At 36.8% G+C, this 72,089-nt stretch overlaps 5 protein-coding genes, 1 long non-coding RNA gene and 1 other non-coding gene across 7 annotated transcripts in view; 3 read left to right on the forward strand and 4 right to left on the reverse strand.

The window, feature by feature from the left end:
* Positions 1-14,143: 14,143 nt before the first annotated feature.
* LOC141622401 (small ribosomal subunit protein uS17-like) lies at positions 14,144-16,637 on the forward strand. Its single transcript, XM_074438437.1, has 6 exons — positions 14,144-14,251; positions 14,366-14,406; positions 14,536-14,636; positions 15,848-15,992; positions 16,188-16,277; positions 16,374-16,637. Exons 1-6 carry the CDS (start codon positions 14,240-14,242, stop codon positions 16,462-16,464), a joined length of 480 nt encoding a protein of 159 aa, XP_074294538.1. The 5' UTR covers positions 14,144-14,239; the 3' UTR covers positions 16,465-16,637.
* A 755-nt stretch (positions 16,638-17,392) lies between these two features.
* Positions 17,393-21,408, forward strand: LOC141622402 (flotillin-like protein 3). Its single transcript, XM_074438438.1, has 3 exons — positions 17,393-18,113; positions 19,503-19,904; positions 20,652-21,408. Exons 1-3 carry the CDS (start codon positions 17,589-17,591, stop codon positions 21,177-21,179), a joined length of 1,455 nt encoding a protein of 484 aa, XP_074294539.1. The 5' UTR covers positions 17,393-17,588; the 3' UTR covers positions 21,180-21,408.
* On the reverse strand, positions 21,332-30,761 carry LOC141622403 (homeobox protein knotted-1-like 3). Its single transcript, XM_074438439.1, has 6 exons — positions 30,284-30,761; positions 22,684-22,804; positions 22,309-22,505; positions 22,087-22,218; positions 21,733-21,869; positions 21,332-21,613 (listed from the first exon to the last, which is right to left on the reverse strand). Exons 1-6 carry the CDS (start codon positions 30,629-30,631, stop codon positions 21,589-21,591), a joined length of 960 nt encoding a protein of 319 aa, XP_074294540.1. The 5' UTR covers positions 30,632-30,761; the 3' UTR covers positions 21,332-21,588.
* Positions 30,762-47,253: 16,492 nt separating this feature from the next.
* Positions 47,254-47,325, forward strand: TRNAG-UCC (transfer RNA glycine (anticodon UCC)). Its single transcript has one exon. It is a non-coding gene; the product is annotated as a tRNA-Gly (tRNA).
* Positions 47,326-60,386: 13,061 nt separating this feature from the next.
* On the reverse strand, positions 60,387-64,032 carry LOC141622406 (uncharacterized). The gene is made up of 5 exons (XM_074438441.1): positions 63,489-64,032; positions 61,456-61,512; positions 61,281-61,343; positions 61,123-61,191; positions 60,387-61,009 (listed from the first exon to the last, which is right to left on the reverse strand). The coding sequence occupies exons 1-5, from the start codon at positions 63,813-63,815 to the stop codon at positions 60,767-60,769; spliced, it is 759 nt and encodes a 252-aa protein (XP_074294542.1). The 5' UTR covers positions 63,816-64,032; the 3' UTR covers positions 60,387-60,766.
* A 2,844-nt stretch (positions 64,033-66,876) lies between these two features.
* On the reverse strand, positions 66,877-69,328 carry LOC141622407 (uncharacterized). The gene is made up of 2 exons (XR_012532958.1): positions 68,800-69,328; positions 66,877-67,407 (listed from the first exon to the last, which is right to left on the reverse strand). It is a non-coding gene; the product is annotated as an uncharacterized LOC141622407 (long non-coding RNA).
* Positions 69,329-71,849: 2,521 nt separating this feature from the next.
* The window catches only part of LOC141622408 (large ribosomal subunit protein eL39z/eL39x-like), a 719-nt gene continuing 479 nt past the window's right edge, over positions 71,850-72,089 (reverse strand). Inside the window, exon 3 of the mRNA XM_074438442.1 lies at positions 71,850-72,075. Coding sequence (XP_074294543.1) covers positions 72,027-72,075 — 49 coding nt within the window. The 3' untranslated portion in view covers positions 71,850-72,026. The remainder of the gene's footprint in view (positions 72,076-72,089) is intronic.

Below are 72,089 nucleotides of genomic sequence, written 5' to 3' on the forward strand. Positions count from 1 at the left end.
TATTTGAGGTCAATCGAATAGGTTAACTCCCGAAATGACCTCGACGCGTGATTGAAAAACAGTAGAAAAAGAAACAGATCCTGATTTACCTCTCGAACGACTCAAATTGAAGTGTAAAATACACGGTTTTTGGGGATTCCAGGGTCCCGGAACAAAATTCTCCGGAAATCACATAGAAAGTTCCTCGGGTCAGATAAAGCGGCTACGCAAAATTTGAGTAGCAACGGAAGACATTTGGGGGTGTCGGTATGCCATAAACCATCATTGTTGAACCTCGGATAATCGTGAAAAATGGATTAATGCTCGTTATTTGAGGCTGAATCGAATAGGTTATCTCCTGAAATGACCTCGGACGCGTGATAGAAATACCGGGAAAAAAAAAACTGGGTCTGGTACGATCTCCCGAACGGCTCAAATTAAAGTGTATAATACACGGTTTTTTGGGATTCCAGGGTCTCGGAACAAAATTCTCTGGAAATCACATAGAAAGTTCTTTGGGTCAGATAAAGCGGCCACACAAAATTTGAGTAGCAACGGAAGACATTTGGGGGTGCCGGTATGCCATAAACCAGCATTCTGCGAACCTCCGATAATCGTGAAAAATGGATTAATGCTCGTTTAATGCTCGTTATTTGAAACTCAATCGAATAGGTTAACTCCTGAAATGACCTCGGACGCGTGATTGAAAAACAAGGAGAAAAAGAAACAGGGTCCGGTATGACCTCCCGAACGGCTCATATTGAAATGTATAATACACGGTTTTTGAGGATTCCAGGGTACCAAAACAAAATTCTCCGAAAATCACATAGAAAGTTCCTTGGGTCAGATAAAGCGGCCACACAAAATTTGAGTAGCAACGGAAGACATTTGGTGGTGCCGGTATGCCATAAACCAGCATTCGTCGAACCTCGGATAATCGTGAAAAATGTATTAATGCTCGTTTAATGCTCGTTATTTGAGGTCAATCGAATAGGTTAACTCTGAAATGACATGGACGCGAGATTGAAAAAACAGAGAGAAAATGAAACAGGGTCCGGTAGGACCTCCCGAACGACTGAAATTGAAGTGTATAATACACGGTTTTTCTAGAATCCAGGGTCCCGGATAAAAATTCTCCGGAAATCACATAAAAAGTTCCTCGGGTCAAATAAAGCGGCCACGCAAAATTTGTGTAGCAACGGAAGACTATTGTGGGTGCTGGTATGCCATAAACCATCATTGTTGAACCTCGAATAATCGTGAAAAATGTATTAATGCTCGTTATTTGACGCTGAATCGAATATGTTAACTCCTGAAATGACCTCGGACGCGTGATAGAAAAACCGGGAGAAAAAGAAACTGGGTCCGGTACGACCTTCCGAACGGCTCAAATTGAAGGTTTTTTGGGATTCCAGGGTCCCGGAACAAAATTCTCCGGAAATCACATAGAAAGTTCCTCGGGTTAGATAAAGCAGCCACACAAAATTTGAGTAGCGACGGAAGACATTTGGGGGTGCCGGTATGCCATAAACTAGCATTCGTCGAACCTCGGATAATCGTGAAAAATGTATTAATGCTCGTTATTTGAGGCTGAATCGAATAGGTTAACTTCTGAAATGACCTCGGACGCGTTATTGAAAAACAGGGAGAAAAAGAAACAGGGTCCGGTACGACCTCTCGAACGACTCAAATTAAAGTGTAAAATACACGGTTTTTGGGGATTCCAGGGTCCCGGAACAAAATTCTCCGGAAATCACATAGAAAGTTCCTCGGGTCAGATAAAGCGGCTACGCAAAATTTGAGTAGCAACGGAAGACATTTGGGGGTGCCGGTATGCCATAAACCATTATTGTTGAACCTCGGATAATCATGAAAAATGGATTAATGCTCGTTATTTGAGGCTGAATCGAATAGGTTAACTTCTGAAATGACCTCGGACGCGTGATAGAAAAAACCGGAAGAAAAAGAAACTGGGTCTGGTACGATCTCCCGAACGGCTCAAATTGAAGTTTATAATACACGGTTTTTTGGGATTCCAGGGTCTCGGAACAAAATTCTCTGGAAATCACATAGAAAGTTCTTTGGGTCAGATAAAATAGCCACACAAAATTTGAGTAGCAACGGAAGACATTTGGGGGTGCCGGTATGCCATAAACCAGCATTCTGCGAACCTCGGATAATTGTTAAAAATGGATTAATGCTCGTTTAATGCTCGTTATTTGAAACTCAATCGAATAGGTTAACTCCTGAAATGACCTCGGACGCGTGATTGAAAAACAAGGAGAAAAAGAAACAGGGTCCGGTACGACCTCCCGAACGGCTCATATTGAAATGTATAATACACGGTTTTTGAGGATTCCAGGGTACCAAAACAAAATTCTACGAAAATCACATAGAAAGTTCCTCGGGTCAGATAAAGCGGCCACGCAAAATTTTAGTAGCAACGGAAGACATTTGGGGGTGCTGGTATGCCATAAACCAGCATTCGTCGAACCTCGGATAATCATGAAAAATGTATTAATGCTCGTTATTTCAGGCTAAATCGAATAGGTTAACTCCTGAAATGACCTCAGACGCGTGATTGAAAAACAGGGAGAAAAATAAGAAGGGTCCGGTTCGACCTCCCGAACGGCTTAAATTGAAGTGTATAATACACGGTTTTTCGGGATTCCAGGGTCCCTGAACAAAATTCTCCGAAATCACATAAAAGTTTCCTTGGGTCAGATAAAGCGGCCACACAAAATTTGAGTAGCAACGGAATACATTTGGTGGTGCCGGTATGCCATAAACCAGCATTCGTCGAACCTCGGATAATCGTGAAAAATGTATTAATGCTCGTTTAATGCTCGTTATTTGAGGCTGAATCGAATAGGTTAACTCCTTAAATGACCGCGGACGCGAGATTGAAAAACAGAGAGAAAATGAAACAAGGTCCGGTATGACCTCCCGAACGACTGAAATTGAAGTGTATAATACACGGTATTCGAGATTCCAGAGTCCCGGATAAAAATTCTCCGGAAATCACATAAAGAGTTCCTCGGGTCAGATAAAGCGGGCACGCAAAATTTGTGTAGCAACGGAAGACATTTGTGGGTGCTGGTATGCCATAAACCATCATTGTTGAACCTCGAATAATCGTGAAAAATGTATTAATGCTCGTTATTTGAGGCTGAATCGAATATGTTAACTCCTGAAATGACCTCGGACGCGTGATAGAAAAACCGGGAGAAAAAGAAACTGGGTCCGGTACGACCTCCCGAACGGCTCAAATTGAAGGTTTTTTGGGATTCTAGAGTCCCGGAATAAAATTCTCCGGAAATCACATAGAAAGTCCCTCGGGTTAGATAAAGCAGCCACACAAAATTTGAGTAGCGACGGAAGACATTTGGGGGTGCCGGTATGCCATAAACTAGCATTCGTCGAACCTCGGATAATCGTGAAAAATGTATTAATGCTCGTTATTTGAGGCTGAATCGAATAGGTTAACTCCTGAAATGACCTCGGACGCGTTATTGAAAAACAGGGAGAAAAAGAAACAGGGTCCGGTACGACCTCTCGAACGACTCAAATTAAAGAGTAAAATACACGGTTTTTGGGGATTCCAGGGTCCCGGAACAAAATTCTCCTGAAATCACATAGAAAGTTCCTCGGGTCAGATAAAGCGGCTACGCAAAATTTGAGTAGCAACGGAAGACATTTGGGGGTGTCGGTATGCCATAAACCATCATTGTTGAACCTCGGATAATCGTGAAAAATGGATTAATGCTCGTTATTTGAGGCTGAATCGAATAGGTTATCTCCTGAAATGACCTCGGACGCGTGATAGAAAAACCGGGAGAAAAAGAAACTGGGTCTGGTACGATCTCCCGAACGGCTTAAATTGAAGTGTATAATACACGGTTTTTTGGGATTCCAGGGTCCCGGAACAAAATTCTCCGGAAATCACATAGAAAATTCCTCGGGTCAAATAAAGCGGCCACACAAAATTTGAGTAGCAACGGAAGACATTTGAGGGTGTCGGTATGCCATAAACCAGCATTCGTCGAACCTCGGATAATCGTGAAAAATGTATTAATGCTCGTTATTTGAGGCTAAATCGAATAGGTTAACTCCTGAAATGACCTCGAACGCGTGATTGAAAAACAGGGAGAAAAAGAAGCAGGGTCCGATACGACCTCCCGAACGGCTCAAATTTAAGTATATAATACACGGTTTTTCGGGATTCCAGGGTCCCGGAACAAAATTCTACGGAAATCACATAGAAAGTTCCTCGGGTCAGATAAAGAGGCCACACAAAATTTGAGTAGCAACGGAAGACATTTAAGGGTGCCGGTATGACATAAACCAGCATTCGTCAAACCTCGGATAATCGTGAAAAATGTATTAATGCTCGTTATTTGAGGGTGAACCAAATAGGTTAACTCCTGAAATGACCTCGGACGCGTGATTGAAAATTAGGGAGAAAAAGAAACAGGGTCCGGTACGACCTCTCGAACGGCTCAAATTGAAGTGTATAATACACGGTTTTTGGGGATTCCAGGGTACTGGAACAAAATTCTCCGGAAATCACATAGAAAGTTCCTCGGGTCAGATAAAGCGGCTACGCAAAATTTGAGTAGCAACGGAAGACATTTGGGGGTGCAGGTAGCAACGGAAGACATTTGGGGGTGCCGGTATGCCATAAACCAGCATTCGTCGAACCTCGGATAATCGTGAAAAATGGATTAATGCTCGTTATTTGAAGCTGAATCGAATACGTTAACTCCTGAAAAAACCTCGGACGCGTGATTGAAAAACAGGGAGAAAAAGAAACTGGGTCTGGTACGACCTCCCGAACGGCTCAAATTGAAATGTATAATACACGGTTTTCCGGATTCCCGGGTCCCAAAACAAAATTTTCAGGAAATCACATAGAAAGTTCCTCGGGTCAGATAAAGCGGCCACGCAAAATTTGAGTAGCAACGGAAGACATTTGGGGGTGCCGGTATACCATAAACCAGCATTCGTCGAACCTCGGATAATAATGAAAATGTATTATTGCTCGTTTAATGTTTGTTATTTGAGGCTGAATCGAATAGGTTAACTCCTAAAATGACCTCGGACGCGTGATTGAAAAACACGGAGAAAAAGAAACAGGGTCCGGTACGACCTCCCGAACGGCTCATATTGAAATGTATAATACACGGTTTTTCAGGATTTCAGGGTACCAAAACAAAATTCTCCGAAAATCACATAGAAAGTTCATCGGGTCAGATAAAGCTGCCACGCAAAATTTGAGTAACAACGGAAGACATTTGGGGGTGCCGGTATACCATAAACCAGCATTCGTCGAACCTCGTATAATAATGAAAATGTATTAATGCTCGTTTAATGCTCGTTATTTGAGGCTGAATCGAATAGGTTAACTCCTAAAATGACCTCGGACGCGTGATTGAAAAACACAGAGAAAAAGAAACAGGGCCCGGTACGACCTCCCGAATGGGTCAAATTCAAGGGTATAATACACGGTTTTTTCAGGATTCCAGGGTCCCGGAACAAAATTCTCCGGAAATCACATAGAAAGTTCCTCGGGTCAAATAAAGCGGCCACACAAAATTTGAGTAGCAACGGAAGATATTTGAGGGTGCCGGTATGCGATAAACCAGCATTCGTCGAACCTCGGATAATCGTGAAAAATGTATTAATGCTCGTTATTTGAGGCTGAATCGAATAGGTTAACTCCTGAAATAACCTCGAACGCGTGATTGAAAAATAGGGAGAAAAAGAAACAGGGTCCGGTACGACCTCCCGAACGGCTCAAATTGAAGTATATAATACACGGTTTTTCGGGATTCCAGGGTCCCGGAACAAAATTCTACGGAAATCACATAGAAAGTTCCTCGGGTCAGATAAAGAGGCCACACAAAATTTGAGTAGTAACGTAAGACATTTAAGGGTGCCGGTATGACATAAACCAGCATTCGTCGAACCTCGGATAATCGTGAAAAATGTATTAATGCTCGTTATTTGAGGGTGAACCAAATAGGTTAACTCCTGAAATGACCTCTGACGCGTGATTAAAAAATAGGGAGAAAAAGAAACAGGGTCCGGTACGACCTCTCGAACGGCTCAAATTGAAGTGTATAATACACGGTTTTTGGGGATTCCAAAGTCCCTGAACAAAATTCTCCGGAAATCACATAGAAAGTTCCTCGGTCGATAAAGCGGCTACGCAAAATTTGAGTAGCAACGGAAGACATTTGGGTGTGCCGGTATGCCATAAACCATTATTGTTGAACCTCGGATAATCGTGAAAAATGGATTAATGCTCGTTATTTGAGGCTGAATCGAATAGGTTAACTCTTGAAATGACCTCGGACGCGTGATAGAAAAACCGGGAGAAAAAGAAACTGGGTCTGGTACGATCTCCCGAACGGCTCAAATTGAAGTGTATAATACACGGTTTTTTGTGATTCCAGGGTCCCAGAACAAAATTCTCCGGAAATCACATAGAAAGTTCCTTGGGTCAGATAAAGCGGCCACACAAAATTTGAGTAGCAACGGAAGACATTTGGGGGTGCCGGTATGCCATAAACCAGCATTCTCGAACCTCGGATAATCGTGAAAAATGGATTACTGCTCGTTATTTGAAGCTGAATCGAATAGGTTAACTCCTGAAATGACCTCAGACGCGTGATTGAAAAACAGGGAGAAAAATAAGAAGGGTCCGGTTCGACCTCCCGAACGGCTTAAATTGAAGTGTATAATACACGGTTTTTCGGGATTCCAGGGTCCCGGAACAAAATTCTCCGAAATCACATAAAAATTTCCTTGGGTCAGATAAAGCGGCCACACAAAATTTGAGTAGCAACGGAATACATTTGGTGGTGCCGGTATGCCATAAACCAGCATTCGTCGAACCTCGGATAATCGTGAAAAATGTATTAATGCTCGTTTAATGCTCGTTATTTGAGGCTGAATCGAATAGGTTAACTCCTAAAATGACCTCGGACGCGTGATTAAAAAACACGGAGAAAAAGAAACAGGGTCCGGTACGACCTCCCAAATGGCTCAAATTGAAGTGTATAATACACGGTTTTTTCAGGATTCCAGGGTCCCGGAACAAAATTCTCCGGAAATCACATAGAAAGTTCCTCGGGTCGGATAAAGCGGCAACACAAAATATGAGTAGCAACAGAAGACATTTGGGGGTGCCGATATGCCATAAACCAGCATTCGTCGAACCTCGGATAATCGTGAAAAATGTATTAATGCTCGTTATTTGTGGCTGAATCGAATAGGTTAACTCTTGAAATGACCTCGGACGCGTGACAGAAAAACCGGGAGAAAAAGAAACTGGGTCTGGTATGATCTCCCGAACGGCTCAAATTGAAGTGTATAATACATGGTTTTTTGGGATTCCAGGGTCCCGGAACAAAATTCTCTGGAAATCACATAGAAAGTTTCTTGGGTTAGATAAAGCGGCCACACAAAATTTGAGTAGCAACGGAAGACATTTGGGGGTGCCGGTATGCCATAAACCAGCATTCGTCGAACCTCGGATAATCGTGAAAAATGGATTAATGCTTGTTTAATGCTCGTTATTTGAAGCTGAATCGAATAAGTTAACTCCTGAAATGACCTCGGACGAGTGATTGAAAAACAGGGAGAAAAAGAAACAAGGTCCAGTACGACCTCCCAAACGGCTCAAATTGAAATGTATAATACACGGTTTTTCGGGATTCCACAGTTCCAAAACAAAATTCTCCGAAAATCACATAGAAAGTTCCTCGGGTCAGATAAAGCGGCCACGCAAAATTTGAGTAGCAACGGAAGACATTTGGGGGTGCCGGTATACCAGAAACCAGCATTCGTCGAACATCAGATAATCATGAAAATGTATTAATGGTCGTTTAATGCTCGTTATTTGAGGCTGAATCGAATAGGTTAACTCCTAAAATGACCTCGGACGCGTGATTGAAAAACACGGAGAAAAAGAAACAGGGTCCGGTACGACCTCCCGAATGGCTCAATTTTTTTTTTTTTTTTTTTGACAAAAGTCCGAATGGCTCAAATTGAAGTGTATAATACACGGTTTTTTCGGGATTGCAGGGTTCCGGAACAAAATTCTCCGGAAATCACATAGAAAGTTCCTCGGGTCAGATAAAGCAGTCACACAAAATTTGAGTAGCAACGGAAGACATTTGGGGGTGCAGGTATGCCATAAACCAGCATTCGTCGAACCTCGGATAATCGTGAAAAATGTATTAATGCTCGTTATTTGAGGCTGAATCGAATAGGTTAGCTTCTTAAACGGCTCAAATTGAAGTGTATAATACACGGTTTTCGGGATTCCGGGGTCCCGGAACAAAATTCTCCGGAAATCACAAAGAAAGTTCCTCGGGTCAGATAATGCGGCCACGTAAAATTTGAGTAGCAACGGAAGACATTTGGGGATGCCGGTATGCCATAAACCATCATCGTTGAATCTCGGATAATCGTGAAAAATGGATTCATGCTCGTTTAATGCTCGTTATTTGAGGTTGAATCGAATAGGTTAACTTCTTAAATGACCTCGGACGCGTGATAGAAAAACCGGGAGAAAAATAAACTGGGTCCGGTACGATCTCCCGAACGGCGCAAATTGAAGTGTATTATAATACACGCTCTTCGGGATTACAAGGTCCTGGAACAAATTCACTAGAAATTCGAGATTATAGGGTCCTGGACATCCACATAATATATTACAAGGAAAAATTCAATATTACATCCTTTTATATAAAATTTTTCAAACTTATTACCTTTTAAAATAAAATTTCAAAATTACTCTTTTATAAGAGAGTTCTTATCAAGAATTGCTACCAAGACCCAACTCAAGTCATAATTAGACCAAATTTTTTTTTGCCAAACTCAAATTAGTTCTTTTTTCTCTTCTCAGTTTGCCCGTGTACTTATTACTCTAAACATTTCCTTCCTTTTTCTCTACCTTCACTCTTATCCCTCTTTCTCTTCTCCGCTTCCCTCTCATTTCTCGCCCCCTTTCTTTAAAGTGACATACGCATGAAATCTGTCAGGTTCTAATTCATATTCAAGTTCCCGATGTAGTTGTGATGGTCCAAGGATGTGTTACTATGGTCGTTTAGCTGCTAATGTCACTTCTTGGACAAAAGACAATAGATAATCCTTTCTTATATGTCAAAATTATAGTGTAGGTTAGAAAGTGTAAATGTTCAACACTAATCAACATAACATTTTTGCCCTGAAATTATTCAATTAAAGTGAAATGTAGAATTAAAATAGATAAATTAGGGTTAGTTGAAGAAAATATAAACCACTAACTAAGCATTTAAAAGAACCAAATTCAAAGAATCGCAACTCAACATCATAAATCAAAAACCCCTAAATCACTTTAAATTAGGGTTTAATAAAACTAAGGATTGGAGATGATTAATGAAAATCAAAACAGAATAAACAATTTACAAGTAGAATAGAAGAAAGAAGAATAAATTACCTAACAATGATCAAAGGTGGAGTTGAAATCGGTGAATCACTATTAATTGAAGGTAAATTATGATAAGGTATGTGTTATAAGTAAGAGTATTTTTGTACATTTCTTCTAATTATGGCCTGAGCTGAGTCTTGATAGTAATTTTTTTTTAACAAAACTCTCTTATAAGGGAGTAATTTTGAAATTTTGTTTTAAAAGGTAGTAAGTTTGAAAAAGTTGTACGTAAAAGGGTGTAATATTGAATTTTTCCATATTACAATATATTTCATAACAAAAAAACGGAATTTTGAAATTATTTTATAATTAAATTTGATCATAATGGTTCAATTAGTGTTATAACTAGTTTGAATGCCCGTGCGTTGCAACGGGGTAATTAGCTTATTTATAATGCAAAAAAAAAAACGTTATAAGCGTTTAATGTTTACATTATATGTCTAATGATTTGTTTACATATTATTAAAATATCTCTTTCAAAAAAAAAAAAAGATTAATATATACGTGGGTTAACTCTTATTTATAATCATATAATCACCCCACCTTATACTAATCTTTCGATGTGGGACAATTCTACTATTTATAAGTAATATATTCACAAAAATTGGATTTTTTTTTCTGATGTGGGACAATTCTAATATTTATACGTAATATATATTTATCAAACCTGCATTATTTGTCAATGTGGGACAAATAACATACTGCATTACTCCATCTTTTTTGTACTTAGTTCGACATCCAACCAGATCTCGAATACCGAATACGATAATTGTCTGCTCATTATATCTAATAGTTATATTTAAATTTAATAATATGATCAAGTACTCTCCATTAATATTTGTACGTTGTTTTTCTTCAAAAAAAAATTTAACATAATTGAGATACGGAAATTTCCCGTGGTACCCCTTAATTTTGTTAGATTTTTCATGTTATCCCTACTTTTAAAAATCTGCCTATAGTACCCTTGAGGTTCCATTTTTTTGTCCATGGTACCCCCTAATGTAAAGGCTGTTAAATGGACGTTAAGTTTGATGGCGTGACAATAAAATAACAATTAAAAAATAATACCCCCTTTATTGTTTTATTGGTACGGATATCTCTCTTTTAAATGCAAATTTTATTAACTATATCATTATAATATTGGAAATTTCTCATGGTAACCTTGAACTTTGATAGATTACACATGCTACCATGGACGTTTGTTTTCTATTTTTTTTATCATAATTAAAATATGTGCAAATGATAAGAACCTATACTCTAATGATAGAATATTTTTTAACACAATTCTAATTATATTATTTAAACATAGTATATTTACCACACCTACATTATTTTTCAATATGGGACATATAAAATCTATAGGTAGAAAATATAATGATATAAACTTTTAAGAACTCTCCAAGACAATACTTAAGCGACTCAAAAGATTTTGGGTTGATGCCTAAGTTCCAAGGATGCTCATAGAATCACCCACCTTATGCTATATTTCGATATGTGAAAATTCTATTTTTTATATGTAGTATATTTATCACACCTATATTATTTTTCAATGTGGGAGATATAACATACTATGAAATACACCATCTTTAATATGTGCAAATTATATGAAATCTATATATACTCTAATGATAGCATTTCTTACCATGAATCTAATAATATTATTTTCATAATTTTTTTACCTACATTATTTTGTCAAATGAAATTTAAAAGTTTTTATATAAAAATTATAAACATTACTTGAATATAAAATAAGAAATACATAGTATATATTATAATAACTAAAAGATTTTCCAAACATTTACTTAGGTTAGAAACCATTATTGTAGAGACAGTAATACAAACTCTTTTAAGAGTTATCCCTGATAATACTTAAGGGAATCAAAAGATTTTGGGTTATGACTTCTATTTATAATCATAAGATCACCATGCCTTATGATAATCTTCCGATGTGGGACAATTCTAATATTTATACATAGTATATTCACCACACTTGCGTTACTTTTCAATGTAGGACAAATAACATACTAAGTACACCATTTTTTTTTGCACCTACTTTGACATCAACCCGATTTAATAATGAGAAAATACAATACAATACAATATACACTCTAATGATAGCATTTTTTTGTCACAATCTAATTATATAATTTTCATACGATACTTTTTTTTCAAATGAAATATAAAGTTTTTTTTATATCAAAATTATAAACATCACTTTAATATAATATAGAAAATGTATATATATGGGACATGTCTATTATTTATACATAATATATTCACAACACCTACATTATTTTTCAATGTGGGACATATAACATGCTAAAAAGTCTATATCTTTTATATCAAAAAATTTTGGATTAATACATAAGTTTCAAGGATGCCTCATATTTATATTTATAGAATCACCCTACCGTATACTATTATTTCAATGTGAGATACATAATTTAATTATTTAGACGTAGTATGTTCATAATGCCTACATTATTTTTCAATGTGAAAGATATAACATACCAAGAAATACATGTCTCTTCTTAAAAAATCACTATTGTATACATATTATTTTTCTTTGAAGGTAAAATCACTTAGTCTCGATCATTAGATATGGATCTCTACATCGTACATATAACGACTCATTAACGCTCTATTACTGCATTCAGAAGACAACCATTAGTAAAATCTTTAGTTTTGTATTGTGTCAGGAGATTACCATTAGTAAAACCTTTAGTTATTTTTTGATTTTCTTGTTCATGTTCTTAACTCTTTCCCGGGTAGTTCCCAACGATTTCCACTTTATTTTTTATATCATATCGTAGATAATGATAAAAAATCTTAAGAGCTCTTTAAAACAATATTTATGAGACTCAAAAAAATTTGGGTGGATACATAAGTTCCAAATATGCATCCTATTTATAATCATAGGATCACATCACCTTATACTAATATTTCGGTGTGGGACAATTCTACTATTTATATGTAGTATATTCACCACACCTACTTATTTTCCAATGTGGGACAAAACATACTAAAAAGTACACAATTTTACGTATTAAGAAGTACACCTTCTTTAATATGTGCAAATAATATGAAATTTATACTCTAATGATAGCATTTTTTAACACAAAGCTAATTATATTATTTTCATAATTTTTTTAACGATATTTTTTTGCCAAATGAAATGTAAAAGTTTGATATAAAAATTGGAAATATCACTTGAATATAATTTAGGAAATATACATATTATAATAATTAAAAGATTTTCCACTTTAATTTTTACATCAAAAATTATACTTTCCTAAATTGATTTTTGATGATGTGGACGCTCTCAGATCGCTCGAAAAAACTCTCTTTTATATATTATGGAGACTTTTTTTATCCTGTCTTTTTTATTAGGAATTACTCTTTTAGATTAGTAAAGAGTTTCTTTCTAAATTAGTTGAGTTGTTTGATGTTGGTGATTCTCATATTATTTTTTTTTATTCGGTCGGATTAATTCCTTAAGTTTTATTTTCATACAATACCAAAAAATGCGAGTGGGTATGCCTTAAGATGAGAACAAAAGTATATAAGTGAAGAATTATCGACTTACATATATACTCAATATTGAAATGTAAATAAGTAATTGAGACTCCAAGTCAGAAAAAATATAATTATATGATCGAGATAACATGAGTAATTGACTAATTGGTAATTATTACTCCTTGTCCCAATAACTTTTTCCACATTTGATTAATATACTTTTAAAGAATAAAAAAAAAGTAAATGAATGTTTGATACAGAGAGAGTATAAAAATGGTCTTCGAAGGTAAACTAAAAGAAACTCGCCCTGCTCCTGAAAACATAAATATACTCCCTCATGTCCAAAATACCTTCTATTTTTCACTAATTGGTTTTTTCTAACATAATTTCCACTATTCCACATTTTCACTTGCATTTCATCTCAACCACACAATCACCCCACTTGACTCACTTGCATCATCATATGTGATTCTTATTGCTTTAATTTATACTTCTTAAATTGAAAACTTTTGATATTTGGAAGGTATTTAAGTAGACAAGGCAAAACTGATTAGCCCGAATAAGGTTAACTTGAGACCTGATAATGACGAAAAATCTGACTTGAGTTTGACTCGATAGACCCGAAATGACTTTGTTAAGGCAAAATCCCAATCCTAAATGACCCAACCATCCCAAATCGAAATGACTCGATCCTGAGTGACTCGATAAATTGTTGACCCGAAAATGACCGACACAAACGTAACCCAAATGATCCAAGTTTATATTTAAGGCACGAAGAGAGTATGTATGATTTTTTATATTCAAAACGGAAATGTAGAAATGACAGAGCTTAGTCAAATAACAAAAACGTAAAGTAATAACTGATAGAGGTACTACAAGCGGGACACCCATCGAATCCGCCTGGTCCGACCCACAAAAAGGTCCGGACTTGAACACAACATTTTCAAAAATTTACAAAGGTGTGACCCACCAAACCCTCTCAAACCCGTTTACGCTCGTATCCATAGACCAGACCTATATCCGACCCAAACCCGCATACGATCACCTCTTATTAACCGAGACGGACAAATAAAAAGAGAAGGCCAAGTACAACAAAGCCCAAACAAAGAAAATCATTTCAGAAGCCCAACGGACTCGAGTTACATATACATGGCCTCTCCTTTTTAACCCTCACACCTCACATTATCTGAATTAGGGTTTTTCATCTTTCTGCCGAAACATCTTACTTCTCTCTCTACTCCAAACATTTCTCAAGCTTCAACAATGGCGGAACAGGTATATTCAATATCCCTCCTTCAATCTCTCTCTCTCTCTCAATCGAATCCATTTCAATTAACATTAATGTTTAATTTTTAATCCTTCATTTTTTTATGATTAATTATATTGTAGACTGAGAAGGCCTTCCTCAAACAACCCAAGGTTGGAATCTCGTAAGTTCTCTCTTAATTTCTTCTAAATCTTTTTGATTATTTACTTTTGTTTTTTCAATTGATTAGTAATTATTGATTGAAATGAAGTGTTTTGATGTTGATTGTTGTGTAATGTGTGTGTGAAATCAGGTTGAAGACAGCAGGTAAAGGAAAGAGACCAGGAAAGGGAGGAAACAGGTTCTTTAAGAGTATTGGTTTGGGATTCAAGACTCCTCGTGAAGCTGTTGAAGGTTTGTGTTTTAATCCTTGTTGATTTGTACTCGCTCCGCCCCGATCATTTGTTTACGGAAAATATTTATGTTTCGCAATGCCGAACTTCATGATTTTACACGGAGAATGTTTATGTTGCAGACTAGTGTTTTTTGTAACTAGGTCCTCTGTTTGATGGATTTGTTGGGTAATGCCAGATTTGTTACTCACTTCGCCCCAATTATTTGTTTATCGTTGATTAAAAATACCCCTCACAGAGAATATATAAGGAAACAAATGATTGGGATGGAGGGAGTATTCTGTTTGATGGATTTGTATAGCAATGCCAAATTTTGTTAATTGCTGTCGATGAATCGTTTTGTTGTGTTTACCTTGTGGGATATGTTTGTTTCATCTGGAGTTAACAGTTTCATCAACATGATATGCTTTAATGGGTAGTTTCATGAAGCTGTTTTCAGTTTCATAATCGTTCCCTTCATAATCCGATCAGAGAGCACATACATTTATCGAATATATCTACTGCTTGGCATATATAGCTTCGTTCAGCAGACAATAAGTTGATTGCCTTGCTGATATTGTATGAGAACTTTTAACTTTCTAATGAACATTGGAGTGTTATAATCATTGAGCATTTTAAACCTTCCACTCGCTTTTGTGCTGTTTTATCATTTTAAGTGCATTTTTTTTGGTTTAGTTTGCTTAATTTGTACATTTAGTTTGACAGAAATTCTAAGGCCACCAAGTAGACCATGTCACCTTACACCCTCATTTGAAAAGTATATTAACATTTCCCTCTGTCCCAATCATTTGTTTACCTTTGATTAAAATACTCTTCAAAAAGAGTAAAAGAGGTAGACAAAAGATTGGGTCAAGGTAGTAAATAACAAAGTAAAAGTGTTAAACCAAGTAATATGTAAGGTTTCTTCAATTACTCGGGTACACTACTTCTACGCAATAATTTTCCTAGTTCGATCGTCTCTCTCTACGGTGTCTATATTTGTTTTGATTTGTCTGGATTTATTTTCTGAAAAAAGCTTAATCTATTTTTTTTTTTTTTTCATTTTCGCACTGGCTTTAATGGTGGATGCTTGTTTTGCATTTGCTAACACACTGCTTATCATTTTGGATTAGCTTAAATGTGCTTATGTGCTTCTGTTACAAGTTATTTATGCACGTAATTGGATTGTTAGTTAATATTGTCTAATTATTTACGCAAACCGCCTTATTGTAGGAACTTACATTGACAAGAAATGCCCCTTCACTGGCAATGTGTCAATCCGAGGACGTATCCTTGCTGGTACATGTCATAGTGCTAAGATGCAAAGGACCATCATTGTTCGCCGTAACTACCTTCACTACATTAAGAAGTACCAAAGGTTTGTAATCCCAAAGTCATTTTCATATTGGCTTCCTTCTAAGCGTGAGGACTTTCAAACATATCACTAGTATCATCCGTCAATAACTTGACCAGCTAAACTAGCTCACACTGTCTTCTCAGATCCTTTTCTGTCTTCTGTGGTTGTGAATTTGCTGTTGTGTAGTTACTGAATATTTTTTGTACTTGCTTGCAGATATGAGAAAAGGCACTCCAACATTGCAGCACATGTTTCACCTTGCTTCCGTGTTAAGGAGGGAGACCATGTTATCATTGGACAGTGCAGGTCAGCTCGTTATTTACTTTGCTCGACCTTTTTTTCTCCCTGAAATTTCTTGAATTAGGATCGAGATCTGATTTCCTTTACTCTTTTACTATACAGGCCCTTGTCGAAGACCGTCAGATTTAATGTCTTGAAGGTCATTCCAGCTGGGTCTGCTTCTGGTGGAAAGAAGGCTTTCACTGCCATGTAATCAATCACATTTGGTGCCCGTCTTTATTTCTTTCGAGATCTTAAGTTTATTTCAGAAACCGCCTTTCAAATTTTGAACATGTACTGGTAGTAGAAAGTATGTGTATGACTGATATTAGAGTTTTTGGCTACTCGGTTTCCTAAATTTGGTATTACCAGATCATTTCAGTCTCAGCCCTTTGTCAAATTCATTTATTTACCAGTCTTGAATTTATTTGAATCACCTTAAAGTAGTGCAAAACTAAATGTAACCCAATTGTGCTCCTGAATAACCAGACTAAATGTCGACTCATGGTGTGATACTGAGACTCCCTTCGCTTCTTTAACAAGCAAAGAATTACAAGTCGTCTCAGTTTGGTGTTATTGTTCATTTTTTTTGCTTAGGGGTACTTTCTGATCTCCCTATAGTCTTTTGGTATAGTTAGCGATACGTGGTTAATTATTTTGTGGCAAGATATAATTAGGAATTAGGATGAAAGAGGCATAAAGCGATGGAAAATAGGATTTCTGAATGGGAAAATCCAATTTGTAAATCGATGATGAGTAAATGAACGACTTTGTCGAGTTATTTCTGCGACTCGTGTACGAAAGAATAGTAGGTGATCAGTGATCACCAAGTCTAAGCATATTTGTTGAATTTTCAGAATTTTTTTAGACGACTAGAACTCCACTACTTATCAACTCCTATATTATTGCCTGGCAATTCTTTCAATTTTATAACATTTTATAACATTCTTCAATTACAATGAAATTACATCTGCAAATACAGGCACACAACCATGTTCTTTAACTGGCTATTGTCAAAGTCCACCATGAAAAATTCTTCAAAACATGGGAGAATTCTTCAGAACATTTGTTTATTATTATTTTATTTTTTTCGAAATAGGTTAGTACTTGGTATAAATATCCCATGAATTTGCCATTACTGCATTCCAAATCATTTCTTCTCCCCTCAATCACCAACCCCTGCATAATTTTTCATTCCGACTTGTACTTATATTTCGGATTGAAATAACCCGACCAAAAAGCATTGTCTAGTTTCAAAAATCTGGTCTCAAAACTACCTGTCAAATTTCTGAACCTGAGACCTACTGTACACAATCCAGCTTAAAACGAACATACAAAATGTATAGAATTGCCAGTGCATCCGAGTACCTGGTCATAACCGGGGTAGGAATAACAGACATCAAGCTAGCAAAGAAGGCATGGGTCCTACCAGGGCAATCATGCACTCGGTTCGACATATCTCCGGTCAACTACACATTCGAGGTGCAGGCAATGAGCTCGGAGAAACTACCCTTCATCCTGCCCGCGGTCTTCACCATTGGCCCCCGGGCAACAGACGATGAAAGTCTAGTAAAGTATGCTAAGCTAATTTCACCCCATGATAAGCTATCTCACCATGTTAAGGAGTTAGTCCAGGGTGTGATTGAGGGTGAAACACGTGTCCTAGCCGCGTCCATGACCATGGAAGAGGTGTTCAAAGGAACCAAGAACTTTAAGCAGGAGGTATTTGAGAAGGTGCAGCTTGAACTTGACCAATTTGGGTTACTTATTTACAATGCTAATATTAAACAATTGGTTGATATTCCTGGACATGAATATTTCTCTTATTTGGGTCAAAAGACTCAAATGGAAGCTGCTAATCAGGTTCGATTTTATGCTTTAATTAATTATTTACACGGTCTTACGAAAATAGTAAATGTAGGTAAAATTCTACCTGAAAACTGAAAAACTAGCTCATACGAGACATCCTTTGATGATTATTTCGATCTATGGAGTATATTACTACGATGTTATTTAGGGCTGTTCACTCAGTGGTCCGACCAAAAGACTGCATCAAACCGGACCATTTGTCCGGACTGCATCGACCGAATTTTGTTTGGTCCGGTCCACGGTCCACCTATTTACTCTACTTTGGTCTTGGTCCGGGTCCTGACCAAACCGAATAGACCATGACCGGACCATGGACCGAAGTTATGTAATAAAAGAATTTTTAAATTTGTAATATTATTGATTTTATTTTCTACTTTGTTTACACGTATTATAAGATGTGTAATTATGTAGTTAAATCTAGTAAGAAAATAATGTTATTTAGTTTGATCGTTACGAACTTCTCGAGTTCTAGTTTTATATGCTAAAACATGTCAACGACAATAATATTTGGTCCATTTGGTCCGGTCCGGTCCGGTCCACGTGTTTTTATGGTCCAGACCGGACCGGACCAATATTAATATGGTCCGGTCCTCGGTCCACCTCTTAACCCTTCTTTGGTCTTCGGTCCAGAGAGTTTGGTCCGGTCCGGTCCGGTCCCGGACCAATGAACACTATTGTTATTATCTGACTTTGATAGTTAAATGGAGATAACTTTGACTATACATTTTCGTTATAAAAACATAAAAGATACCCTTCTATCTCATTTATTTGTTTACCATTTTTTATTTTTAGGATATTCTCTCGTGTACCTCTAAACTTTTTCGTTTTCTAAGGTATATCCTCGTTTTTTCACAAAAAAAAAAACTTTGACCGATAATAATTCTCTGCTACGAGTTCAGAAAACGGCAATTTTTTTTTCAAACCAATTTTCTCGTCAAAGCCTTGAATTTGAAAAAAAAATTCACCGCTTTTTTGAACTCGTAGCCGGTAGTTATGGTTGGTAAAACTTTTTTAACAAATAAACTTTGACCGACCATAATTCCCGACTACGGGTTGAGATGTCGGTGAATTCTTTTTCAAACTGAAGATCTCTTAAAGACGGTCAATTTGAAAAAAAAATATCGTATTTCTGAACTTGTTGCCAAGAATTATTGACAATCAAAGTTTTTTTTTGCAAGAAAAGAGGGGTACATCTAAGAAACGAAAAAGTTCAAGGGTATACGAGAAAATATCCCTTTATTTTCTGTGAGGGGTATTTTAATAAGGTAAACAAATGATAAGAACGGAGGAAGTACATAAGACCATGTCATGGGAAGTAGTGCCGCTCCATAACATGTATTCACAATATTGAAAGTATCAATAATTAAAATGTATGTCATGTAGGCTAAGATAGATGTGGCGGAGGCGAGAAAGAAGGGAGAAATAGGATCAAAGTCGAGGGAAGGCGAGACATTGCAAAATGCAGCTGCAATCGATGCAGAGACAAAGATTATATCAGTACAAAGAACAGGACAAGCGAAAAAGGAGCAGTTGAAGGTGAATGCAGAAGTTTCTATCTTTGAGAATGAAAGGAATGCTGAGGTGGCTAAGACGAATGCTGAATTGGCAACGAAGAAAGCTGGTTGGACGCGGGATGCTCAGGTTGCTGAGGTGGAAGCCGAGAAAGCGGTCAAGTTAAGGGAAGCTGCATTGCAAAAAGAAGTTGAAGTCTTGAATGCTTTAACTCAGACTGAGAGACTGAAGGCTGAGTTTCTAAGTAAAGCAAGTGTTGAGTATGAAACCAAGGTAAGTTTTCACTTGCTCCGACTCAACAGATTGTTTACGTTTGCTTTTTGTATTGTCAACCAACAATAATGTTAACCCCATCAAAATATATTTTTGGCTATGTTACAACAATAACATCATAGCCTTAAATCATACGCGGTTGGCTGACATAAATCATTATCTGAAACCGTCTAGGCTTTCCAATAAGGCTCCACAATATACGGGAATTTTAAGTAAAATATACTCTTACAAGTAGGGCAGATCCGATCCAAAGTGCTAGTTCGGATCGGATATCCATATTAGAAATCTTGAAGTTAGATATCCAGTATCCAAACCAAATGTTTCGGATATCCAATGTTCGGGTATCCAAAATAATCGGATCGATATCCATACTTTTGAATTTACTTTAAAATTAAGTTTGAAACACGATTATATTCATTGTCTTATATGATGATTTTCTTTAAAATTCTTACTCCAATGTTCTCGACATAAAATAAGTGCCACTTACATATTTCTCTAGTATTTTAAACATTAATTAAGTTGTTGAATCAAATAAAATTGTATTTTCTCGAAACTATACTAGAAAACTATAGTTTCGGATCGGATCGGATATCCAAATGTTTTAATTCTAATATCCATATCCAAACCAAACTTAACTTTCGGATAGATATCCAAAAATTCGGATCAGATATCGAATCGGTTTGGATAATCGATTTTTTGCTCACTCCTACTTACAAGCATGACACTAAAACTATACTCTTACAAAAGGTGCAACAAGCAAACTGGGAACTATACCAACAACAAAAGGCAGCAGAAGCAGCACTATACAAGAAACAAAAGGAAGCCGAAGCGCAAAAAGCATTAGCCGAGGCCACATTCTACACTCGGCAACAAGAAGCCGATGCTGAGCTCTACGCCAAGAAAAAAGAGGCCGAAGGTATAACCGCTCTTGCACAAGCCCAAGGCACATACCTAAAGACCTTACTTCAGTCCCTTAATGGGGATTACGCGTCTCTAAGGGACTATATGATGATCAACAATGGTATGTTCCAAGACATTGCCAAGATCAATGCTGGCGCGATCAAAGGCTTGAACCCCAAGATTAGTGTGTGGACCACCGGTGGTGGAGGCGTTCAACTCCATGGGTCGGGTGATAGAGTTGTCGGTGGTGGTGGTGCTGGTGATGCTATGTCTGAGATAGCTAATGTTTATAAGACTTTGCCACCTCTGTTCACGACTGTTCAGGAACAAACCGGAATGGTTCCTCCACCTTGGTTGGGTACTCTCAACAAGTAATGTTGTTTGATTATCGACATACAATTGATCGAGTCATCCTTTCCTCCGGTTTGAGTTGTTAAGGTACATGGAAGTGATCTGTGGTGGAATTTGATTTATTTCTGTTGTTTGCTGCCAGAATTTTACATGTAATGTGGTTTTGTAAATTGTAATTCCGAAAATAAAATATTATGTTATTCTATAATCAATCTATATATATATATAGGAAGAATACAAACTGATTAATCAATCGGTACAACGAAAAAGGTTACAGAATTACAGAATTTTTCCTACAATAATTTGAGGTCCATTGATATATAGCATTAGTCTATTACAGTAGCTGTTTCTGCTGGTGTTCCTAGTCCGATCTGTCAAGACTGACCCGAACCTGATGATCTGTTCACGCTTTTAAGTAATTTTGACGAGATCTTCAACTCATAAGCTGAGTCTCATTTCTAGTATTGCAGGATCATGTAACAAAGCAGAAAATGTTGATTTGTTTCAGTTACCGTAGTTGTACAGTTGCAGGATGTCCAATGTTGGAAAATTCAGCTAGTAAGTCTTGAAAAATTACCTTTTGCGTTTGCTTTTAACTGCAGTTGAACTCGATGGGTTACTGTGCCAGTTTCTCTTTCTCTGATTGATGAACCAGTTGTTGATTTGTTTCAGCTGCAAGCCTGTTTCCTGTACCAATCTTGCCTTGTCTTCCTCCTGCAATTATGAAAACCCGTCTGATGATTTATGATTACCTCGTTATACAGACAAGTTACGACAACAATATTACATAGTGCTTCAGTCACTCCTGTCTATGATAGCCAGGAGGTCAGATTACCTACGCGCGAACACATCTAACTGCACAAATGGCAGTATAACTCCTGAAACTGAAAACTTACAATAAACGGAAAAAAGAAAGGGAAAGGAAACACACAGTAGGGTACGGCCATTTGGAATGAGACTGCCACCACGCTTTCAAAACAGAGGTGGTGTCACCGGGGAGTTTCCCAGCTCGTCTCTTACGCAGGATTTCTTCCCTTATGTCCACTATTTTATCCTTGTATCCCTATATACAAGTAAAGTTAATACAAGTCAATAAATCACCTGAATAGCATTCACAGCAAATTTCGCTATTTTTTTCAGTAAAATCCTATACCTGTTTAAGTTCATGCTTAAGCTCTTGCCTTACACGTTCCATGAGCGACCTTTCACTCTCAGTTGGTACTAGAGGTCCGAATCCCATAGTGTCCGGACTGTCAAAATTTCCGTCAAACAAGTTACTTTCACTATCTACTGGATCATCATCTTCTTCATCTGACATAGTTGCTCCTGTACCTTCACCAGGAGATATTCCTGCACATGACACAATTTTCAATATTTTCACTATACCAGCAAAACGGTCTTAATGTCTTATACTTGTATGCGCGAGGATTTAGGTTGAGCTCACGCATATATGTCTCGTTTTAACATTTCCTATTAATTCCGCCTATGTTTATCTCATTTAACTGTAAAAAAAGCAATCCAAAACTACCTGTCAAGCTTTGAAGAGATTGCTCAATGTCCCAGCAAGCCATCACGGCTTCCATAGCATGGACGCGGACATGCTGTTGTAGTTGCTCTTTAAAGGAACAAAGCAAGAGTACATAATGTGTCTACAATGTAAGACAAGGGAAAACATAAATAACACTTATCGAAAACACCTCCTTTTCAAGACGAAACCAAGCATCCAGTATAAGGTTATTTTCACTACTCCCTATCTTACACAGTCGATTCCTAGAACAAGGCATTTTGATGCAACTATACTAAAAGGATAATTATGTCACAATTTTTTGCCTCGGCTAGGTTTAAATCCTGGCTCCGTCACTTGGTCAAAGTAATGTACTTTCTAGCTAAGAGTAGAAACTCAAAAAAGTGAAAAGTTGTGTAATACCATGACATGACTTCTCTACCAAAGAATAAAGTAGCTTAAACCACTTTCATATTCTTCATTTGCCTCATTATGATTCAGAAAAATTGACATTCTTAAAACAGTTACCAAAAGTTTCCTTTATTCTTACTAGATTTAGATGTATCATTTTAACATTGAAAGTTTTCATGAATTATTATACTTGCTTCTACATTATAACTTTATATGAACCCCTCGGGACCGGTGGTGGAGCTAGGGGGCTAGCAGGGGCGCTCCCTCCTGACCGATTAAATTTTCGGAATTTTTAGTTAAAATTTTTGGAATTTTTTCGAGTGTGCTTTTATATCATTACCACTTCACCCCAAAAATTTTCCACCCCTCCTAAACTTGAATCCTGGCGCCGACACCAAAGGTTTGTTGAATATCGTATTTACCTAAGTATATCCCTAACATCTTAATATATGAGATCGAAAACTATGTAGTTTAGATTGATTCTTTCATTTATTTTGCCTAATAAGAGACGCTAAAGGTGAACAGTGCATGCTTGACTCTTAAGGTCTGTCACATGACATTATTCACCTTTGTATTTAGCGTGGTGTTACGCTCCAAGGATTACTCGACACCTCAAAATTAAACATTCTGAATTGAAGAACCTAAAAACTTCTCTTTTAGAAAACAAAGAAGAATAATTTGTACTGCCATAAGAACAATGCAAAGTCTTAAACCAATGTACAAAGGTTAAGATGTGAATGCAATGTGAAGGATTACAACAAAAGAAAAACAAAAATTATTAAATCCCCTATTTACTAAATGAATAGGTGATTCTACGTTTTTTCCCGCCTAAAATATTAACTTCTAATTGGGCTTTTAATTTTTGCATTCTACAATGGGTCAAGTCTAACGTAAAAAATGATTGCCGAAAAAGAAAATATAAGGTCCTTCTATTCAAAATATGGATATATTAACAAGACTAAATTTGTGATAATAAAGGAAAATTTAGGAGGGAGGAATCTAGTATATATATAAAAGAGAGTTTTTTCGAGCGATCTGAGAGCGTCCACATCATCAAAAATCAATTTAGGAAAGTATAATTTTTGATGTAAAAAATAAAGTGGAAAATCTTTTAATTATTATAATATGTATATTTCCTTAAATTATATTCAAGTGATAGTTCCAATTTTTATATCAAACTTTTACATTTCATTTGGCAAAAAAATATCGTTAAAAAAAATTATGAAAATATTATAATTAGCTTTGTGGTAAAAAATGCTATTATTAGAGTATAATTTCATATTATTTGCACATATTAAAGATGGTGTACTTCTTAATATGTAAAATTGTGTAATTTTTAGTATGTTTTGTCCCACATTGGAAAACAACGTAGGTGTGGTGAATATACTACATATAAATAGTAGAATTGTCCCACATCGAAAGATTAGTATAAGGTGATGTGATCCTATGATTATAAATAGGAGGCATATTTGGAACTTATGTATCCACCCAAAATTTGTTGAGTCTCATAAATATTGTTTTAAAGAGCTCTTAAGATTTTCTATCATTATCTACGATATGATATAAAAAATAAAGTGGAAATCGTTGGAAAATACCCGGGAAAGAGTTAAGAACATGAACATGAAAATCAAAAAATACAAAACTAAAGGTTTTACTAATGGTAGTCTCCTGACACAGTACAAAACTAAAGATTTTACTAATGGTTGTCTTCTGAATGCAGTAATAAAGCGTTAATGAGTCGTTACATGTACGATGTAGAGATCCCTATCTAATTAATGATCGAGACTAAGTGATTTTACCTTTAAAGAAAAATAATATGTATACAGTAGTGGTTTTTTTAAGATGAGACATGTAATTCTTGGTATGTTATATCTTTCACATTGAAAAATAATGTAGGTATGATGAACATACTATGTCTAAATAATTAAATTATGTATCTCACATCGAAAGAATAGTATACGGTAGAGTGATTCTATAAATATAAATATGATGGATCCTTGAAACTTAGGTATTAACCCAAATTTTTTGATATAAAAAATATACTTTTTAATATGTTATATGTCCCACATTGAAAAATAATGTAGGTGTAGTGAATATATTATGTATAAATAATAGAACTGTCCCATATATATACATTTTCTATATTATATTAAAGTGATGTTTATAATTTTAATATAAAAACTTTATATTTCATTTAACAAAAAAAATCATATGAAAATTATATAATTAGATTGTGACAAAAAAATGTTATCATTAGATTGTAGATTTTATTGTCATTTCTCATTATTAAATCGGGTTGATGTCAAAGTAGGTACCAAAAAAATGGTGTATTTAGTATGTTATTTGTCCTACATTGAAAAGTAATATAAGTGTGGTGAATATACTATGTATAAATATTAGAATTGTCCCGCATCGGAAGATTACCATAAGGCAAAGTGATCTTATGATTATAAATAGAAGTCAAAACCCAAAATTTTTTGATTCTCTTAAGTATTGTGAATTTGTGAGAGAGAGCTCTTAAAAGAGTTTGTATTACTGTCTCTAGAATAATGATCTCTAACCTAAGTTAATCTTTGGAAAATCTTTTAGTTATTATATATAATATATACTTTGTATTTCTTATTTTATATTCAAGTGGTAATCTGGGAAAGAAAAAGGTGAACATATGGGTACCATTTGTAGAAACTTAAAATTAGGGGTACCATGTGTAATCTATCAAAGTTCAAGGTTACCATGAGAAATTTCCAATATTATAATGATATAGTAGTTAATTAAATTTTCATTTAAAAGAGAGAAAAATCTGTACCAATAAAACAATAAAAATGGTATTATTTTTTAATTTTTATTTTATTGTCACGCTATCAAGCTTAACGTCCATTTAACAACTTTTATATTAGGGGGTACCATAGGCAAAAAAAAATGGAACCTCAAGGGTACTATAGGCAAATTCTTAAAAGTAGGGGTAACATGGAAAATCTGACAAAATTAAGGGGTACCACGGGAAATTTCCGTATCTCAATTATGATAAAAAAAATTGAAGAAAAACAAAATACAAATATTAATGGAGAATACTTTATCATATTATTAAATTTAAATATAACTATTAGATAAATGAGTAGCAATTGTCCGTATTCGGTATTCAGGATCTGGTTGGATGTCGAACTAAGTGCCAAAAAAATGGTGTAACTTTTAGTATGATATTTGTCCCATATTGAAAAATAATGCAGGTTTGATGAATATATACTACGTATAAAATAGTAGAATTGTCCCACATCAGAAAAATAATCCAAGTTTGGTGAATATATTACTTATAAATAGTAGAATTGTACCACACCAAAATATTAGTATAAGATGGAGTGATTATATGATTATAAATAAGTTAACCCACGTATATATAAATCCTTTATTTTTTTTAAAAGAGATATTTTAATAATATGTAAACATATCATTAGACATAGTCTCACATAGAATATAAATATTAAACCCTTATAAAGTTTTTTTTTTGCATTATAAATAAGTTAATTACCCCGTTGTAACGCACAGACACTCAAACTAAGTTAATGTCGAACATTATTAATGGAGAGTACTTGATCATAGTATTAAATTTAAATATAAATATTAGATATAATGAGTAACAATTGTCCGTATTTGGTATTCAGGATCTGGTTGGATGTCGAACTAAGTGCAAAAAAAATGGTGTAATTCTGAGTATGATATTTGTCCCACATTGAAAAACAATGCAGGTTTGATGAATATATACTACGTATAAATAGTAAAATTGTCCCACATCAGAAAAATAATCCAGGTTTGGTGAATATATTACTTATAAATAGTAGAATTGTATCACACCAAAATATTAGTATAAGGCGGATTGATTATATGATTATAAATAAGTTAACCCATGTATATATATTAATCCTTTATTTTTTTTGCAACTCACGGACATTCAAACTAAGTTAATGTCGGAACATTATTAATGAGATATAATGAGTAGCAATTATCCGTATTCAGTATTCGGGATCTGGTTGGATGTCGAACTAAATGCAAAAAAGATGGTGTAATTATGAGTATGTTATTTGTCCCACATTGAAAAACAATGCAGGTTTGATGAATATATAGTACATATAAATAGTAGAATTGTCCCACATCAGAAAAATAATCTAAGTTTGGTGATTATTACTTATAAATGGTATAATGTTTCACATAGAAAGATTAATATAAGGTGGGGTGATTATAAATAAGAGTTAACCCACTATATATTAATCTTTTATTTTTTTTTGAAAGAATATTTTAATAATATGTAAGCAAATCATTAGACATAAAATGTGAACATTAAACCCTTATAACGTTTTTTTTTTTTGCATTATAAATAAGTAAATTATCCCGTTGCAACGCACGGGCATTCAAACTAGTATTTACTAAATAAAAAGATCCGTCTAAGCATGAGTATGTAGACATAATGAACTTCCAAAAATTATTGTCTTATATCACGTGATCTAAACTAGGAAATAAGACAATAATTTATAGACGTAGCTATCGCATTCAAGATTAGTAAATACTAGTATTAGTGCCCGGCTTCGCCCGGGCTACCTTCCCTTACCATTAATTTTTTTTTTTCATTAAATAAAATTACTTAAAGTTGCATAATTCATAAATTTAGCATTAATATATTTTTCTATGACATATTCTAAAATTACGATGAAATAAATTTTGAGACAAATTCACTACCCCGCTATTAATATTATATTTTACTCTTATTAATGAAACAATAGTAATAACATTTCACTACTTGCCTGTAATCATTGTTACTTTCACTGCTCCCGCCGTAATTATTGTTACTGTCACTATTGCTGCATTAATATTGATAATTTCACTACGCCCGCCGTAATTATTGTTACTTTCACTATTGCCACATTAATATTGATTATTTCACTAATCACGCCGTTGTTTTTACCATTTCACTAATCTCACTGATAATATTGTTACTTTTACTATTCAAATAAGTGATTATTATATCCAATGTTATTACAATTCTTTTCTTTAATGACGAAATTACTTTTACTACTCAGGCATGCAATTTTAAGAGGATTATATATTTATATAAATATATTACATATATGCATTAAATCAAATCGAAAGAATTATGCAATCAATACTATATATTATGGAATCTAACTTGAATTATTTATAGCCTACTTATATTATATTTTTGCATGTTAAATCTATACATCTAATAAACTATAAAGTTTAATAAAATTACATAATTTTAAATTTAATATATAATTTTATGATGATAATAATTAATACCATAAGTGTGCATGTTTATACTAATTAATTACTGTATTTTATTTTAAGGAAATTGACCATCTTCTAGTCTTCTATAAATATTTAGGAAAATTATCAAGCATCTTATTTCTTTTAGTCTCCTTAAAATTGACCATCTTAAGTAATTATTTTATTTTAAGGAAATTGATCATCTTAGTTAATTATTTTATTTTAAGAAAATTGACCATGTTTTAGTCTCGTACAAATTTTAGGAAAATTACCAAGCTTCTATATAATTTAATTTTAACCCAAACTATATAATATTTGCATTGAGATCCCTTAATCGGGTCCATCACACGGTGCTAGTGATTTAAAACTATATAGTATAATTAATTTGTATAACTTTCTTTAATTACATTGAAATCCCTTGGTTTCTGGAATTAATATATAGTATTGATTAATCAAGCTCTTAGCAAATTTACTGATAAGATTACTTAAAATCCTCTTATCTACTAAAAGAATAGGTGGAACTCTAAATTTTCCCGCCTAAAATTTTAAAATCTAAAATTGGATTATTATTATAGTCTATTCTATATAGGTGTATCTTGAACTATAAATGGATATAATCTTTTAATTGGATATATTCATAAATTTAAATGCTCACAATCTGCAAGATTTGCCTCCACGGTTTTTATAATAAAAAATTCATTAATTTTGTATGAAAATATAAGAAATTGCGGATCAAAATTACAAAATAAATAAAATGTTTTAAAATAAAATGATTATGAAAAATGATCTCATTAAAATAGACATTTCTAACCCTACTCAATTATCTGGATTACTTTTTCAATATTGAGTTTTTTTTTTCAAATAAAAATGTACAGATAACGAACGCATAAAAAATTAATGAATTGTCAAATTATAAACTAAAAAGTAAAACTTCATATATACCGTGCATAAATTGCACGAGGTCGATAATAATAATACATTAAAATGTGAAACCTCTATATATACCGCGCATTGCGCGGGATATAAACTAGTTAGAAAACAAACAAACAATAAACAATTTAGAATTGCATAAAAAAAAAAATCTTGCTACCCACCAAACAAATTATAAGCTCATGCTCCCACCACCATACCAACATGTTGAATTCTTGTACATCACATTTTTAGTACAACCTAACCTTGGATTGTACTACACCATCATTATTATTATTATTATTATTATTATTATTATTATTAATAATTAATTATTGTGCTCCTACCACCAAATAAACATGTCATTAATAAAAAAGAATATTAATTTTTCTGAACAAGTGTAATGATTTTATTTCAAAAATTTATTTATTTATTTTCGATTTCATCTTGAAATTTTGAGATACAAAAAAAATCAACATCAATATGTGGGATTTTCTCATAAAAGAGATTTTAGAATGGTATTAGCAGGAGCGATCACCCCGCTGAATAATGAAAAAGCTGAAAGTTAAATTTAAAATTTGCACCTTTTTTTTTTTTTTTTTTTTTTTAATTTACTCGATTATATCTATAGTTCATCCCCGCTATAATTGTTCTCCCCTTAACATTTAGTCCTGGTGTGGCAAATGGGTATTAGCAGTATAATAAAAAATAAGTCAATCAAAGCATCACATTAGGTGACTTATCACCTTATCTAAATATCTAATACACTTCTAATAACCAATCAATCTAAAACTAGACTAAAAAACAATTAATTTACAAAAATCATGAAAAATAAATTAAAATAGTGCTCTAGTTGTCACACATTTACTTTAACAATTATTGTCCATTAAAATTTTCCGTACATCTCCTAGGAGTAAGAGGATTATTAGTACTCGATCCCAAACAATAATAATTCTGGAAAAACCGTTTTAATATAGGCGTTTTATAAACTCGAAATTGTAGTAGTGCTACGAGTAAGAAGATACGTTACCATGAACTGGTCAAGCTCTTTATGATCAGCAAGACTACCAGCAGCAGCATTACTAAGACCCGAGTATTTAGCGGCGACATTATTCGACAAGGTGAGCTGTGCGTCGATCCTAGGGAGTTGATCCACCGGCGTGGCGATCTTCAAGCATGCCACGTGTGCTGCCAACAGTTGCTCGTACAACGGGTGTGACAATATTTCCGCCTTCCACCTGGCATTTCGTTGAGTCAACTCGCTCGAGTCGTTGTCGACTGAGTCCAGGTGGTGGTGGTGGTGGTGGTGTTCGCGACTGAATTGTGGTGCTGTCATTTGGTGGTGTATGTGGTGTTGGTGGTTCTGATGATACGCCATATCGAATGGAGTAACGAGGAGGGTTATTGGATTAGAATTCGATGAAATGGAGGGAGTTTTTTTTATAAAGACGTGTGACGGTCCATGAAATTATTCGTATATTTATATAGGAGAAGAGGAGTACTGGATTGGAATACGATGAAATGGAGGTTTTTTTTTTTTTTTATAAATACGTGTGACGGTCCATGAAATTGTTCGTATATTTACATGGGAGAAGAGGATTACTGGATTAGAATACGAGAATACGATGAAATGGAGAGTTTTTATAAATAAGTGTGACGGTCCATGAAATTGCTCGTATATTTATACGAGAGAAGAGGAGTACTAGATTAAAATACGAGAATACAATGAAATGGAGTCTATTTTTAAAATAATGGTCAAAAATAAAATATTTGTCGTTTTGGGTCGATTTTGAAAATATTTGTCAAAATGGTGTTCACGTAGGCTCGGGATTTTTAGACCTGAAACACGCAACTACTAATGGCGTGTTTTGTGAAGGAAACATGCCATTAGAAGTGGCGTGTTTTTACAACAATTTTTTTCCTCAACTGACTGAACTTTAAAAAAAAAAAAAAAAAAAAATTACATAAGACACGCCATAGGGGGTGGCGTGTTTCCCCTCTGAAACCCGCCATTCCCAATGGTGTATTTGTTTTAGTCCATTTTTTAATGAAGTTTCTTTCCCTACTCATTATAAACACGTCATTGGTAGTGGCGTGTTTTAGGTCCAGAAATCTCGAGCCTACGTGGACACCATTTTGACATATTTTCAAAACTGACCCAAAATGAAAAATATTTTATTTTTGACCATTATTTCAAAAATGGATTCAATGAAATGGAGGGAATTGTTATAAAATACGAGTGGCAGTCCATGAAATTGTTCGTATATTTATATGAGATATTTGATTTAATTTAATTGACGATTATTTGTTTATTAAGTCGGAAAACAAAGGAAATTGGTCGGGGAATGGTGGGAATAGTATATGAAGAAGAACAAGATGGACAAGATAATGAGAGTAACGACAATTGGAAGTAGGTATAAACACATGAAAAATATCTAAATTAGTTTGAGCTAATTGACTATGTTGATTGTCATTTTTTTTGGATGACGAGGAAAAACCTGCAATGATTAAACGCCTTATACCCTATTAAACTCTTGAAAATTTCGCAAAAAATTTAACTATGAGACTCCATACTCAGCCTTAGCTTGCAGACAATTGTGTTATTACTTTCATAATATCGTAAGTTTAAATATTACCAAAGAGTAATACGACAATACTTTTAAAATATTAAAAAAGGTTTTAATCTAGTGACTAAGATTAAAATATTTCAGATAAATTCGAATTCCTTGTACACTATATTGTACAAGCCCACAAGAGTACAAGCCTTTAAGAGACGGGTACGAATGAAAGTGCAAGATAGTAGGTAAAAAATAGTAAGTCGTAAGCTTTTAAGCTTTTTTTGTCACTATTTGTAACTGCTTTTAAGCAAATCTTTAAATATTTTAACACTCTAAACATGAAAAGCTAATTAGGGTTAGCATCTAACAATTATTGCACTAACTATTGATCCCCTTTTACTCTTAGTTTATGTAGTAAGATGTTTAGGATTTTTTTTTTTTTTGGTTTTAGTTTGCCTTAATTCACGGGGCAATTCTAATTTACGATGCGTTGTATAGGGATATATATTCTGATAGTATGGACAATCCTTGGGACGAGAACAAAATTTAATTAGTAAACACCTGTCAATTCTTTTTTAGAGAGATAGAAAACAAACCCACTTAAATTAATTTATTTAAGTGACTAGATGCTGTTATCACTTACATTAACCAACTTCGATAGACGATCTCTCCACTATAAATTCTAAAGGCGCCTAAACACCAAAAGCTAATGCAAGTACGTAAAGTAATTTAAAAAAAAAAAAAAAAGATGATTGACAGACATAAATACTTGGTAGATGATCTGCCCAATATATATGCTGGATAACTAGAATAAAGAATCAATAACATTATCACATACCAAGCTTCAATAATAATTCCTTGAAATAGAATCATAATTCTTGAAAAGGGACCTATCGCTATCAATTCGTAGATTAAATCGAGTTACTCGGATAAGTTTTAAGTCGGGTTGATCAAATCGAGTCTAACTTGTGTAGTAAATAACTAAATACTCTCTCCGTCCCGGTCATTTGTTGTCCTTTTTCATTTTGGGGTGTCTCAGTCATTTGTTGTCCTTTCTATTTTAAGATTGAATTTGATGAGTAATTTGATCATTCACACTCAATTTATTCCACTTGTCATTTAGTCATTGGCCCCCTCCCCTTTCCTTGGTCTTTGTGCCAAAACTAAAGGACAACAAATAACCGGGACGGAGGGAGTATCATTATTACTTCTACAGTACTTTTCAAGTACTCCATAACAGAATACTCTCGATTTGATAAAAGTGGAAGGTAAACAAATGATTGAGACGGGTACAAAGAAGTCGTGAAGAATGCGCTAGGTATGGCACATGTGTATAATTGCCTAAAGGTTACGGCATTACTAATAATAGGTGCTCCTCATAGCACTTTATATGGTTGAATTCTGTCATTCTGATTTCTGATGGCGCTCGTACTTTTAGTAGTAAAATCGATCCAAAGAAAATGGCAGTATCAAAATTATTTTCCAACTTCAATTATTAGAAAGAACTTGGAGGTCTTATCCGTTTATCTAACAATCACAAATGTTCCTAAACCCTAAAAATAATATGATGAACTAACTAGTACTCCCTCCTATTCCAGATAATCGTCCCCATTTATCCATTTCCGCCTAATGAAATCGTCCCATTAATACTATTTTTGGTAAGTGTTGTGTGGTCCAAATTCAATTCCATTTCCGTCTATTCACATAACTGTCTCATTGTCTGTTTTGTGTGGTCTAAACTCACTTTCTTAATTCTTGTGCCATTTTCACAATGGGACGGTTATGTAGAATAGGAGGGAGTATGATTTTGACATTAGTATGGGGAATTTATTATTTATAGTTCAATTATTCTTGCCAATACTAATTACAATAAAATAAATGATATGTTGAAACTTGAAACGGAGAGCTTGTCATTTTATTTTCATATGTTTATTTAAATTCTGCTTATATATATATTTTGAACAAATATATGAAAATAAAATGAGCGGAGGCAGCATGTTTATAAGATGAAAAAGATACGAATTGTTGTTAGACACTTAAACCTGTCAAAATTTATCCGGCCTGTTTTATTTACAGTTAAGACCTATAAATCTGTACTCGTGAGCTGACTGACCATACCCCGATATGAAGTTAATTTAGGGTTGAAACCCGACCCCTTCGTTCAAAGATAAATTTAAAGTTTCATTAAGATTTCAATATTTATATATTAATGTCGAATAATAATTTTAAAAAATTATTTTTAATATTTTCAATTACAAAAATATTGAAAAATATAATTTTTTATATAACTTTCATATCATTTAATAATAAAATAGTTTATTTTTTTATAAAGAATAAATGTTTTATTATAAGTACGACAAGTAATAAATATAAATATAAAATTAATATTTAATATGATTAATTATAAAAAAAAAAAAAAATTCCTACTCCTTAAAAAATGGTAAAAATAAAAATATGTTAAAAAAAATTACTTTTAACCCATATTTTGAACCTAATCCAACCTATTACCCTAAAACTCGACTCGTTTAACAGGTCTAATCATATATTATATTAAAGCAATAACCACCACCCTCTTTGATTGTCACGTGTCATAGCTCCTTCAGACGCCACGTGTCACTCTCAATTCTATTGAAAAAAAATAAAATAAAGGAAAGAAAGGCAGTCACGTAAACATTGCTAAAAAAACTGGAAGTTGATTTTTTAACATATTTTTAAACATATTTACGGTATAATCTTTTAAGGAGATATTTGCTCAAGATTATATTTGTTACCCAATTTAACAGGTTAAAAGTATAATTTTCGTTATAATCTTTTAAGGAGATATTTGCTCAAGATTATATTTGTTACCTAATTTAATGGTTAAAAGTATAATCTTTTTAATATTTTTAAAATTTTACAAATATGCCAATTTTATTTTGCCAAAAATCTCGCCCAAATCAAATCGATTATCACACAAAAAATATTGGCGTAATAATTGATTGCCCTAAATACCAAAAATTATGAACTATATAACAATTAATTTGATTGTCTTTAAAATACTACATAAATTATGTCTAAAGTAATAAATTTAATCATTAATGGCAAGAATCTCGGGTGTCATTATTGACAAGAATATTGGCCTAATAATTAATTGCCCTAAATATCAAAAATTCCATAACAGAAATATAATCAACAAGTTAAATTTACGGCATTAAAAAAAGGAAGCTTTTTACTATTTTGTCACCAATTGGACGTAATTTTTAGTTTCTCATCTCCTTATAATTTTATTTTATTTTTGTCTCTCATTAATTTCAAACATACTCATTGTGCTTCCTACTATTTTCGCTCGCAATCTTCATATTTTGTCATCTTTAATTCTTATATGGAGTATATTAGTTGTATATATATGATATAGCTATGTACATATTACTCTATGTTTTGTGTATTTTAAAGTTGTATCTTCCAAGTTCCATCGCATAATATATTGCAGAGAAAGATGATACTCCGTATATAACAAAAATGGCTATTGCAAATCATTCTCCAAAAAATGGGGAGAATTCAATTGACTATTAAAGGCAAATCTAAAATAAAAAGATACAATTGATTTGTTTGCCTTTTGTTTTGGTCGAAAGACAATGAAAAAAAAAGTCAATTATTAAATGACAAGTAGACTAAATTAAGTGATGAGGATTCAATTTTTTTGTTTTAACCATCAAAGATTAATCTAAAATATAAAGACAAACAATTGACTGAGACCCTCCAAAATGGAATAAAAAAAAAACCGAAACAGATCGAGTACCAACTACCATTTCATAATCTTAATAAGTTTATCCTTCTTTTTCTATCTCTATTTGAAACAGTTATTTTATTAAAAACATTTTTAAAACTTCGCACATGGTATAATTCGTTTCTTTACGAAGTTATTAACATGATATACGACACGGGTGTAAGCATGATAGAAGACCCAATTATAAACGTGTAGATTATTCATGCTCATAAATATACAACATGGTTGTAAATATAATATCTAACACAAGAGTGATATCCCCTATTTTTTTATTGTCCTATTTTCTCTAAAATTTATTCGAAATTAATTGTCCTCTTTATAAATTTATTATGGTAAATAATTAAACTACGGATATTGCCTTAAGTGACCACCACTTCCTCTCTCAAAGTGACATTGGTCTCATTCTTTATAATACTAAGGGATAAGATTTTAATTTATTCAATTTTTTAAATCCTTTCAAAATACTCTCATCGTTAATTCAATAGATAGTTATCTATTTTCTTTTTTGGGTGCATCGGTCAATAATTATCTATTTCCATTTTTGGCATATATTTGTATTTGACATATTAATTTTAATTTTTATACGTCCACACATATAGAAATAAGGTTTTTTCTAACATGTACCTTAGGAATAGAACGATAGAACGAAATATATATAGATTAGACAAATTATTGTATTTTATTGGGACTTGCTAAATCGTACACACACTTTTACTAAATTCTACACAAAATTTACACTTATTCCGACTTTGCCCCTCTCATTCCGTACCCACAAACAACCCTTAATAGAGTGAAAAAAGAAGAACGTCTTCTACGGTTCTACTACTTAATTCACAGTGTCGGGGACACCTCCGACGAGCACAAACGAGGCATCCAATTTGACCATTAATTTTTCCGGTGTGTAAAATTTTACCAGTAATGAAAAGAACGTCTTTTGTTGATGCAATCTACGTCACACAAATCGATTATATTATAGGGGACTCGCGCAACTATATCTCCGACGACGACAACCCTCACGCCGACACTCCTCCGGTCACACTAACTCCCTCCAATAGTGAACCACGACGTCGTTTTCTGCAGATCTGTCACCTATTAGTCTCAATTTTGATGTGACGGCGACGTTTTGGAGCCATAAATGGTGGGGTTTTGAATTTTATGGTGAGGTGCTATTTTCGGGAATGAGGAGACGATAGCACACAAGGACACCGGCAAAATCTCCGACTTCCGATGCATCAACCGGTGAGACCAGATGCGGTGACTGTTGCTAGGTGGCGGCGCCGGCGAGAGAGGTTTGGGTCATTGGGTATGGGGCTATTGGGGGGGAGAGATTTTTTTTTTTTGTGTGTTTTAAGAGAAAAGGGTATGAGGGGGAAAAAAGTGACAAAATGTATATGATGTAGTAAAATGGTGTGTAGGATTTAGCAATTGCGTTTATTAATGAATGACCATTAATGCATAAATGATTATTGTGATTCTTCTCAACCAATTCCATAAAATATATCAGATCGCGAGTAATTAATAGATAATATAGAGTTATTAAAAAAATTATTAAAAAATCAATTTAAATACTTCATATTATTTTCAATTTATATAAATTGAAGTGACTTCAAAAAATTATCTAACAATTAATGCATAACATTACGACATTGAAAGATAATGAGTAAATAACGTGTTAGTAAATAGAGAATGAATGGGTGGTGTTAATGGTGGGAGGTCGTGATAGGAGATGGGTCACGATGGGTAGGTAATGATGGAGTGGGGAGTTGCATAAGGTTACGAGAAGGGTTGGGAGTCACGCATGGGTTAGGGCCGGGCGGACGTAGGGGATGGTGGAGACAAGAGGGGGGATGAGTAGTTGGAGGACGTATGATGGTTAGTTGTGGGGGCTGCTATGCTAGGATATAGGTTGAGAGGGACTTTGTGGTTCGAGGTGTTTAGTGCAGAGCATTCTGATGAAAGGTCTGTTGGTGGGTTTCGAGGTTGTCAAGTCAGTGATGAGAGAAAAGGTAAATAATTGAGGGAAGAACTAACAAGCGGGGTAATATGATATAAAACGTACAACAATGAGTAAAATTAAATGTATATTGCGTAAATAAACAGGTTATGAAATCTACAATAATTTTATATTTACTTTTCAAATTTTGCTTTTCATAAGTTAAAAAATCGAGAAAAAAAAAGAGAGTACTTCACAATTAAGCAACACAAACTTATAAAAAGTGTATGGGTAGACCATTTTCTAAAGTTTAATTAGTAATTTACTAAATTCAAAAAGCACGTAAATTTACTTTTAATAATACTTTACGTTACCACCTGTGCACTGCACGGGTTCAAAAACTAGTTGTCGTATATACATATAAAAGTGGGCACAAATAATAAGAATATAAAAACCCCACAACACAACTCATTGTTCCTAGATGCTAAATTATCGTTTGTATTGGAGCATGGACCACAATGGCATATGGCAAGCTTTTGTTTAATTTGTTGAAGGACCACAATACCACTTCTCATCCTATTTCTCTTATTCAGACCTGCTGAGCCTCTCAACAGTGTGTCTTAACATAATGCAATACGTACATGCTGACAATTAATCAACCATACATTAACATCTTCTATGACACGCATCTGATGGGCATATCGGTCACAAACTTGTAACGGGTCAAGTATTATTCATTTGGGTAGATAAGACAAATGCAGATTGCCTAGGGAGTAGCAAACTGTTTTGTCTTATCTACCATCTTAAGTATTATTTGACCCGTCGTAAGCTTGTGACGGACATACTCGTCACAAGTAAGACTTACTGCTTTTTAATTATTAGGGTCCTCAACTTCATCTATTGCTAGTTACCCTAACATTACACTTTTTTGTTTGAAATAATGTTTCGTCTTTTGTATTGCATCATATTGTATAGTCATGTTACTACTTTTTACTAGGGTCCCATCCAAGTTCGAATTTCCTTTACCTTAGGCGGCTTTATCGCTTATTCGCCCTTTAATTTGCGTTTCTTATACTCCCTTCTATTCTAAATAACAGTCTTATTGTCCATTTTCGTCTATTCACAATAATGTTCCATTGTCCATTTTTGGTAAGTGTTGTGTGGTCCAAATTCAGTTTCATTTCCGTCTATTCACATAACTGTCCCATTGTCCGTTTTGTGTGGTCTAAACTCATTTTCTTAATTCTTGTGTCATATTTACAATGGGACACTTATCTAGAATAGGAGGGAGTATATGACATAGAAATAGACCTTTTACCATGTCAAAATAGAATTTGTACAAGTTGTAAATAAAATTAGTAGATTCCAGGTTTAAACAGTAGATTGACGAATTAATCTATTAATTTCACGTCTTTGATAAACAGCATATTCTGAGAGGCGATAGTATACTATTTTTGAATATATTACCATAACAGCATATATGAAAATAGTAATTGACTTCCTTAGCTTTAGACAATTGTGGAATTAAGCCCTAGATGTTACAAATGTAGTGATTAGGCCCCGTGACTTTGATTGGAAATGAAATCCAACTCAATTTCTATTTTCAACCTTAATCATAACATTACATCTATATATATACATAAAAGAGAGTTTTTTCGAGCGATTCTAGAGCGTCCACATCATCAGAAATTAATTTAGGAAAGTTTCATAAATAATAATATTTTCCACGTAAAAAATAAAGTGGAGAATCTTTTAATTATTATAATATCTATATTTCTTATTTTATATTCATGAGAAGTTTCTAATCTAACCACCTTATACTAAAAAATTTGACATTTCATTTGGCAAAAAAATGTCGTTATAAAAATTATGAAGATAATATAATTAGATTCGTGGTAAAAAATGCTTTCATTAGAGTATAGATTTCATATGATTTGAACATATTAAAGATGATGTACTTCTTACTATGTTATATGTCCACATTGAAAAACAATGTTAGTGTGGTGATTATAATACGTATAAATTATAGAATTGTCCCACATCGAAAGATTAACATAAGGTGGGTGATCCTATGATTATAAATAGGAGTCATCATTGGAACCTATATACCAACCAAAAACTTTTTGAGTCTCTTAAATATTGTTTTGGAGAGCTCTTAAGAGTTTATATCATTATCTTCACAGTATGATATATAAATATATAAATATATATTTTCTATATTATGTATTATATTCAAGTGATGTTTATAATCTTTATATAAAAATTTATACATCTCATTTGCCCAAAAAGTATTATAAAAAAATTATGAAAATTATATTATCATAGATTCTTGGTAAAAGAAATGCTAGCATTAGAATATAGTATCATATTATTTGCATATATTTGTAATTATGATAAAAAATTAAAAACAAACGTACGAATATTAATAAATAGTACTCCCTCCATTCAAGACCAAATACAACATTTTCATTTACACACTTGCCAAGACACAAATTACAACGTAAATATCTTTAAGTTTACATTATAAAAAATTTAAAAATTTGATATTCTCATTGTACTTTATAGGTGAATCAAATAAGATCCCAAATGACCATATTTTGTCTTACATATTGCAAGGAATCGTAAAGATTATATTCGTTCATGAATAGTGTAAAACAAGGAATGTTGTATTTGGTCTTGAATCGAGGGAGTATAGTATTTACTCATTATTATTAACCCGGGTTAGATGTCGAATTATGTGCGAAAAAGATGGTGTATTTCTAAGTATGTTATTTGTCCTACATTGAAAAATATGTTGGTGTGGTGAATATATTACGTATTGTTCCGGGTATGAATTCCGAAGCAGGTTTGTTTACCACGCTAGCTTTGTCGAATAATGCCTCTTCTAGCCTTGACTGCTCTCCTCGGCCTCTCCTGCGACAATGAGCAAACTGAGGGCTTGGCTTTGTGCCAAGCGTACTCACTCCGACGCTCAAGTTAGTGAACTTACTGTGATTAAGTAGTATGTAACTTGATTACGTGTATTGTAGAGAGATGAGAGAGATAATACCAATTTAAGTGGTTCTTAGGTTAGATTCTGGATCCCTTCCTCAATGAGGATTGAGGAGTATTTATAGACTTTCACCTTTTGTCACGTAGTGGCCAAGTGGGCCAAGTGGCATAGCGGTGGAAAGATCGATCTACCCTCGGCCGAGGGACCTATGGCGGCCTGGCGAGCCTGGTTGACTCCATGCCGAGGGTTCTTGGATATGAGTACGCGGTATGTGCCCGGTACGGTAGGTTGCCATCCGAGACCCATCTTGGCCGAAAGGTCCGCATCGGGTCTGGGATGTCTAAGTCATTGGCTTGCTGTGGATATCTTTGACCTCGTTCAATATGTTGACTTGGTCAGCGGTGCAGAATATGCCCCATCACGTATAAATAATAGAATTGTCTCACATCGAAAGTTTAGCATACGGTGGGTGATCATATGATTATAAATAGAAGGCATCCTTAGAACCTAAATACCAACCCAAAACCTTCTAAGTCTCTTAAATATTGTCTTGGAGAGCTCTTAAGAGTTTATATCATTATCCACGGTATGATATATATATTTTTTATATTATGTCAAAGTGATGTTTATAATTTTTTAATTAAAAAATTATATATCTCATTTAGCAAAAAAGTATCATAAATTTATTAATAAATACGGAGTAGTATAGTATTTGCTTATTATTATTAATCTGGGTTAGATGACGAATTAGGTGCAAAAAAATTGGTGTATTTCTAAATATATTGTTTGTCCCACATTGAAAAATAATGTAGGCGTGGTAAATATACTACATATAAATAGTTGAATTGTCCCACATTAGAAGATTATCATGAGGTGAGGTATCACATGATTATAAATAGGAGTCATATTTGAAACTTAGGAGTATCAACCCAAAATCATTTGAACCGCTTAAATATATCTTAGAGAGTTCTTATAAGAGTTTGTATTAACGGCAAAGCTTAGTTACAACAATACCATACAAATATTAATCACGTAGATATTTATAAAAATGATTATATATTACTATATTAGTGATATTATAATGTTTATTTTAAGACAATCGATAGAATAATAAATTTATTTAAGACAAAATCATAATTAAAAAATAAAATGGGTGCTAAATATACATAAATTGGTTATTAATGTGTCATATATAATGATAATCTCTGCACTAAAATAGAAAATTTATGAATTATAATACAATCAAGTGTTGCATAAAAAGAGCTTAAATCCATAAACAAATCAATAATGAGCTTTTTTACTTTAATAAATAGTAGAATTAAATCTTTTTAACTTTCAAATATAGGTAATTATTATGCCTCATTATATCACTACAAGAAAACACGACAAAGGCGACAGACATGCTACAGTCGCCAAATTGGCGACAGAAAAAAAGACACGGGCGACCACTATCCGTCGCCAATTTGGCGACTATACCTTTTTATCCAAAAATCCGTATGAAATCCACTTCCCCGGCGACGCAATATTATCCAATTTGGCGACCAAAATCGATCGCCAAATTTGGCGACCATTACCCGTCGCCAATTTGGCGACCAAAAACGGTCGCCAATCGTCGATACGTATATTTTTTTTTTTTTTGCCAGATTCTTCACCCCGTCCCCTTCATTCACTCTAACATCAACTTAAAAAAAAAAAAACGCCCAGAAATCCGACGACCCGACGCCACCACTAACTACAACGACCACCGGACGCCACCACTCGCCGCCGCCATCCGCACACTACATCCCTACCGACCCTTTGTTTATAATAAAGGTTTGTTTTCGACTCAAATCGATTTAATTACTTCAATCCTTCATATTTTGTTTAAGTTGTGATGCTTATTTAGTATCTAGTTGTAATTTATACATTAGTGATGCTTATTATTGTATGTAGTTGTAATTTAATTAGCATTTTTGTTAATTAATTTGAGTTAGGGTTAGAAATTGGGGTTTTTGTTAAATTAGTAATGTGATTTGATTAGGGGATTGTATAAGGTAGTATAGTTTTATGAAGGTAGAAATTGGGGTTTTTGTTAAATTAGTAATGTGATTTGATTAGTGATGCTTAGTTTTAGTAATATTGAAGTAGTATTGTTGAAGGTAGTATAGTTTTATGAAGGTAGTATAATGTTAGGATTGTATAAATTTGCCTTATAATTAACCAAATTAAGTTAGAATGAATTAATTAGCATTTTTGTTAATTAATTTGAGTTAGGGTTAGAAATTAGCATTTTTGACAACTTGTATAATTAACCAAATTAATTAAGTTAGAATGATTTAATTAGCATTTTTGTTAATTAATTAGCATTTTTCTTGAATAGAATGAGAATGATGTATAAATTTGTTAAATTAGTAATGTCATTTGATTAGGGGATTGTATAAATTTGCCTTATAATTTTGACAACTTGTTTAATATATAATGACCTAGTACCCGTTCAAGAATTACTCATTAGGAGCAATTCTTGAATAGTCCCCATTTTGGGACTGTCTTTGTACGTTTCAAGTCACTTAGGTAGTATGCCGAGAGGGAGAGGCGGGATGCCGAGAGAGATGCTGAAATTCGGAGGATGAAGGAGGAAATGGACCGGATGAACTCCTTCTTCGCCAATTGCAACACTGGGTGGCGCCCGCAACCAAAGGATCCTAGAGATCCTAATCATGGAGGTGGTAGTGGAGCGGGAGCAAGTTTCCCTGTTATGTAGTTTTGTAGAAAACATGTTATTCCCGGATAATGTTAGATGACCAAAACTCGTAGAACTCGTAGTTGTGTGTATGGAACATGATTTTCTTTATCAAGTTTGGTTGTGTTGGCTTCCCATGTGTTCTCTGCTGGAAGTGTTGGTTTATTTGCAGGTTTTTACGTATTTGGCTAGGTCAAAAACGATTTGTACGCTAAAAAAAATGTAAATTTGGCGACGGATACTGGGCATTTGGCGACGGGAAACCGTCGCTAAGTCTCTGATCATGAATTAATTTTATGGTCATTGGCGACGGGGAACAGTGGTTTTGGCGACCAAAATCAGTCGCCAAAATGGCGACCAACATCTGTCGCCAAAATGGCGACCAAAATCCGTCGCCCATTTTGAAGATATGGAGATGACGTGGATTTTAGGTAAGCGACTAATAGCGATCGCCTTTTTAGCGACTAATGACGATCGCCAATTTTGGCGGCAATTTGATCGCCCGCTTTAAAAAATTTCCGTCGCCAAAATTGGCGACGAACGCCTGTCGCCAAAAGCGACCAAACCTAGCTACGAAGTGCGGGCGACGGGTCTTAGTCGCTTTATTCTTAATGGCGACTGTTCTCAGTCGCCTTATATGGTCGCCAATTACCTTATTTGTTGTAGTGTATTTGAGTAACTAAAAGACATCATAATTTTTAACCATTAATCAAAATCGAACCAAAAAAAGAAAATATTTTAAATTTGTTTATACATTTTATTGCTCCCTCAATTACATATTAAAAGTCGAGTTAGGAAAAAAAATGTAATTTAAATCATAATTGTACATATTTTAATTATGACAAAAAATGGAAAAAACGTATGAATATAAATAGATAGTATAGTATTTTCTCATTATTAAATCGGGTTGGATATCGAAATAGGTGCAAAAAAGATGGTGTACTTTTTCGTCTGTTATTTGTCCCACATTGAAAAATAATGTAACTGTGGTAAATATACTATATATAAATAGTTGAATTGTCCCACATCAAAAAATTATCATAAGGTGGGGTGATCCTAAAAATTAATTAATTTAGAAAAGTATCATAAAAATATTTTTTTATTTAAAATAATATTTATTTCCTATATTATCTTCAAGTGATGTTTCGAATTTTTATATAAAAACTTTTAGATTTCATTTGATAAAAAAATATCGTTAAGAAAATTATGAAAATAACATAATTTGATTCGTGGAAAAAATGATATCATTAGCATATAGATTTCATATAATTTGTACATATATAAAATTGTGTACTTTTTAATATATTATATGTCCCACGTTGAAAAATAATACTTCGTATAGGATTATATAAAAATAATAGAATTGTCCCACATCGAAAAGATTAACATAAGATTTGGTGGTCTTATGGTTATAAATATGAGGCATCCTTGGAACTTAGTATCAACCCAACATCTTTTGCGTCTCTTAAATGAGATGTTTGGACTTTTGATCATATATATCTAAATAAATAATTAGACATAAGATAATATTAAGACCTTATAACAATTTTTTTGTTACTGAGTTAATTATCCCGTTGCAACGCACGGGCATCCAAACTAGTCTTTTTATATATAAGCTCATTATACACTAAATAATTATTCAAATATTCAAATAATTTATTAACATAATGTTTAGAATACTTTTACTAATTTTAATATTGCATATAAATATGAGATCACTTTTACAAATTTCCAATTTTTATAATTTTTGCAAGTATTTTTTTTTTTTCAAAATGCAAAATAAATTGTATGTAAAATTTGTAACTTATGATATTTTTTATTGCGTGCTAATTAATTTTATGAATAACTAGAATTTAAATTTTTGGTGTAATTTTGGTTGAAAATATGAAATTAGGTTAAATTTCACGTTTAGCTAAAGTTATGGGGCCTATTTATTATATTTAAAATTTTAGGTGCTTAATCTCACAATTAGCCAAAATAAAAAGTGTTAATCGCAACTTATATTTTGTTAATATCGTCAGCCATTATAAATTCGCTTTTGCAAATGGCCAAGACCTAACTACTACGGAGTATTTCCCACCCCTTTTACTCAAGAATAGAAATAAGAGTGCAAGAGCCTCATACATAAATATGATAAATGTAATATGGTAAATGTTAGAGCAAGTCCAATGGTGTAGCTTAGGGACTTGCTTGCTAGTTGCTACACCATTGGAGATGGCCATGTAAAATGGCTTGCCTTAAGCAACTAGCTTCATTAAGCTAGTTGCTTAAATTGCCCCACTATGCAAAACAACCAATAGGAAAATTAGTTCCATAAATTAGATTTGATTTATTTTTAATTTTTGATTTATTGGAATTTGTGATTTATGTCAAGCTAGTGTAAAATGTAGCTAAACCATTGAAGAGTTTAGTAGCTTAAAATGGTTGTAGGTTAGGATATGACGTGGATTTGTCAAGCTAGAAGATATCCGCTTACCATTGGACTTGCTCTTATACATTCATTTCATGATTTCAATCCTTAATTCTCGGAGGAATATAGTCATCTTATGACTACTTTTCAATTCAAAAGAAAGGAACTATATAATTAGAGGAGGCAATGGGCCGTGTCGTGCCGGCCGGAGTCTCGGTCCGTCGTGCCTAGCTACAATTTTGGTCCGACCCAAGCACGATCAATCGTGCTTTCGGGTCGTACCGTGCCGGCCCTCTTTTCCACCCCCACCGTGGCCCGCCCCTTGGCTCGGGCAAAGTCGGGCCGAACTCGTGCCGCCCGTCGTGCTTCTAGTATTTTTAACGATTCTTTAATTATTTACCTCTAAACCCGTCATGCCTGACCCTTCGTGCCTCGCGCCGGGTCGTGCCTAGGCACGGGTTTTTGGAATTTTGGCGTCGCGACCCGCCTCTTACCTAGACGTGCCGGACCTGGGCCACCTCATTTTCGTCACTATGCCCGGGCCGGATTCTTGCCGCTGCCCTTGACCCGACCCTAAATGCCTACTCTAACTATAACTATTTACAACTATCCCCACAAAGTATTGAGTTATCTATCCAAGTGAAAAGACAAGTACTTCATGAGCTAAGGTAGGAAAAGAGCACAATGGCATCAAACCCAAAAAATGAGTGTACACAAAAGTTGGCAAGGAAAATTCTCTTACATATATGTAGATTACATACATACATGCACATGAATGTTTATTTCATGCATCTAATTTTATGTGATGTCACACTAGCTTTTGTTTTCTTCAAGTGGGCCTAGATGTTAGGAATTGCCAATTTATGACACATCTAATATTTCCAACCTTTTTTTTTATCCCATGTTCTCATTTGTGACGGGTTTTTTAGACTTAAATATGATCATTTTTATGAGAAAATGTAACCATTATTTAATAGGTAATGTTTTGTAAATGGTTACTTTTTATCATAAAGTGGTTATAATTAAGGCCATCACAATTTATGGCCGTCACAAGAGTTTTTTTATTGTCCTTGATGTTTTTTTATTGTGCTTGATGTATGATTTGATGTCACTTATATTGCATTTATAATTATTATAGGTCTATTTTTTATAGTTGTTCAAAGCGTGGTCCATTGCTCATTTGCTCGGTTGCTCCCATCCCATAAATATAGGGAGAGTACAAATTATTAGTTAAGACGGTAATATCCGTCATAAGCTTAAAACAAGTCAAGCATTTTAGATGAGGCAAAAGAAAAATGTATCGAGAATAATAAAATGTTTCTCCCACATATACAAGTGAGTGTATATTTGATCGTTTTAATTTTAAGATGGATACTTTCATCTTGAATCTTATGTTAAAATTTTAATTTCGTTAGTCGCGGTTTCACTTCTAACTATGAAATACAAATGCCTCCAATAATCACATACTCCGTATATTGCATTTATAATTATTATAGGTCTATTTCTGATAGTTGTTCAAAGGGTGGTCCATTGCTCGCATCCCATAAATATGTGAGACTGTGAGAGGTATCTTATGTTTGATCATTGTTTAGTTATTCGCAGTTTTAATTCTAGTCGTGCTTGCGTCTGTAGTCCAACGGTTAGGATAATTGCCTTCCAAGCAATAGACCCGGTTTCGACTCCCGGCAAACGCTTTTTTTTTTTTTTTGCTTTAGCTTATCAATAATTAAAAGTGTATTTATTTAGGCTTATTACATACGAGTACATACTTACATATGTCCATTAAAAGTGTTTATTTAGGCTTATTACACACATGTCCATTCTCCAGGACTCCAGGCTTTACTAAAACCGTCTTATGAAATAATTTGTATATTCTGGAAATATAGATAAGAAGTAAGAACTATACCCGGCCCTGCACCATACTGATCGGTAAGGTCCTTACATTACCCTCAAACCTCAACCCCGACTCTAGCCCATACTAACTATGGATGTCAGCAATCACCATACTAACCGAATCCGAACCCATCATTGGGAAAAATAGGGTAGACTGGTAGAGCAACTTGGGCTCGGAACATCAGACCCTAGCTCATCTGGCATAATTTTATACCCATTAGTGAAATGCACAAGAGCCAGACTACTCGATGTAATTACGGGTAGAAGGAGCAAATTCAGCAGGGGAAGTGACATACATCCAAAGTACAAATTAAATTAAAATTTTACGAGAAAATATACTTGAAAACTTTATTGTAAAAATTTAATTTTAAGATAACAATTCAATATGATAAAATAACTCAAGAAACTACACCCAACCCTGCATTCTCATCACCTGAAATCTCAGGCATGATGCAACTAGTGGAAGAGGAAAAGACTCGATATGAGTTTTCAAAAGAAATACTATAAACACGGACGTGAACTGGGGGTCCCAGGCAAAATATTGGCTCGGTGCGTGGGTGAATCACTTCTGGCACGAGCTCTAAGGATGTCGTTAGCATCATTGATCACGGACGCTGCCATTAATGTGTACTCCCCTGGTACTCCAAAATATAAGGAAAATGAATGCTTGATTTCCTGTAGCGGAGGCACCTCTAACGTAATTCCGTTAAGAAAGAGCCGTCTAGAACAGGAAGCTTAAAATGCTCTAGTGGTATCACCACTCTTGCGGAGGAATCCCTATAAATGGTGGTTTTTGGATAGCCATACTCAGCAGATTCATGGTCGATAGAGCTCTGTCCTCCTCATCATCAGACAATTTACAATCCAGATCGGACTTCCTCCTCATATATGTGCATTTATTGCTGACTAGTCATAATCTTAAGCTTAAAACTTGCTGATTCAGTTAATGCTAATTGCCCTCAGTACACCTCCATAACTTGTATGTACCAATCCAATTCGTCCTCAGCAAGGAATCAGCAACAATACAACACCTATAGAACATAAGGCATAACTCACTCGCCCTACGATCTGAGTTATCAGAACTTTGTTTGGGTTGTTTGATTCTAGGGGTAGTTTGAGTGAAGCTAGCTTATGAAAGATTTGATTTTTTTTTTCTTTCTAATTGTGGTTCATGTTTCATGTTTTTCTGTTTGATGAAATTTCTAATGGACTATAGAGTGTGCGATTTGCGATCACTGTGTATGATTGGAATAATGGTTAATATCCCCACTGCATCGATAATTAAGTTGTGCTGGATTTTGATGAGCTGAGTTTATTAAAGGCTTGCCCTTGTCAAAGTTGCATGTATTGCTACCTGACCACTTTTTTTGGGCATATCATCTGTAAAATTGGTCTATAATTTCTTATCATAGTGTGAAATGAAATGTCGGTAAAGCTATCCATGGCAATTTTCTGACATTAGCTCGTGCACGGACACCATGGGTGTTACACTTGGACACTTCACTTCTTAAACTAAAATCATGAGCTCTTGTAATAAAATAACCCAAGTCAACAATTGACATACACACGCGTTGGAGACTTCTTTTGAGTCTGAGAAACATAGCCTTGAAGTGGTACCAATAGACCTTCATCTCCCTTGAACCAATTTTCTTTTGGGATTTTGACATCGGGTATTAACTATGATGCAGGTCCTTTCTGCGCTTAACCTATTCAGATATATCTTGATTACAGAATCAACAGGTGAACTTGTTTCCTACTAAGGCATTTCTTTTCTTTTCTTTTCTTTGCTTTGGTGGTATTTGCTGTCAAATTACGATATGTATTCTCAGATGGTTAACGGCCGCTTCAGTGCACCAAAACAGTCTCTTGAAATACCGTCTCATCTATTTGCATTAAAACAGGGAAAACAAATCACACTGGGGTGCTGTCCAAAGCCAACTTACAGAAGGTCTACAATGAAATGCTATGAAAACTCGTATACCGCTGTATAGAACTCGTTGAAGACAACATCAAGCAGCCGGTTTGACTTCTGCCTTTAACTTGACCTTTCAAAACCTATGAAAAATCGCGCATCTGGGAATTTACATTAAATTGAATTGCTACCCATCTATTGTACGCGGACCTACAAAAGGTTTTATAAGGTTGTAGGGTTACAGACTTGTGAAGTTGTGGATCTTTGCAGGAAAAAGTCAATTGAGTAGGCAAGAGAGTTGATGTATGCGTTGACTTACTTTTCTGTTGAATGTTGGCATTGGGAAAAATACATTTTTGTTGTTCAAGAACCAAGTATTCATAGAATGTCACTATTTAATGACAAAATGTTATAGCTAAAGTGGTCACTTTTTACCCTGAAAATGATGATAATATTTTATTAGAAAATAGTAACATTTTACGGTAAAATAGCTATATTTAGTCCGTCTTATTTCAGACGGGAAAAAGTCCGTCTGACATAAGAATTTGCGACTAGCATTATATTCCCACCATTCACATTCAGAATTCAGAATCCCCTATTTACTAAAAGAATAGGAAAAACTATCATTTTTCCCGCCTAAAATTTTTTCCTAAAATTGAGTTCATTATTTTTAGCATATATTATTGTATAGTGAGCTATAAAAGGGCATAATTTTTTAAGTGTAAATACTTGTAAGATTCGATATATTACATTCTCCACTAATTTATCTCCAGACTTGCTATGATAAAGAATTTTTTTGTTTTAGTAAAAAAAGTTATATAAATAATATCATGTTATTAATAAAAAAAGTTAGTAAAAAAATAAAAAGATGTTAGTTTGAGTAAAAAAAGTTATATACAATAAATAATATCATTACTGTTCCGGGTGTAATTCCAGAGCAAGTATTGTTACCACCCGTGGCTTGTAGAATAATGTCTTGAGTTGAACCCTTCTTGTCTTTATCGTTCCTCTCGGCCTCTCCTGCAACAATGAACGAACTGAGGGCTTGGCTTTGTGCCAAGCGTACTCACTCCGACGCTCAAGTCAGTAAACTTAAAGGATTAAGTTGTGTTACTTGGCTAGGTATGTATTGTAGAGAGATAAGGAAGATATTACCAGATGAATAGTGTATTTAGGTTAAGTTGTGGATCCTTTCCTCAATGAAGGTTGAGGAGTATTTATAGGCTTTTACCTTTTGTCACGTAGTGCCAAGTGACCAAGTGGCTAGCGGTGGAAAGATCGATCTACCCCTCGGCCGAGGGACCTATGGCGGCCGGCGGGCCATGTTGACTCACCGCCGAGGGGTCTTGGATATGAGTACGCGGTATGTGTCCCGGTGGCGGTTGTCACGCCGAGACCCAGGCTAACAGCCGATGGGTCGCATCGGCTAAGGTGTCTAAGTCGTTGACTTCTTTGGATATCTTTGACCTTGTTCAATATGTTGACTTGGTCGGCGGTGCGAATATGCCCCATCAATTTGCCCCGTAGTAGTCTATGCCGTGGTATGGGCTTCGATGTACGTTTGAGCGTATATTCTGCGCAAGTAATTTGTAAAAAATTTTCTGCATCGGCTTCTTCTGCATCGGCTTCTTTTACCTCGGCCTGGTCTTTCTTAGGCCGTACCATATCCCCCCTCCACATGGATGCGTAAAGGGCATCCGATGTGGAAAAGAAAGTGACGCTGGCCGAGACCAGGGTTGAGTGCTGCGGTTGTTTTTGATTGCCCCCGGCCGGCGCTACTTAGCTTGGTTGATCATGTGGCCGGCGGAGAACAGATGCTTGAGAATTTGTTGAGGAAGGTGATTAGGCGGAGAGATATGAACGGGCGTGTTGAAGACGCTTGGTCACTGTTGCGTTGATTGACGTCTAACTGTTGCAACGATTGACATCCCGTGGTTGCATGTCCGACACGTGTCTGCACGCTGATTGGATGACGCTTCATGGGCTGTTCTCTGATTGGTCCTTCTTCATGGGCTTCTTCCTATAAATAGGGCAGTTATTCCGTGAAATTGGCCACCAATTTCATTCTCCAAAATTTTCCTCTCTAAACTTTCAAGGGCTTCTTTGTCTTCTAATTTTCAGAGTTGTTACTCCGGCGAGTGTTTTTCTTCAAGTAAACAAACTTCCCAATTTCTTAACTTTGTAAGTTTTTATTGTAAACATGTCTTCTGCTGATGCCGAGCCTAGTAAACCGGCGCGGGGGGGTTCCCTGTCGCGTCTTGATGAGGAGGAGAAGTTGGACGCCCTCCTGATAAGGCCTGGGGGCCCTAGATCTCCTTCTCCTGAAGTCGATCCTCGAATTTTGGAGGAATGGGAGGATGACGATGATGACGCAGGCGATTTTGGTGATGATGCTGAAAAGGCTCGTCCCAAAGAGAGGAGGCAGTACGTTATGGATCACGGTGACCTCTGTAAGGCAAGCGTTGACCGAGCTTGGGCCCATAAGTTGGCCAGTTGTTCTGGTGAGAAATTTTTCGAGGGCCACTTTTTCTTTGGCAGGGGATACAAGATTGTCATCCCTGAGGAGGGTCAAAGCCGTCACGCCCTCCACCGGCCATACCGGTGTATATATGCGACACTTGGAGTACGGGCTCCGGTTTCCGCTGAACGAGTACGTCATGGCTATCATCAAAGCTATGAACGTCGCTGTGGCCCAACTGCATCCGTTGGCCATGAGGACGATAGTCGGCTTCGTGTGGCTTTGTCTCTTCAAGGAGGAGGCCCCGACGGTGAATTTATTCCGCCGGCTGCATTATCTCCAGCCGTCAATCTCTGGCCGCTTCGGTTGGTACAGTGTGCACATGGAGAAGGGTTATGTCTCTGTTGACAAACTTACTTCTTGCAAAGACCGGAGAGATCGGTGGGTGTACGTTAAGGTCTTGGGATGACTATCCGCCGCCCATTGCTTTCAAAGACCAAGTTAACTTGCGGTGTGAGACTAAGGCGGAACATGACATGGGTCTCCGGAAAAAACTCAAGATGGATGCCGGCGGGTCTCTCTTAGGGAGGACGAGAGGTCGGCGATGAGGCTCTTTGAGGCGGACAAGAGTGGGGTGCCGAAAAGATGGATTCCCCCAACGCAGATCATTCTTCGTGATGAGCCGCTCTGCCATGTCGGCCTCATACCTAGCCTTAGCACAGGGTGAGTGGGGTCGGTATGAGGCCCATCACCGCTGTCAATGTTCCCTGTTCTTGAACTTCGATTTAATTCCTCTATTTAATTCTTGCTTTGTTTCCTTCGCAGACCACTTTGGACCGGATTTGTCGAGGATATCCTCCGGAGAATGGGGGCGCACAAAGACAAAACCGTTGCTAACTTGCATCCCAAGGCTCTGACCCACGACCGCAGGACGTCGCCGAATGATCTTATGGACCAAAGAACAAACGCTTGAATGTGGTGGAGGCCCGTGCGAAGGTTGTTAGTAATATGCCGCGCCATACGCGAAAAACAAATCCTTCGGCGATGATGGCGTCGACATCGGCTCCCTTCCACCCTCCCCCCGTGTCGAAGAGACGGTGGAAGTCGTTTATATCTCCAATGGGGATAACTCCGGTGAGGAGGAGGGGTCTCCCCTTGTCCGTAAAAAGAAAGCGAGATGGCCTTTACCGCCGCCGTTTCGCCTGGGCGACGAGGAAATGCGCCCTTCGGCCAAGAAGGCCAAGCACGGTATTGATCTATCCGTGGCTCGGTTGCAGGTTCATCGGTGCCGCGATGACGAGCTCTTGGCATGCCTATGTATGTTGATACGATGCTTACTTTAAATTTTGTAGATCGACCCGATCGGCCGCTCTTGTTGAGCGGCGGTGGAGGAGAACCCCGCGCAGTCCGGTGATCATAACGTCGCTACGACTCTTCATCCCGAAGGTTTCCCTTTCCGTCCGCAGTCGGCGATCATAACGTCGCCACGGCTCTTCATCCCGGAAGGCTTCCCCCTCTCGGCTTGTGGCGGAAAGCGCGAGGTTGATCAAGAGATCGGCGAGGTGGAACGAGCGACCGGTGCTCGTATCATGGAGCGAGAGAGAGGCCGTGGCTCAATCCGCTTTTGAGCTTAATGCCACTAAGAAGGTGGCCACGAAGGCGGCCGGATCTTCTCAATGAGCGAGAGGCTTAGGGGAGGCCGAGAAGGCGCTCTTGGGCGAGAGAAAGCTCGGGAGGACGCTGAAAAGGAGGTCCTTCTTGAGAGAGCCAAGGCCGTGATCTACTGCGGCCGAAGTTGAAAAGTTCTTTGGCGAAGTGTGACCTCGTTCGAGGCACGCCGACCTCTATTTCCAGCGAGAGGAATGAATTCGGGGGAACGGTTTCGAGATCCGGGGGAAGGTGATTCGAGCAAGGAGGCCATCATCGTGCAAAAGGAGGACGGCATTGAGATGCTCCAAACCAAAATGCTCCCGACATGTGCTCCGACCGGGATCCGGCCGGCAACGGTGCCGGGAAGTAATTGAGGAGCTCTTCCCTCTTGAAGGTTCCTTTCCGTGGAGCAAATTCGACGAGCTGTTTGACGACAAGCTCGAAGCTAAGGAGAAGGCCGTGGAGGAGAGGGCCAAGGAGGCGGTGAGGGTGAAGATAGAGCAGGAGGCGGCCGAGGAGGCGGCCCCTTCTTTGAGAGGGCAAAGACGGCCAATGAGGAGGCCAAGAGAATGAGGGAAGCTGAGGCTGCCGAGGCAAAGGCTGAGGCTGCCAGGAAAGCCGCTGGGTTGCCCATCGAAGGAGACGCTGCTACCGCTGCTGATGGCGAGTAGCAACAGACATAGGGAGATGATGTCTGTACCCTTTTGCCTTTCCGTCTTTGTATTTTGTACAACTTTGGCAGGTTGTCCTTTGGCTGACCCTTATGGGGACGGCCGTCGTTTGTATTTCTTGTAATAAGTTGAACATATTTAATAAGAGCTCGTTTCTTCTGCCTCCGGCTTGGCCGAGGTCTTTACCTCATTCCCTTTTTCTTGTGTTAATAGTTGAGCATCTCAATCTGTACTTAACGTTTTCACTTTGTCTCTGGCTCGGCCGAGGTCTTTTCTCGTCCTTGTCTGAGTTTTTTTTTATGTCATTAATTGGTCGTCTCCTCTGTTTCCGCCTTGGCTTGGCCGAGGCAGTCTTAGAGTGCGTTCCTCAACGGTGCAACGCTTTTAAGGCGTTTTGATCGCTTTGCGAGTATCAATTGCGCTGGTCGTGACCGTCGAGGTATTTATTTCCTGAGGGTGATTGCCATTCTTGCCGGTGTGACGGTGTCAGCCGGCGAGTGCTCCTTGTTATTGACTGTCGTGACGTCTACCATTTGGAGTGACTGCGACGGCGTCAAACCTCTTGAGGTGACTGCCGTGGCGTCTACTACTTGAGGTGACTGCGCGTGTCACCGCTTGTTGATGATCGCTCTTGTCGATGACAACAGTGTGAGCTGGCGTCTATTTCTTGATGATGACGGCCGTGGCGTCTACCACTTGGAGTGATCTGCGACGGCGTCTACCTCTTGGGGTGATCTAGTGGCGTCTACTACTGGGGTGACTGCGACGCGCCTATTTTTCTTGGAGGAGACTGTCGCTCTTGTCGGTGTGACAAATGTGAGCTGGCGTCTATTTCTTGATGATGACGGCCGTGGCGTCTACCACTTGGAGTGTCTGCGACGGCGTCTACCTCTTGGGGTGACTGCCGTGGCGTCTACTACTTGGGGTGATGCGACGCGCCTATTTCTTGGAGGAGACTCGCCGCTCTTGTCGATAATAACGTGCGGCCGGCGTCTGCGCTTCCTAGTGACTATGGGAAAATGAACGTTTTGATGGAAGACCTCGACGATTTTTCATTAGATAAAAACATGCGTCGGGGTGCCCACAACTTTTTGGACACCTCCATTGCTACGAGTTTTCCGAGGTTACCGATGTCCTAACATTTATCAAAGGCACACCTTCCCGGTCAGCCGCTAGCTACATCCATGAGGTCGCCCTCCTATTGTAAGGATAGACTTTTCCCTTTCTCGATTTCTTTGCTACTTTGAGGATTGCATGTTGCATCCTCCGCGGTATCCGGGCGTTGACCACTTCGTCATTCTCGTCTTTGGAGACGAGTTTATGCGCTTCCCCGGTCCGAGACATACATCAGTGTTAGGGCCCGGATGGACATCACTGCGTCAGCCTCGCTCAGGGTGATTCGGCCTATGAGAACGTTGTAGGCGGACGAGCCGTCGATGACCACGAACTCGGCTAGGACATTTTTAGCCGCATTCTTTTCGCCGAACGTCACCGGAGTCCGATTGATCCCAGTGGTACCAGTAGGCCCCGGAGAAGCTGTATAGTGGGTTGGTGCGGGGGCTCAAGTCCTTGACTTTCGGTAGAGGCCGAGGAAGCACTCCCGAACATGATGTTCGTGTACGCGCTGTGTCAATCGGCACCTTTTGACCAGGTGGTTGGATATGTCCAAATTGACTACAAGTGGGTCATTGGAGGAGCGATGACTCCTTCGTAGTCCTTCCTTCCAATGGTTATATCGGGGATGTTGGAAGCGGGGATCGCGTGTGTTGGGCACAAAGTTGATGGCCTGATATAGCTCGTTCAGGTGCCGTTTGTGCCCATGGGCGGACCCTCCGTTCTCGTTGCCCCGATGACAACATGGATCACTCCTATCCGTTCAAGACGGATTTCTTACCCGAATCGTCGGCGTCGGTCTTTTGGCTTTTGGCAACGTACTTTGCCGAGGCTTCCTTCCGGATCGCTCTTCAATGGCATTCTTCGGATGCGGCGGTCGTTGGTTAGATGGCGGTGTGGCCGTGGTACTCACGATCGGCTCGTGTCACTTTGTCACTTTTTGGCTTGGGGGTCTCTCCCACTTCGGCCCTCGTTTTGCTCGGGCGAAGACCTCGGCGGCCGATACGACGAGAGGGGTTTTATCGCTATACCGCCTCTGGTGGTACGTTCCTGAATTCCACTCGGCGCCCGCCGAGTCCTGTTTCCTGGCGGATCTGTCCGACCGTGACCTATTATTCTCACGGCGTCTTTCATCCGGGTTGTCCTCCCGGCGGCTCTTCTTTTCTGAGTGCTCGGCCTCACCGGGGCCTACCCGGTCTTGTGATAGTCTTCTACCTTGATGGCTTGGTCGACCCAACTTCCTGGCGGCGTCCAAACCTGGCCTCCGCACTTGATGAGCTCATTTTTAAATCTCCCCTTGGGAGGCCCTTCATCGGCCGAAGGCCGCCGATTCGGGATTGATTTCTCGAATCTGCTGGACCTTTCCGTCGAACCTCTTCACATAGCTTCGTAGAGACTCGCCTCCCTCCTGTTTGATAGTTAGGAGGTCCGATGTCTCCACGGCCCTTCTCTTGTTGCAAAGAGTTGGGCTAGAAAGGCGTCCCTTAGGTCGGCGTAATAGTATACTGAGCCGTCGGGAAGCCCCTTGTACCAACCTTGAGCCATCCCATGCGAGTTGTTGGGAAAACTCGGCACTAGACCTCATCGGGCTGCTCCCATACCGACATGTAAGACTCGAAAGCCTCGGCGTGGTCGGGCCGGATCACTATCTCCTTTGTATGATAGAGGTGGTAACTTGAGCTTGGTTGGCACCTGGACTTCTAGGACGTGGGCGGGAGGGGTGTCGACCACGTGTCGAACGACACGCGGCGATCGGCTCCTCGCATTCCTAATCCGGCTCCTCCCCTCGTAGCGGGAAGGACTCCTTCTTCGACTCGGACTTCTCCTCCAACTCTGTTTGAGTCGGGCTCCTCGACTCCTTTGGGGTAAGCCTCGTTCGTCTTTGCGGGGATCTTTGTCCTCCCCCGAGTGCGCGAAGGACTTAGGTCTACCTCGCCCACTTTGGGCTCCCCGCGACTTGACCGGGGTCGGCTTCTCCTAGTGCTCCGTTCAAATTTCTCGGAGTCACGTTTGGGCCCTGGTCTCTGGGCGGTTTCCGCGCTCTTGTCGGCGTGACGGTGTGAGCGGGCGTATCGATTAGGTCCGGGAGCATTTTCGGTTTACCTACGTCAACCACATGTCCCGTGATGGTGACCTGGTTGGGCGCGGCGGCGCGTGTCGGGTATTGTTGGCATCCGAACTCGGTTGGATTACTCCGCCGGTGGAGGCTGGCGACTCCCGAGAATTGTTGAAGGTATCATCTTGGTAGAATGCGGTTTCGTCGGTCACGACTGCGTCTTGTTGTTTCGACATCTTCTTAGCTTTTTGGGTGGGTTTTTGTTTTTTTTTGTTTGGGAATGAATGTGACTAGCTTCTAGTAGCGTCTCCCCACAGACGGCGCCAATTGTTTCGGGTGTAATTCCAGAGCAAGTATTGTTACCACCCGTGGCTTGTAGAATAATGTCTTGAGTTGAACCCTTCTTGTCTTTATCGTTCCTCTCGGCCTCTCCTGCAACAATGAACAGGCGAGGGCTTGGCTTTGTGCCAAGCGTACTCACTCCGACGCTCAAGTCAATAAACTTAAAGGATTAAGTTGTGTTACTTGGCTAGGTATGTATTGTAGAGAGATAAGGAAGATATTCTGGATGAATAGTGTATTTAGGTTAAGTTGTGGATCCTTTCCTCAATGAAGGTTGAGGAGTATTTATGAGCTTTTACCTTTTGTCACGTAGTGGCCAAGTGGCCAAGTGGCTAGCGGTGGAAAGATCGATCTACCCCTCGGCCGAGGGACCTATGGCGGCGGCGGGCCATGTTGACTCACCGCCGGGGGTCTTGGATATGAGTACGCGGGTATGTGTCCTACCGTGCGGGTTGTCACGCCGAGACCCAGGCTAACAGCCGAGATGGGCTACATCGGCTAGGGTCATCTAAGTCGTTGACTTCTTTGTGGATATCTTTGACCTTGTTCATATGTTGACTTGGCAGTCACGGTCAGAATATCTTACGCCCATCAATTACTTTCTCGATAAAAGAAAAACTTCCATTAATAATACTCAATTCATGATTTCTTACAATTTTAGTTTGAGTAAATTTAATTTTAATTTTTCATATCAAAATACAATTATAATAAACATGAAAAATAAATGGATTATCAATTTAAAATCTACAAATAATATACTAAAAAAAGTAAAATACTATATATACCGTGCATAAAATTGCACGGGGTCTATACTAGTTTAGATTAAATGCTCCTTTATCTTGAATTTGTCATTTTGAACTTACTATTCTATCTAACTCAAATTAAATTTCATACTTTTTTTTTTTTTGAATAATTCAGAATAAACATCATTTAAATACTTTTAACATGGTATTCTCCTTATTCTACAACATTTTGCCTTTTTTTTATGCTCAAAAATCGATGCATTTCAAAGTGGACATCGGAGTCTGTTCAGGACCGTCCCATGTGAGAAGGTGGGATGAGATGAGCTCCCTCTAGTCTAAGTCAAGTTTGTCCCTAATCGGCCCGGATAAACCAAATCTCCACTTTCTTTAGCGTTTCTACGAGACCGAGCAAACCGGCTAGAGTATGGTGGAGCAAGCCCGACCCATTAGGTGGAGTGGGTTATGCCAGCCTGGGCCTACGGCTAGTGTGTTGTGATTTCCCCGACCATCAAACCGGCCCGAGCCACATTTGATCGAGCTGACCCGTACTTTTGTCCAACTCTAATTAGAGAGAGTAATTTTAACAAGGTTATTTATACGATCATGATACTTTTAGTTGTTCGATTTTAAGTCTATTTTAATTATTCCTCTAGAAATTAGTTCAAATACATTGAGACTTTAAGTCAACTAACAACAAAACCTAAATATGGAGTACTTCTTATTAAAGTTTTCTCACATTTATGGAGTTTAACCTTTATATGCAAGTGTACCAAACATCAAAGTGTCTACAATGGTCTCTCTTATGACGGGTATATCCGTCATAAATATATAACGGGTTAAATATCATCTTACATTGCTAGATAAGACAAAAATTAGAATGCCTAGGAAATGACAATTAATTTATCTTTATCTATTCATATGAATTTTATTTAACCCCTCAGACCGTCACAAGATTATGACGGATACTGTCCATTACAAACGAGAATTTGAGAAATGTCTAATCCTCAAATTAGACCATTGCATTTAAAAGTCCAGCCTTCCATTCTACAGGAAACACGTTTAAGTCTAGACCATTTCCAACTTAGCATGTAGTTATGGACCCCTTTCTTAAAGACATTCTTCTTCAAAAAAATTAAAACTATTATTATTACATCAATTTCTTCACGAGATTCAAATGTTCTTTCTCTCTCTGTGTACACGCTCTTACGTCTTCATACCTTTGGTTGTTACCAGCATTTTTAGACGTACAATTATGTTCAAGAATAAATGACCTAAATAAAGGTCTTTGTTTACTTTTGTAGGACACTATTTGTACCAATTATAGGAATATTAATGAAAGCCATTTATGTCTCCAAACTTATCCGGAGTACCACCAAAAATGTCTAAAAATTCCGTTGGAGACCGTCTTAGCTTAAAACAACACAATATCTTTTTATATTATGTGCTTCACTTAATGCTAAGCATAATTTACCTTGTTGTAAGTTTAAGACAGTTTTAAGTAAGTTACCGTCACGTTTGGTCTCTTGAGTTCAAAGTTGAAACACTTGGTCTAAAGCCAAAAAGCCAAGTGAATCAGTCAAAGTGAAACCAAAAGTAGGCCACTAGTTCTCACGAATTCAGCGACCCCTTTCTCTAATTATTCTCTCTGCATCAGCTTAATAGTTAATACCATAATCTATTCATTTTCGGTAAGTCTCTTTTAAGACGACAGTATCCGTCTTAAAATAAAATAGGTTTAATATGCTTCCACTTGTATATAAAAAAACATATTTTTTTTGTTAATTCGTAGACATTCCCTCCTTTTGTCTTAATTACCATACGGATCATTATTTTTTATTATATCGACAAGGTAACCGAAATTAAAATTATCCCTAGGAAACAAATGGTTAGTTTTTAAAAAGAAATGAGCTGGAGCTACAGAAAATACGGCGTGGAATTAGATAGATTCTATATATAACAGCTAATTAACAATTGTTTATAGTACTTCTAAATAAAGAATGGAATAGCAGAGATTACACTTACGTCCTACTACATGGTGTATGAAGCTATGATAGTATGATTCCCAAAGAACGAAGTAACGAGAGCTTACCTCGAAAAAGAAAAACGTAAAAAAACTGAAACGATAAAAAAACAAATGATTCCCTAATATTATCGGGTCTAATTACATTTTCTACCTATGAGGGTAATGTGATGAGGACGACATTCGATGGCTTTGCCATCAACTAGTAAATTTTAAGAATAGTTAGTGTTTTAATTTTTTGAGACGAACCCTGTGCATATTATGGGTTCGTTTTGGCTCAGGCCAAGACGTCACATTCCTGGTCTGGAGCCATGTTTAGATCAGGTAGCACAAAAATAGGCTCCTGAGATGGTGCGGCCTTTTCTGCAGGCCGCAGTTGAACTGAAACATCTTCAGTTTTAACTTGCCTTGAGACGCTTGAAGAAGTTGCTTCACATGCAGCTCCGGTGAGGCTCATATTTCGTTCCTTGACGTGATGATTTGATTCGGGTTTAACACTGGACTCTACTTGCAAATCGAGCTGCAGATATCAAGGAACGAAGAAAGATCAGTACTCATGGCTAATACGATCCTTTCATGACTCCCGAGTACCACAATGCTAAATAGCGAGAAAGAAAAGAACATTACAATTACCTTGATTCTCTTCAAGTTCTCATTTATCGATCTTTGCTCATTCAATGTCGCACGTAGAGTCGTCAATTCCTGTTTAACAGTCAGATGTATTTTCAGCAAGACCCGACACATAGGTGAAGTTGGATTAACAGAAGGAAGTTTGAGTGAGAATGACCAACCTTCTTCAAATATGTCCGTTCATTCAACAATGAGCTTTCCTCTACTTTAAGTTGCGCGAACGACTGCAAGTTAAAAAAACACAAGTGAATATAGTTCAGCAAACACAAGTATATTAGAGTAAATATTGTAGCTACAAATCAGTACCAGTAAAACACAGGTTCAGAATCTTTTTACCTTCTTTTTTCTGGCTTGCTTACTTGAGGTAGTCGGCGTGTCAGAAGCAGCGGAAATCTGAAACCATCAAGCGTCAGAAATTCAGAATTAATAAATGCATAAAACTCCCAATATAACATACCCAAGCAAATGCACTAACACCTCAAAATCAAAAATCGCAAATGTAAGCTAGAAGAGATTAGTAGGAGTCGAGAAGAAAGCAAATGAGACAATCAAACCCGAATGCAAAAATAATACAGTAGCTCCGCATGAGGATAGATAACCAACCTTAAGCCTGTTAACACAAACCGGCGTACTAAAAACATTAAAACTCAATTTACTACGAGTAACACGCAGTCATGTTATACACTATCGGCTTATAATAAAGAAAATACTTCATTTAAGCTTTTCAAAAATCAAAATCAAAATCGAAATCAAATAAAGTACACGCTTTTACAAGTCTTTATTCAAACTTAGCTTAAACAACACTCATTCTGTTTGCTCTGTTTCTAATCCAACCATAATGATTATTTCAAATTTCAGAACCAACACATTTCCTCATCAACCAAAAAAGTATACACAAAATCATTAAAAGGGTGTTAACTTTGGCCTACCCCCAATTTAAATTGCACCATTTCTTGTTTAACCGTCTTAATTTAACACGTCTTAACACAGGTAGAAATAAGAAAAAATATTGCGAGAAATCTTAAATTGAGACGGTGTTAAGCAGGAGATGTGTGGGCATGAAATATACGAGTAACAGTCCGTCTTGCTTCAGACCGTAATAAGACCTCTCACAAGTGAGAAGCACATGGATGGTGGGACACCCTCATGTGCTTTCCCACTCACACCCTAAATGGGTTTTTTGTGAGAGGAAATGGTATCCGTCTGATAATTTCAGACGAATAATTTCAGACGGATATAGCGGTTTGAAATAAGAATTTGAGTACGAGTAGAACTATCATCATATACTAATCAAAATTTAATACCTCTCTAAGTATGTGGGTCCCTAAAACTATCATTCTATCAACATCCATTTAAGGAAGGAGGAAAATTTATTTTAACTTGCTATCCAACTAGAATGTCAGCAAGAAGCGACGTGGCATAATCTTATTGGATAACCGGCACGCATAACGATTCTCCGCCACCGTCACCGCCAAAGCTTAGCTGTGAGCCTGTGAGGGTTGAGAAACACTATTTCTAACGTGAGGCTCACGTGACAGTAACTGTGCCACCTTTTTTTAAAGCACGTGCCTAGTGATCTCTACGCGTGGGTCCGTACAATTGGCTGGCTTGCACACTACTACTACACTTCACGTACATACCATGATTTAATTTTCAAAATAATAAATCTAAACAATAAAAATAAACGAACGCAAATTATAGAATAAAACCGTCTTACGATGATGGTAGCGGTGAGAGGCATCGACATCGAATAAAAAAAAACCGAAACTCACGAGAAAAAAAACACACGATTTCAAGAAAGTAGGACACGACCCACTTAAACTGCAACTATCTACAACCTTCTCTCTCTTCTTTATTGGGTCCCACCTGCCACCTAATCATAACTTCAAATTATTTTAATAATATTTTTCTTAACCATTGACTTTCTTTTTACCCTACTGCTCATTTTTACCGCATTAAATTAATTACCCAAAATGTAAACAAGTTAACAAAAAGGAGGCGTTTATTGGAACTTACAAAACATTGGTTTTACGTTCAGCAGTAAAAAAATGCGACAATTTATTTATTTATTATTTATTTATTTATTTATTTTGTATGATGACATGATTCGAAATCAGTTTATGAATATCGTTTCTCATCACTTTATCAGCTAAACGTACGAATGCGTGATTTTAAAGAAAGGCGATTTTAAACATATCGAAAATAAAGAAACATTTGACACGTTTATAAATAAAGTTACCAACAAACTATACCACATCAGTCCACCAAGAGAAATGGTGAGAGATCCGTCGTGTTGATTACTAATCTATTAATAAGACGGTTTTACACTAATATTATAAAAAACCGAGAAAGCGGAATAAAGGACGAACCTTGGATCTCAACCGGTCGGAAGGGAGGTGACATAAGTTGAGTTCCGACGACTCTTGACTAGGAGACGTATTAGTAAACGACAACGGAGTGGTAGGACTACGGCGAGTCGCCGTATGTCCCTTTTTCTCCGACAAGGAGGATGATGACGTGGAACGAGGCTGACGTAAGCCCCAAGAAGGCGGGATAGACACGGAAAACATAGACGAAGACGGCGGCGAAAGCGAAGGCGGCGAAGAAGAAGAAGGAGAATCTTTTAACTGGAGGAGTAAGCCTGCTACTACTTTGTCATCGAGTGTTGCTGCGCTTAGCCAACGCTCGGATTTCATGGTGATAATCACGCGCCGCCGTGGATGGGGAGGGAAGAGATGTGGAAGGGTGGTGGCGGAGAGAGAAAAGGGTAATGTAGAGATAGAGAGAGAAATATATGGAAAGAAGTGTGGTGTGTTGTGTTGTGTACTTGTGTTTGGTGAAATGTGATGCTCAAATATATTGAAGTGTGTAGGTTTCTGGGTGGATTTTCTTTTTTCTTTTTTTCTTTTTTTCTTTTTTTTCTCCCCTTGTCTTGCCGTCTTATCTCCTCCTTTGTGTAATCTCCTCTTGTGTAATGCATATATAGCCTTTTTTTTAAAAGGAATTTTATAAATATACTACATGAGATTTTACGGGTAAGATTATTGGTAGTCTTGAAATAAGATATTGGTAAGTCTTAAGACAAGATTCACTCAATACTACCAATAATCTATCAAAGTCTTAATAAAGTTTTAAGTTGAGTTTTGAAAATCCGGGACTCAACTTAAGATTTTGGGTGAGTCTTGACTCCACTTTCAAAGAAATTATCCAATGAGTGGATCTCAAGGGTCAATTTTTTTTTTATTAGTTTGTAAAAAGAAGAAGTGGGAAATGAAAAAGTAGAGTTTGAGATGGGTCTGAGCAATACAAAGTAAATAAAAGTTAGTGAGTCTGATAACGTGACTTGGCAAAGTTGTTCGATCTGAATGAACCGATCTGATAAGGCTGATAGGCTGATAGGCTGATAGCAGAGGTGATCCAAACTTGACTGACGATTATGACCAGAAACCCAAGCTGAGTTGGTCGAACTAGGGCCAACCGGAATATTGATTTGACCTAATGTTGACCCGGTCTGAGGTGACCCGATCCAAAACAACTTGAGCCGTAAGTAACAGAAAAAGAGAAAAAGAATGACCGATTGCTGAAATGTGGAAACGTGGAATGGCTGATTGATGAGTCGTTTATTGTGTAAGAAAGTGGGCTCAAGAAATGGGTTTGCGTGGCAAGTGAAAGTTGACCTTGGTGTAGTTTACTCTAGTATCACATACTCCCTCCATTCAACTCCACTTTACATGTATTCCATTTCCGTCCATTCAACTCCACTTTACAGGTTTCCTTATTTGGCTAAAAAAATGACAATTCTATCCTTATTGAAAATCTTTATTTACACAAAATGCCACCCAAACCCCACACTAACCCACCATAAAACCCCACCTTTATGTTTTTTTAATATTTTTAACCTCTTCTTTGTCTTTCCCCATGTACTTTTAATACTTTTTTAATCCGCTCCTTAAAATCCGTGTAAAAATGAAAGTTGCAAAGTGGAGTTGAATGGAGGGAGTATTTAGAGTCGATATCGGGTCTTGATTCGGGATCTTGAAAGTACGTGGTAAAAGCTGTCAAACGGGTTGGATAAATCGAGTTTGGGTCCGTGTTAGATGGGTTAGCAAGCGAACCATCATGTCTTTTATGAGTCAGGCGATGGATTTTCTGGGTCATTTGATTAGCTCTATTACTAACTTAATTAATGCTAAATTTTTTGAAATTAACATATTTTATTTTATTTTGACACTGTAAATGAAAGTTAATTATTTGCGATAATAAGAGCTAAAAATTGAACAATGAAGCACACGATATGTTTCGTAAGTAAATTTTTTCAAAGAATGTTTAACAATTCACTTACTTTGAAAATCATAAACACTCCAACAGTCCAACGCGTGCACCCAACTGCAATTACTAATTAAATACGTGAAAGATATAATTACCATATCGAAATAAATTTTCTACGCAAAGAAAATAGTCACATTCTAATACTAGACATTAGACAACCTCGATATTACATAGGAGATAACATTTAATTAACAATCATCCTATGTTGATAAACTAATAATTAAATGCTATATATGCTTTCCAAGATCCCTTAATTTCTCCTAACCATAAATACTCACATTTTAACGACTTCTTATAAATAGTCACATTCTGATAATAGGCAACGTAAACACACTATAAAAGAGAAGAAATAACCAAGCTAAAATCCCACAATTCCACAGTAAATAAATAAATAAATAAGTGGTAATAATAATAAAAATAAAAATAAAATAATGGCATCCAACAAAATAGTTGCATTAGTATTGATCTCTATGGTGATCATGTTGGTTGCACCCACAATTCATGGAGTGCCTTGTTTTGAAAGTTGCATGCAATCATGTTTGAGTATTAGCAGTATGACAAGAGCAGATTGTGAAGAACCTTGCAATGAAACCTGTACACAAAGTAGTAGTACATTTTCTGAATCCAAGCTCGAACAAGTGCTTAAGGCGAAAAATCTTCTGGATTGAAACTTATTTCACCATGCAAATTCTGGCTCGAGTATTTATTAAAGATTATATCACAGGCGGGTTCAGGATAGTCTTGTAATAATAAGGCCTCTCGGATATTTTTTTCATTTTTCTTAATATGAGACGGTTTTACAGAAACTTTGTCAGTAATATTAACCATGTAAGCATATTATGCTTATTGATTGCTAATGTAATTGTTTAAATTGTTTAAATCTATATAATTGCCTTGATTATTATGGATTATTCTTTATTGTTACTTTTTATAGTGTTCTTTGATGGATTTATTATTGCATAAATTATTAGATAACAATAGTTCCGATTTAGAATTCAACAATAACAAATGTAGCTATTAATATAACCAACAAGTTTCTCTTGTGACGGATAGCGTGCTACGGACATATCCGTCACAAGTTTGCGACGCGCACATATAGCTAGATAAAACAAAACAGATTGCTACTCCCTAGGTATTCTACTTTTGTCTTATCTATCCCACATGAGTAATACTTGACCCGTCGCAAGCTGCCCGTCACAAATGAGAATTTGTGTAATATAATCACCTTAGTTTCTTGAATTTTTGTTAGTTTGGGGGTGTCATTTGGTTTGGGATTCGGGGATTATTATATACCACGCGAAAAATCGTTATAAATCAATGCCAGAGGTAGTAAAAAATAAATGGTGAGGTACATTATATGAAATAAATCCATAAAACTGATAAGAGACGATGGCGTCCGTGTTCAATTTAGTGACGAAGAAAAAGTAATTCTGATTTGAAAAATCAGTAGGATGAATGTAGTCAATTAACCTTTTTGGGTACATTATACATGAAATAAATCCATAAAACTTGCTAAAATGGATAAAAGATTGGTAGAATGTAGTAGGGATATCGAATACGTTTAACACATTAGGCACAAATATATATTTCTGACCTATAAAAATAGGTCAGCAAATACAATAACAGAAATTAGGAATCAAAGTTTCGTCTATTATTGGTTTATTATTATGCGTCACTTCTCAGTCTTTTCCCATACGGCACAAACCCACACTGTTTTGTGTTACATCAGTTTGATATGAACATCAAACTTCCTCCCAATTTCACCAGTTTGGCTGAATACCATAATTGCACTCGTAAGCTACTCGAAAATCACCTTAGTAAAGTTAAGCTATCAGAAGACGAGTGACAGCTCTTTGACGTTAACATTCCGCCTATCAAAGGGACTAAACCAACGTCACATGGAAAGAAACTAAGAAAGCCGCTTCAATGATCACATGGAAAGAAACTAAGAAAGCCGCTCTACAAAACACCACGAGTCAATCTAACAGTAGCTCTAAGCCTTTAAATAGACTCGAGAATCGAGAACAATACTTTGGTGTTCAAATGCAAACTAAGACAAAATACTACAGATCAAGCGCAAGATGAAAAGCAACTAAGACCCAGTAACGAGTTTCAAGTTACTCATACCTAGTAACGAGTTTCAAACACAAAGCTGTACTCAAATGCCAGCTGACCATGACATGTTGAGACTACTTGAGTCTCTCACATAACCCCATGAGAGTCAGAGTAACATAGGCCAACACCAAAAGGGCGGTCTTAACACTAGTCAATATACTCGGCCGCTCAAGAAACATCTTAGAAAAATTAAGCTATTGAAATAAGACAGACACTCACAAAAGGCTCATCAAAGGATTCACTAAACAAACGTCAAATCAAACGACAACACAACGGAGCATCCAATTATCACATAATTTAAATCTCAATCTGAGGCAATAATCTAAAGTATCGCTCCTACAAAACTCCAACAATCAATCTAAAAGTTTCTCTAAATATACTAGAGATTAGAGAACTCCTCTCTGGCTAAAAACCTTAACTATATTGCGAGATAATACCTATAACTAGTAAAGATAACAGGAGGAAGCACATCTGCATTACACAAGAAACACTTTTAACAAAGACAAAAGTGAGATTGAGCCAACAAACTACAAAAAACGACACAATCCAAAATGCGAAATTGATTATCATCATCATAGAAATATCAAATATCCATCATTTCCTTGACGTTCAAGAAATGCATACTTCATTCGCTAAGATGTTGAGACAAGAAACTATTGACACAATAACTGAATAATCCGCATAATTATTTTTGGCCATTATTTGAGTTTAATTGAGATTACTGTAATGCATACGCCATTTTACCCGATCTATACTCATTTAAATCGTTAATTTGAACTTTTCTGGCCATTATATAAAATAAATCCATAAAACTTGCTAAAAAGAATATATTGTGAATCATGAATGCAGTTTTAGAAAATCAGTAAATACAATAACCCGAACCAGTGAGGATCCTCTGTCTCACTTTTGTGTCCCGAACCGTGTCCCACTCCATACACATCTTGACACATCACTTGTTGTAAATAAAAATAAAAAATACACAATAAATGTGGTAATGTGGTAATGTGTTGATGTGTCAAAATGTGTATGGAGTGGGACATGGAATGAGACACAAAAGTGGGAAAGAGGATACTCATTGAACCCGACCATGTATATTTTTGACTTATATTCTAACCCAACAAATTTGTACTGACCAGATGCATCAATAGATTAACAAGAGCGGCCAAATTCTTTACAATATACATGAATCAAACTCATAATTATGCAAACAAAAAATATTACAGAAACTAAACTTACATTTATTTTTGATTTATGAGTCACTTTTCATGGTATTCTACTTGTTCCGGGTGTAATTCCGGAGCAGATATTCGTTACCACCCTTGGCTTGTGGAATAATGTCTTTGATTGGATTCTTCTTGCCTTTACCGTTCCTCTCGGCCTCTCCTGCAACAATGAACGAACTGAGGGCTTGGCTTTGCGCCAAGCGTACCCACTCCGACGCTCAAGTCAGTAAACTTAAAGGATTAAGTTGTATGTTATTTAGAGCAATATATTGTAGAGAGATGAGGAAGATAATACCAGTTTATGTGTGATATTAGGTCAAGTTGTGGATAAATTGGATCCTTTCCTCAATGAAGGTTGAGGAGTATTTATAGGCTTTCACCTTTTGTCACGTAGTGGCCAAGTGGCTAGCAGGTGGAAAGACTGATCTACCCCTCGGCCGAGGGACCTATGGCAGGCCGGCGGCCATGTTGGCTCACCGCCGAGGGGTCTTGGATATGAGTACGCGGGTATGTGTCCCTACCGGCGGGTTGCCATGCCGACACCCAGGTGACAGTAGATGGACAAAGATGGGCTCGGGTCGGCTAAGGTCATCTAAGCCGTTGACTTGCTGTAGGTATCTTTGACCTTGCTCAGTATGTTGACTTGGTCAGCGGTGCAGAATATGCCCCATCACTACTATTGGCACAAACCCACACATTTTTTCACCAGTTGAAAGGAAATTGGGGGCGTTTGGTTAGGGGTCTAAAAGAAAGGGAAAGGGAATTAACATACATGATTCCCTTTGTTTGTGTTTGTTTGATATAAACAAAGAGAATGGGATCCCCTCCCTTACCCTCCAAGACCTCTACATCCTGCATCCATACTCCTCAGCCCTCACCTCTAAGGTAACCCATTCCTTTCCCCCTCACTTCTCCTACCACCATTCTTCTCTAACAATAACTACCATTGTCCCAACTCCCACCACTACTAACTGCCACCTTCCACCAGCTGTATGTCGGCACCGCCGACCCCACCATTACCGACCACTGTCGCCGACACGCCACCGCTTCCCCACCATCACAAACATATCCTACTTCATCGATAGTGATGGTCATCTACACCGAACACCATCAAAACGCGAACACAACCATAAAAACCGGCGGCCCCACCCCTCCCCCCAACCGAGAAAACCTCCCCCACCGCCGTACACACCAGGATCTAGCGTTTCTGGGGGTGGAGGAGGGTGTTTGTGGTTGAGGAAGGGGATCTTAGGGGCGGGGCTGCCAGTTTTTATGGTCAACCTAGGGATTCGACAATGGTCGGGTCACGGGAGAGAGGCCGGCGATGTGGCGCCAGGTGCGTCACCGTTGATGTTGTTCATAGTGGTGGTTGTGGGTGTTGGTGGTTGTGGGTGTTGGTGGTTTATGTGGTGGTGCTTGTTTTGTCAGTGAAGTATTCATTTTTTGGTTTATTCACTAACCAAACAACTCCATAAATTAAAGGGAATTTGATTCATTTCCCCTCCTTCCACTTTCTTGATTCCAATCTCTTACCCTTTTCCGAACCAAACGCCCCTTCAAGGAAAAAAAAAGCGGAGGATCGAATTTACATCTTCGCCCTAGTTTGATATAACATTTTCGCCCTAGTTTGATATAAACAATTGAACATCACTCTTTTACCATTTTGGCAGAAAACCTTACTTTTCCTTTACCAATTTAGTTATTTAACGTGTGATACCTGAAAGCTGTAGTGCCAGGGCTTAATCAATCCACAAATCACAGGAATAACTTACAATTCAAAATCATACACGGCCACACACGGCAACAAAGGGCAGTAGGTATAGACAGTTTCAGAATTAGAAAACAAGCTAATACATTACTCCCTCTATCCAAATCATTTGCGTAACCTTTTTTTGCGAGGAGTATTTTAATCAAAGGTAAACAAATGATTGGGACGTAGGGAATATGTGTTACCACGACTTTGGAAGGAAAGCCATGATCAAAGGCAAAATGAAAAGAGACTAAAACTAGCCAAGAGTTAAGTTGCTCATACCAAGTAAGGAGTGTCAAACACAAATATGTATTCAAGTGCTGGCTCTCGACCATAACCCAAAAGAGCCGGAGTAACAGAGGTCAATATCAAAAGGGCTGTCATAACGCTACTCGGAAGTATACTCAGCACTCAAAAACAGCACTCAAAAAACAGCTGAGGAAAGTTAAGCTATCTAACTCAGACTCGCAAGGCTAGTGACAACTCTTTAACGTTGTCATTGCCCTAAAAGAGGCCTATGAAAGGATCCACTAAACCAAGATCAAATCGAACAAAAGCACATCCAATGATCACACAACTCAAAACTCAATCTGTGGCAATAATTTAATGTATTGGGCTCCACAAAACCCCAACAGCCAATCTAAAAGTTGCTCTAAATATACTAGAAAAAAGAGGATAGTACATGGGTATTTAAATGCAACCAAGACAATATACTAGAGAACAAAGGCAATATGAAAAGCAACTAAGAGTAGCCAAGATTAAAGTTACAAACCCAGTAACGAGTTTCAAACACAACTATTTTTCAAATGCCAGCTGAAAATGACACATTGAGTCACAAGCATAACTACATAAGAGTCAGCGAGACCAATATCAACAGGGATGTCTTAACACTATTCGATATACCCGGCCACTCAATAAACACAGACGAAAACTTAAGCTATTGAAATAAGACACTCACTAAAGGCCTATCAAAGGATCCACTAAACCAACGTCAAATCGAACGACAACACCACGGAGCATCCAATGATCACACAGTTCGAATCTCAATGAGGAGGGAATAATCTAATGTATCGAGCCCAACAATCAATCTAAAAGTTTCTTTAAATATACTAGAGATTAGAGAATGATACTCCGGCAACAAACAGTAGGAAGCTCATCCACATTACACCAGAACAGATACTTCAAACTAATGCAACACTTCATTCCACAAAGACGAGAGAATGAGAATGAGTCAGCTACAAAAACAACACAACCAAAAAAAAAAAGAGAAACTCGAACAAGCATTAACAATCTATCATAGAATCGCACTGATATGATGCAAATCAGTTCTTTTAGCAGAAAACAAGTCTTGAAAGCTTACTTCGCTCAAAAGAGCGTCGAATTACAAGATGTTCAACAACACTTAAACAAAACAGTAAACATAATCCATCAAAAACAGCTAAAATCTTACTAAACATTGATTAAAATCTAGCAAAATCATCAGAAACACCTTAGAATCCAAGCTTAGTTCTGCGCCAGTGTCTGCGCTTTGCATTATACCTGAATTTAAACAA

Source organism: Silene latifolia, chromosome X, assembly GCF_048544455.1.
Source record: "Silene latifolia isolate original U9 population chromosome X, ASM4854445v1, whole genome shotgun sequence".
NCBI classification, from domain to species: domain Eukaryota; kingdom Viridiplantae; phylum Streptophyta; class Magnoliopsida; order Caryophyllales; family Caryophyllaceae; genus Silene; species Silene latifolia.

Coding starts and splice junctions, on each gene's coding strand:
- LOC141622401 (XM_074438437.1), top strand. Junction 14,637..15,847: donor TCCTCGTGAAGCTGTTGAAG/GTTTGTGTTTTA, acceptor GCCTTATTGTAG/GAACTTACATTGACAAGAAA. Junction 15,993..16,187: donor TACATTAAGAAGTACCAAAG/GTTTGTAATCCC, acceptor ACTTGCTTGCAG/ATATGAGAAAAGGCACTCCA.
- LOC141622402 (XM_074438438.1), top strand. CDS start 17,589: ATGTATAGAATTGCCAGTGCATCCGAGTACCTGGTCATAACCGGGGTA. Junction 18,114..19,502: donor AAATGGAAGCTGCTAATCAG/GTTCGATTTTAT, acceptor TATGTCATGTAG/GCTAAGATAGATGTGGCGGA. Junction 19,905..20,651: donor GTGTTGAGTATGAAACCAAG/GTAAGTTTTCAC, acceptor CTCTTACAAAAG/GTGCAACAAGCAAACTGGGA.
- LOC141622403 (XM_074438439.1), bottom strand. CDS start 30,631: ATGGCGTATCATCAGAACCACCAACACCACATACACCACCAAATGACA. Junction 22,506..22,683: donor ATCTCTTCAAAGCTTGACAG/GTAGTTTTGGAT, acceptor TGTCATGTGCAG/GAATATCTCCTGGTGAAGGT. Junction 21,614..21,732: donor GTTAAAAGCAAACGCAAAAG/GTAATTTTTCAA, acceptor CTGCAATACTAG/AAATGAGACTCAGCTTATGA.
- LOC141622406 (XM_074438441.1), bottom strand. CDS start 63,815: ATGAAATCCGAGCGTTGGCTAAGCGCAGCAACACTCGATGACAAAGTA. Junction 61,513..63,488: donor CCGACCGGTTGAGATCCAAG/GTTCGTCCTTTA, acceptor TGATGGTTTCAG/ATTTCCGCTGCTTCTGACAC. Junction 61,344..61,455: donor AGCAAGCCAGAAAAAAGAAG/GTAAAAAGATTC, acceptor TTTAACTTGCAG/TCGTTCGCGCAACTTAAAGT.